The sequence below is a fragment of the Chiloscyllium plagiosum genome, unplaced genomic scaffold (assembly GCF_037043375.1).
Source record: "Chiloscyllium plagiosum isolate Xiang-an unplaced genomic scaffold, Cpla_swu_hap1 HiC_scaffold_22, whole genome shotgun sequence".
Lineage (NCBI taxonomy): Eukaryota > Metazoa > Chordata > Chondrichthyes > Orectolobiformes > Hemiscylliidae > Chiloscyllium > Chiloscyllium plagiosum.
This window is the reverse complement of record NW_028270160.1, coordinates 74034961-74105549: the sequence shown is the minus strand read 5'-3', so window position 1 is coordinate 74105549 and position 70589 is coordinate 74034961. Positions and strand designations below refer to the sequence as shown.

Below are 70589 nucleotides of genomic sequence, written 5' to 3'. Positions count from 1 at the left end.
TGAGAGGATGCAGCGGCATATAGATCAGTTGCAGATATGGGCGGAGAAATGTCAGATGGCATTTAATCTGTCTAAGTGTGAGGTGCTACTTTTTAGGAAATCAAATGTTCAGGAAAAGTATATAGTTAAGGGCAGAACCCTGAACATATCGATGTACAGCGGGATATTAGGGTTCAAGTTTGTAGCTCCCTGAAAGTGGCCACGCATGTAGATAGGGTGTTAAGAAGGTGTGTGTCGTACTTCCAGTATTGGTCAGGACATTGAGTCCAAGAGTCAGGATGTCATGTTGCAGCTTTATATTATGTTGGTTAAGCATACTTAGAATATTGCATTCGGTTCGAAGTTAAAAATCACACAACACCAGGTTATAGTCCAACAGGTTTATTTAGAAGCACTAGCCTTCGCAGCGCTTTCGATTGTCGTGGAATATAAGATCGTAAGACACAGAATTTATAGCAAAAGTTTACAGTGCGATGTAACTGAAATGATATATTGAAAAAGACCTGTGTCTTATAATCTTATACTCCACAACCACCTGATGAAGGAGCAGCACTCCAAAAGCTAGTGCTTCCAAATTAACCTGTTCGACTATAACCTGGTGTTGTCTGATTTTTAACTTTCTCTTCCATCATTGTATAATTTGCTCTAGAAATAGACTTGCCTTACCTATGAGATAGTATGCTTACTCGCATGACTTATGAACTGCCTTATCTGGACACTGTCGCTAATCAGCATTTGAATATAGAGTATTGACCCAAGTCGTGAGAACAATGCACCATTAATACCCACTCTTGACAAGGTCTCAACTCTGCTGCATGCAAGTGTAAGTCGGCCATCTAGTGGCTAATTGTGGTAGTGAGTCTAGTTAAGCAAATTGTCGTTGGGCCATTTATAAATCCCTACTGAACTGGAGCTTTTCGATGCAGTCACAATCCATTTGTTTTATGGACTGGCTGCTACCCATGACATATTATGAGATGTAATAAGCTTGGTCAATTCCCAAGGTCTGCATCTGAGATTTTCTTCAACACCGTCCGATGAAGGAAAGCATGCCGTATGCCTTCTTGATCACTCGATCGACCTACATTGCCACTTTCAGGGCCTGAACACTCTGTACGTCAATTTTCCCAAGGGCATTTCCATTTACCGTGTAGTTCGCTCTCGAATTGGATCTTCCAAAATGCATCATCTCACATTTGCCTGGATTGAACTACATCTGTCATTTCTCTGCCCAACTCTCCAGTCTATTTATAGTCTGCTGCATTCTCTGACAGTCCCCTTCATCATCTGCTAACCCACCAATCTCCGTGTCATCTGCAAATCAGACCACCTGTACATCACTCCAGATCATTGATGTATATAACAAACAACAGTGGTCTCAACACGGATCCCTGTGGAACACCACTAGTCACAGTTCTCCATTTTGAGAAACTCCCTTCATTGCTACTTTCTGTCTCCTGTTGCCCAGCCAGATCTCCATCCATCTAGCTAATACACCCTGGAGCCCCAGCAACTTCACTTTCTCCATCAGCCTACCATGGGAACCTTATCAAATGGGAAAAAGTGAGGACTGCAGATGCTGGAGATCAGAGCTGAAAATGTGTTGCCAGAAAAGCGCAGCAGGTCAGGCAGCATCCAAGGAGCGGGAGAATCGACGTTTCGGGCATGAGCCCGAAGAATATCCGAAGAATGAGCCCGAAGATTCCTGAAGAAGGGCTCATGCCTGAAACGTCAGGCAGCATCCTGCTCCTTGGATGTTGCCTGACCTGCTGCGCTTTTCCAGCAACACATTTTCAGCTCGAACCTTATCAAATGCCTTACTGAAGTCCATGAGTATGACATCTACAGCCCTTCCCTCATCAATCAGCTTTGTCACTTTATTTTTAGATTAGATTAGATTTCTCAAAGAATTGTCTTCAGTTTTAAAAAAAAGCCAAGCATTAAAATCCCTGTTACTCTTTCTTTCGTCAAAGTTTCCAATGGAAGTATTTCAAAATACGAACTATATTGCACCACTGTTACTTTAACTTGAAGTAGTTAAAACTCTCTCTTTGCTCAAAGTTTTTTGAAAAGGAACAAGCATTTGGAAAGGCCTTGGACATAAAGATGCAGGTTCGGTGGAGATCTAAATGAAGACAGAATATACTCAAAATGAATTTCACTTCTGGTGAGAATCCAGAAGTCATTCAGGAAGGGCACTGCAAAACATCATTTTTTTTCCCCAATCACTGCATAGTCAGTTGCTCAAAACAGAAGAGACCTTTGAGATGATATTGTAAAATCAGGCAGTCAGTGGAATGAAGAAAGGCTCATGCCCGAAACATCGATTCTCCTGCTCCTTGGATGCTGCCTGACCTGCTGCGCTTTTCCAGCAACATATTTTCAGCATTTTTACATCATCCTCAGCTGCAAAATGCAGTCCAATTACTGAGCATGGGGAGAAGACAGAAAGGTTTCATATTTAGTATGATTTTTATTGCTTTTGTAGGATGTTTCAGACAAGTTGACAACCAATTTAGTTTTAAAACCTGTTGTGGCTTATGAAAATTTGTCGGAATTATAAGATGTTTACCTGTTTTAAGGACGTTCCCAGAACAGCTCCAATTATCATGCTCTGCTCCCAAAGCAAAACGTTTATTTCCCTCTACAGGAACTAAATAGTGCATCTACAGACAGAGTTATAACATAGATTAGACAATCAATCCAAAATTGCACCTCATAAATCCATAAGTTGAAGGTCTCTTAGGTAAAATCTGTGTGTCTTGTCAAGGAGGCCTGGGATCAAATCCCACCTGCTCCAGAGCTGTGCAATAACTTTGAACATAGAACATATCTACAAACAATGCACCTGAAATGGAGCTCCATTTGTGTTGAGAAGTTATGGATACGTGATTTTCCAGCAATCTTGTTTTTAACTTACAGTTTAGCAACAGGACCAACACTAGCAAGGCTTGTCATTCACTTCCATTGAGACAGTGCTGGTGAGTTGCCGACTTGAACAACTGGTCTATCCGGTGAAGGTGCATCTATACTGATGTTAGGCAGGGACTTCCATGACTTTGATTCAGTGACAATGCAGGAATACCAATCTAGTTCCAAATTAAGGTAGGACACGAATGTGAATGCACCTGTCAACTTTGTCTTTTTCAATGATGGAGATTTCAGAATTGGAAGCAACAGCTTGACAAGTGGCTTCAGGATACAGAAGGACAGGAGCTGCACATGGTGCTTAACATTGTACGGTCATCAGTAAATATTCTCGCCTCTGACATTATGAAGGAGCAAATAGATGCAAAGATTGCAATAAAGCAAAAGATTTTCTCCCGATTTTGAAAAATCATTGGTTAAGTCCCAGTCAGAGAACTCTGCTCAACACTGGGTAACATAATATAGGACGAATGGCAACACACAAAAAGGGGATTCACTGAAATGGTATTTAGGATAAAGGATGATAGCAAGAATAGTTGGAACCAAGAGAAGCTAGGAATATTCTTCTTACAGCAGAGTAGGTGAAGGGAAGATTTGATAGAAACTATTTATAGAAAAAGAAACAGGCTCCACTGACAGCAGGATGAATGGCCAGTGGATGTATTTGATGGAGGAATGATAGTTGATAAAAGGTGGTTTGGTTCCACATGGGACTTCCCTCCAAGTGTCCCTCTTCTCCATCTCCATTTACCTTTTCCCCAGGCAGAATTCAGCCCCGTTCCCTATTCTCCCCCCATTCACCAATCCTTCCATTTCCCCTGCTTCCTATAGTTCCTTGACCTCCTTATCTCCCCCCAGTCTCCTTCAAGCCCTCCAACTTCCCTTTTGCTCCACCCTCAGTGAATGGAAGTTGGTTTCTCTTGCTCTGTGACTGCATGGATAGAGCGTGCAAAAGCAGATAAGTTAGGAATACCTTATGCTTACCTATGCAGGGGCGATCACCAATCCGGCCAACCAAGGTGTTGGTTAGGCCTCCAGTGGAGGTGGCACAGGCCACATTCCCAAAACTATCTAATGCAATAGCACATGGTCACTATGTTAGCTAAAAATGAAGCTTAAGAAATTGGAAATCATATATAAAGTATCAGTGCACAGCCCTTCAGTATTAAACTACTTTAACCAATTAAGCACAGCAACTAGGTTAAAATGACCTCTACTTGTCCACTTGAACTGAAGCAAGTGTTAATGCTCCAATAATGACATAATATTGTTCGCAGATAGTCAAACTTCAGGACATGAAGTTAGTGCATGGTGTACTGAAGTTATGCTCACGTTTCTGCACAGCCTTAGTCACAAAGATAAAATCTTTTATGAGTGACGGCAGAAATTGAATTCCCCCTCCCACTCTGACAAGGTCATGCAGGTCCTGGGCCTCCTCCACCGCCACTCCCTCACCCCTCAATGCCTGGAGGAAGAATGCCTCATCTTCCGTCTCGGAACACTTCAATCCCAGGGCATCAATGTGGGCTTCACCATTTCCTCATTTCCCCTCCCCCCACCTTACCCCAGTTCCAACCTTCCAGCTCAGCACCTTCCTCATGCCCTGTCCCACCTGCCAATCTTCCTTCCCGCCTATCCACTCCACCCTCCTCTCTGACCTATTGCACACTTAGCTACCTTCTCCCCATCCCCACACCCCTCCCATTTATCTCTCCACCTCGGAGGCTCCCAGCCTCATTCCTAATGAAGGGCTCCTACCCGAAACATCGATTTTCCTGCTCTTCGGATGCTGCCTGACCTGCTGTCCTTTTCCAGCACCACTCTAATCTTGACTCTGATCTCCAGCATCTGCAGTCCTCACTTTCACCTAAAACTTTAACATAGTAGAAGGAAACTGCTGGTTACTGCAAGTATAAGTGATTAACTCTGATATCACATGCCCGGTGACTGTGTGTTCTGAGGATCTGTGTACAATGTGATAAACACTATTGCGAATGTGACTATTTTAGGCAAATGGAGGGTGAATGAATAACATCCAAGCGTAAAAGTAGCTCTGGCCATAACCCAGGCTCGTGCTTCTTTCTACATTTTGGCTCAGATTCTGCAGATATGGGAATTCAGAAAATCATGCTCAACTCCAGCTCCACATCTAACACCATAGTAAAACAGGGAAGGTAACCGGCAACTTGATTCAAACAAGTACCATATTGTAAGAAATGCTAATTATATCAAATGAGCCCACACTAAAACCCCATAACCATAATGATATTGAGGTCAATAAAAATCATTGTACAGGATTCTGTACAAGGTATAGTTTAATGAACAAAATAAGATAGAATTAAATACACTTCCATTTGCGAATCCACTGGGGTGAAAATGCTTGGAGGTTTCGCTGCCATCAATCCCCTAAACGTTCTGTAATCAAAGCCTCCATTGGGACTTCGGGAAACCCCAGTGTTTCAGCAAATTGCAATGTTCCTTGGTCACTCAGCATCACATGATTGGTCTGGAACAGCAGCAGCTTCCAATCAGCATTTAATTAAACAAATCACAACATATCACCAACAAAAATAGAATTTGCTGGAAGACTTTAGCAATCTGGGCGGCACGGTGGCACAATGGTTAGCACTGTTACCTCACAGCGCCAGAGACCCAGGTTCAATTCCTGCCTCAGGTGACTGTCTGTGTGGAGTTTGCACATTCTCCTCGTGTCCGTGTGGGTTTCCTCTGGGTGCTCCGGTTTCCTCCCACAGTCCAAAAATGTGCAGGTTAGGTGAATTGGCCATGTTAAATTGCCCATAGTGTTAGGTGAAGGGGGGGGGCCGGAAATGGGTCCGGGCGGGTCGGTGTGGACTTGTTGGGCCGAAGGGCCTGTTTTCACACTGTAAGTAATCTAATCTAATATCACCAACAAAAACAGAATTTGCTGGAAGACTTTAGCAAGTCTGGCAGTGGCTGTGGAGAGAAATCAAGATTTAACATTTTGGGTCCAGTGACTCTTCCACAGAGCTGCTAGTCACTAGGAAAACGTTTTTTTATGCAGAAGATAGAGTGGGTTGGGGGTGGGGGAGGGAAGGAGTAAAGTGGAGATAGAGCCCAGAGAGAGAGATAAACAGTTGGGCAGACGGAGAAGTGGAGCAGCCTGGGAAATCAAATAGCTAATAGGGGGATAAATTAATGGCTAATAATGGGTTGGTATGTAATAGCAGACCAGGCAAGGACAAGGCTTGGGGTTGGGGCAAGGAATGGGAGAAGGTGTTTCAAGTTCTAAAATTGTTGAACTCAGAGTCTAGAAGGCTCTAGAGCTCTCAAATAGAAAATGAGGCACTGTTCTGGAACAATGCAGCAAGCCTGACACAGTGATGTAGGCCAGAGAGCAAGATGGGATGTTGAAGTTTCAAGCAACTGGAAGCTCAGGGACATTTTTTTGCACACAGAACATGGATGTTCTGCAAAGCAGTCACCTCGTCTATGCTGTTTCCCCAGTGCAGTAGAGACCACATTTTGAGCAGGGATTGAAGTAAACTAAATCGAGTGAAGTACAGATTAAGCATGACTTCATCTAGAAGGTGTGTTTAGCCGCTTAGATATTGATGAGGGAGGAAGTAAATGGGCAGATATTCCACCTTATGGGGTTGCAGAATGAAGGAGGAGTGCACCAGAGTCTCCCAGAGAGAATGGTCCTTGCAGAAGGCTGACACGGGATGAGAGGAGAGGAGATGGGAGGACATATTTGTTGATGACATTTGGAGGTGGCAGAAATGGGGCTTATGGAGTGTAGAGAGACCTAACTCAGTTCTTCTTTTCTTCCCTTGTCCACATACCCCACAAAGAGACAACATAACTGGGCTCCATGTGGGTATCCATGGCCACCTCTCTGACCTGAAGAAGGTGAGTGCCATTCAGAGAAGCTGTTCAGGTGAGGATAAGCTCAGCCAGGTGGAGGAGGGTGCTGGTGGGTAGGGCCCATCAGGCCATTTTTCCAGGAAGAAGCAGAGAGCCCTGAGACCACCCTGATGGGGATGGATGGGGAAAGGATTGCTTGTCCACGGTAAAGGGGAGGTGGCTAGAGCCTGCAAACTGAAAATTCTGAAACTGACGTAAAGTATTAGAGAAATTATAGATGTAAGTGGGAAGGGACTGGACAATGGAAGAAAACCAGATGTGAGTTAGGTATCTCTACACTGCATAAGCCCCATTTCTGCCACCTCCAAACACCATCAACAAACTGTTCTACTAGCTGTTTGTGTGGAGTTTGCACGTTCTCCTTGTGTCTGTGTGGGTTTCTTCAGGATGCTCCAGTTTCCTTCCACATTCCAAAGATGTGCAGGTTCGGTGAACTGGCCAACCCTCCCATGAGAGGAAACATCCTCCCTGCATTTTCCCTGTCAAAGCCTATGTTTCAATGAGATCACGGCTCATTCTTCTGAATCCCAGTGAGTACAGTCCCAAACAGTTTAATGTTTGTTCATAAGACAATCCATCCATTCTCGGGACCATCCAAGTGAATCTTCACTGAACTGCCTGCAATGGAATGATGCCTTTCCTTAAATAAAGGGACTGAAACTGTTCACAGTACTCCAGATGTAGTCTCACCAGCACCTTGTACAGTTACAGGAAGACTTCCCTACTCTTATACTCCAACGTCCTTGAAATAAGGGCCAACAATCACAATTGCCTTTTTTTTCCAGAATCCCTACAATGTGGAAACAGACCCTTCGGCCCAACAAGTCCACACTGAACCTCTGAAGAGTAACCCATCCAGGCCCATTCCCCTACCCTACTACTCTACGTTTACCCCAATTTAATGCACCTAACTTGCACAGCCCTGAACACTATGAGCCATTGGTTTAGCTCAGTTGGCAGGGCAGCTGGCTTGTAATACTAATAGCAGAAGTTCAAATGGCACATTGGCTGAGGTTACCAAGAAGGACTCTCCTTCTCAACCTTTCCCTTTGTCTGAGATGTCGTGATCTTCAGGTTAAACCACCACCAGTGACTTCTGTCTAATGAAAGATCAGGATTATGGTCACTTTGCCTTTTCTGTTCTGTATGATTTGAAATGGACTTTAATGGAGTGTATTGCACATATTATTTCATAAAATGCTGCATACTTTTGCAACAAAAAAAATCATTGATTTAAATAAATTATCCAATTGTATTACTTAACAATTCAGTATCATCATATTCTACCTCATCAGTGTTCTGATGTGGATAGCTGCCAGAATTTGTTAACCCAAACTGTACACAAAATCTTTGAAAATGCTGCAATCTGAATGTCCCTGTGGAGATTTCCAGAGAATATAGATAATTGACTCCAAGTTTAATTCAGTCGGGTTGTTCGAGGCAGAGTAATGCAGTCAGAAAATGCACGGAATTATTCGCAATGTCAGCAAAATATATGACATGATCCTGGCCATCATTGGTATTCCGGGTAAGTGGGTTTGTACAGAAACTGTGTAAATATGCTGGTTTTACTGTGGGACTGATACTGCTGACCGTCTTTCTGCAGATACCAGGTCACTTTTTATCATATATTTTCAAACTGGTCGGTTGGTCTCAATTAACTCTGGAGTTTTGATTTACTGCCTCGGATACAAGTGAGGTTCTGATTGTAGTTGGCATGACTGTTTAGTACAGTGATATCTAAACCAGCGATGCCTGCAAAAGAAAAATTGATATTATCAAATCAGAAACAGAAATTCCTGGAGAAACTCTGCAGGTCTGGCAGCATCTGTGGAGAGAAAACAAAGTCAACGTTTTGAGCCTGGTGACCCTTCTACAGAATTAAATCTGTTCCAAAAGCTTTGGTTTTGTTTCTATTTGCTTCATTGTCCCAGCTCATCTTGCTCTCCTGCTCCCACCCCTACCCAAATGGGGAATCCAGAGCAAACTGAGGTCCAGCTGCATTTGGTCCACTTTGGTAACTGAGGTCACTGCTCATGATATGATTCTTTAGCAATGTGTTTAAACTTTGGTCAGAAGACAACTCTTCCATACAGGGCTTCATCCTCGTATTTGGACCTTCTGTTACTCATCTGCAAGAGGCCACTCAAGTCATCATCCAGAGGTGTGATGGGAAATGGGGTAACATGGTGGAATCTGGAGTGGAATTCTGGTCCAGGTAATGTCTAAAATTAGGAATGTCTGACCAAACTAAGATTGACCAAATCCCAGTACGATCTGAAGATACAACCGGAATGGGATCCGATCTTCAACATTGTGCAGCTTTAGCTTCTCGTGACTCTAAAATAGGTGAGCTAAGTCAAAGAAAACCATTCCCATTTTTCCAGCCTGATAAGAAGCGTGCTTACATTTTCACTGATTCTGGGTTTACCTCCTTTCAGCTTCCTGATTTCCCACACCAGGCTGGGAAATGCTCAAACTGCAAAGTCAGTTAAATCAAGGTTCAAAAATCTCATTGAAACTTACAAAGATGTCAATCAGCTTTCAGGAAGTGGACTAAAGTTTATCCCATAAACTCTGTGTATTAAACCTTGGAATAGGTATGTCTGAGATTAAATGAGATCGCAGTTGTGATGTTTAACCATTTGCTTAATTCAAAGTCCATGTCTTTTTGTATCAAAATACAGATATGATAGCCTGGACTCGGACAGTATGTTTGCTTCAAACTATTTTAGTCTATTTTCTTTTCTCTCCCTAGCAACAGTTAATTTAGTGGCACTTAATATTTTGTCTTCCTGCACCTCTTGCTACCTGGTGGCTATGGCAGCATCTGATCTGATGGTTGTTATCACTGAGGTCATACTGAGGCAGATCAATGTTTATTATTTCCCTTTATCTTTCTTAGATAAAACTCCTGTGTGAAGCATAAACTATGTCCTGTCAATAACAGCCACTTCTTGCTCTGTTTGGTTCATTGCCACTTTCAGCTTTGATCGTTTTGTCACTATCTGCTTCCAGAAAATGAAAAACTAAATATTGCACAAAGAGAAATGCTGTTGTAGTTCTAACAACAACCTACCGTGGTTTTGTATTTCAAAGCCGATCTATTATAGTGAATCCCAGCTGGGTGGGATTTAAATGGTTCCTTACAGTTCTTAATCCATTGTTGCCATTTGATCTAATTCTGCTGCTCAACGCTCTGACAGTCCGACACATTATAGTAGCCAGTCGAGTCCGTAAGGGACTGAGGGGTCAGAACAAAGAAGAGAATCACAGTGATCCAGAGATGGAGAGCAGAAGGAGGTCTATAATTTTACTCTCTACATTTCTGGCAGCTTTGTTATTTTGTGATCCACATATGTGATAAATTTCATTTACAATACTATTCCTCGAACTGATCCCATCGATGGAAATCATTCTTTACACGTATTTGAACAAGTCGGAGTTATTTTGGTGAATTGAAGTGGTTGCACAAATGCATTTATTTGTGGGGCAACATAGTCCAAATTCAGGCACCAGATCAAGAAAGCAGTGAAATGTTCTTTTACATAAATCAGCATTGTAATGAACAAATAGAACAGCATAGAGTGTCCAAATACAGATCCTAGTGTTTCCAAAGCATGGAAAGTTTATTAATATCTTAACTTGACATTTGCATATCTCTAGTGGCTGATTTTGTGGGTGGATGAATGAGATGCTGCTGGGAACGGTGTGTAGGGGGATGCAGGTAGTGTTGTAGATGGTAAAATAATTGTGATTCTGAAAATACTGCATAGAGCTGGTATCCCATTATCAGGTCACCTTTTATCTACATGTGCATAGTACACTGGCTGTGGGTAGCCAGCTCAGAATCAGCCCCTGAAGTGACGAGACTGAATTTCCTATTTTTTTTTTCTTTTCTCTTAAACTATGTCAGATGGTGGTAATTCTGTGTGAAATTGTGCTCTGTTATTATCCTTATGCAGCCTGTTTTGGAAGTCAATTGCTCATTCATTCTCTTTGCCCAATCTGTCTGAATCATAGAATCCCTACAATGCAGAAGGTGGTGATTTGGACCATTGCGTCTGCCCTCACCCTTCAAACAGCATCCCACCTAAACTCAGTGCATCACCTTAACACTGTAACCCCAATTTACCATGGTCAATTCACCTAGCATTGTACACCCCTGGACACTACTGCATAGTGAATCCACCTAACCTCTATACTTTTGGACTGAAGGAGGAAACCCATATGGACACAAGAAGAACATGCAAACTCTACACAGACAGGGGGTGGAATTGAACCCAGGTCCCTGACACTGTGAAGCAGTGACGCTAATCACTGAGCCACCATGCCAACTTTCCCACAGATGGAAGAAACTGGAACCAAATCAATGAAAACAGAGGAGTAGTTGTGGCTATATCTTCACCCCAATATTGTATAATGTTGCAGAACCATTGGCATTACCTCAGTGTCCCTTAGCTTGTTGTCAAGGAAGAGCTGAATCTCATGGTCATTTGTACAAATAACAGACTTGTATAACAGATCTGTGTAATCACTGGATGGCCGTCTTTGAAAAGGATTGATGTTTACCCTCAGAAACTCAATCAAAAAGTAAAACTTGCTGACTTTACAGGTTCATGTCAGTCTCATTCATACCTTATGTTGATCCCGTGGGAATTGTGTGAAATAATTGCTGGAATAGGGAAGGATCCAGCAATTCCTTTCCCTCCAGCTCAGTCTGAACAGCATCAAGAAGCTGTGACTCTGGGACTGGAACAGATCTGCAGCAATCTCGGCTGGTTCTAACAAGTCAGTCTGACAGAGAGAGAGAGGTTTGTGTGTGGATGTGGGGATGGCACGGGCTGGGTCCTGGTCACTGGATATCCCACACTTAGTCTAGGTTCAACCCTCCCTGTTCCACTAAGCTGCCATCACCTGACTGGTCGCACTGTATACTGCAAAGGTTGTGCATCCTGACAACATCAGTCTCTAAAAATTGTCACATGCCTAATAAAGGTGTGCCAGTACAGCTACAGTGCTGGCATGGAATACAATGTCTACAGTATGAGATAACTGATGTATGGACAGTCCACAGTGTGCAACGTATGTACTGTCTACAGTAATACAATATCTATAGTAATGCAACATCTATAATATTTGATAACTAATATATGGACACTCTGTAGTGTGCAAAGTGTGAACTTCCAACAGTGATTGCTGTCTACAGTGTGTGACAATGACATGTAGACAGTTAGCAGAGTGCACGTTTGTATTGTCTACAGTAATACATAGTCAACAGTGTGGGAGACTGATATTTGAATATTTAGCTGAGTGCAGCCTGAATTGAACACACGAGTGCACAATGAGATGCTGGGTCCTTTCCAGTCTTTACCATTGGACGATGCACCATTTGTTGAACTCTAAGACTGAATGGAACCTTGTGGAGATCTGTGTTAGAGGCAAATATTTAACAGACAAATCGACAAAATTGTCGTTGGACATTGACAAGTTGACCCCACCCTGCAACCCGATATGAGATAGGGACCAGAGATGGTCAAAGTGAATTCACAGTGAATGCAGTGGGAGCATCAAAAAATGGCCTTTTAGGGACTGGGAGGGAGATTAATTAAGTAATCTTCCCTTACAAATGTGATTTCTTTCAGAGTTTTGTTAGCGGGATCTCTGCAAGTGTCGGGGTCTCCAGTGTATTTGATGAGAGTGGGACAGGCACACGTTGTGCAGATGGTCACTGGTTCCAAACTACGACCTGATACTGACTGATTTTACACACACTGTTGATGCAGACCCTGTCATTCCCACAGGGGAACAGTTACAGCGCTGATCAATCTCTGACCCAGTATTTACACACACTGTTGATGCAGACCCTATCATTCCCACAGGGGAACAGCTACAGCGCTGACCAATCTCTGACCCAGTATCAAACACAGACTGTCACTAAAGTCTAACGCTGGGAATAATTACACACTTGAACATATGTTTATTACACAAACAACCATATGTTTATGACAAATTGAGTATAGCTTTATGTACAACTGAAGACAGGTAGTAATAAGAAATAATTAATAACAAACAGGTTTATTGTAAAATTGAACAAATTGCAGAGTATGGAGTACAGGAGTTGGAATGCCTTGTTGCAGGTGTACAAGAGCTCTTTGAAGAAGTAACAAAGAGGATTGATGAGGACAGAGCAGTAGATGTGATCTATATGGACTTCAGTAAGGCTTTGACAAGGTTCCCCATGGGAGACTGATTAGCAAGGTTAGATCTCATGGAATACAGGAATAACTAGCCATTTGGATACAGAACTGGCTCAAAGGTAGAAGACAGAGAGTGGTGGAGGAGAGTTGTTTTTCAGACTGGAGGCCTGTGACCACTGGAGTGCAACAAGGATCCTCTGCTTTTTGTCATTTACATAAATGATTTGGATGTGAGCATAAGAGGTACAGTTAGTAAGCTTGCAAATGACACCAAAATTGAAGGTGCAGTGGACAGCGAAGAGGGTTACCTCAGATTACAACAGGATCTGGACCAGATGGGCTAATGGGCTGAGAAGTGGCAGATGGAATTTAATTCAGACAAATGCGAGGTGCTACATTTTGGGAAAGCAAATCTTAGCAGGACTTATATACTTAATGGTAAGGTCCCAGGGAGTGTTGCTGAACAAGGAGACCTTGGAGTGCAGGTTCATAGCTCCTTGAAAGTGGAGTCGCAGGTAGATAGGATAGTGAAGAAGGCGTTTGGTATGCTTTCCTATATTGGTCAGAGTATTGAGTATAGGAGTTGGGAGGTCATGTTGCAGCTGTGCAGGATTAGGCCACTGTTGGAATATTGCATGCAATTCTAGTCTCCTTCCTATTGGAAAGATGTTGTGAAACTTGAAAGGGTTAAGAAAAGATTTACAAGGATGTTGCCTGGGTTGGAGGATTTGAGCTATAGGGAGAGACTGAATTGGCTCGGGCTGTTTTCCTTGGAGCGTCAGAGGCTGAGGGGTGACCTTATAGAGGTTTACAAAATTATGAGGGGCATGGATAGGGTAAATAGGCAAAGTCTTTTCCCTGGGGTCGGGAAGTCCAGAACTAGAGGGCATAGGTTTAGGATGAGAGGGGAAAGATATAAAAGAGACCTAAGGGGCAACTATTTCACGCAGAGGGTGGTACATGTATGGAATGAGCTGCCAGAGGAAGTGGTGGAGGATAGTACAATTGCAACATTTAAGAGGCATTTGGATGGGTATATGAATAGGAAGGGTTTGGAGGGATATGGGCCGGGTGCTGGCAGGTGGGACTAGATTGGGTTGGGATATCTGCTCGGCATGGACGGGTTGGACTGAAGGGTCTGTTTCCATGCTGTACATCTCTGACTCTATGACATGAGTGAGGTCACATTTGGAATACTGTACACAGTTCTAGTCGCTCTACTATAGAAAGTAACTATTAAACTAGAAAGAGGGCAGAAAAGATTTACTAGGATGTTACCTGGACTGGAAGGTTTGAGCTACAAGAAGAGATGAGATAGGATGGGACATTTTTCCCTTGAGCGTAGGAGATTCAGGGGTGACCTTATACAGAACTATAAAATCATGAGAGGCATAGATAAGGTTGGTAGCCAGCAGCTTTTCCCCAAGGGAGTCTAAAACTCTAGGGCATATGTTTAAGGTGAGAGGGGAGAGATACAAAAGGGTATAGAGAGGCAGTTTTCTTCACACTGAGGATGGTGAGTGTCTGGAATGGGCTGCCAGAGGTGGTGGAAGTGAGTGCAATTTCATCATTTAAGAAACATTTAGACAGGTGTATGGATGGGTTAGATACGGGGATACATGGACCAAACACAGGCAAAAGGGACTAGTTTAACGGTGAAAACTGGACAGCATGGGCACGCTGGCCGAAAGGCCTGTTTCTATGACGGCGATCTCTCGGACTCTTTTATAAAAGCTTCACAGTCACAGCTCCATCTCCCTGTGCTCGACCGTGAATATCACCCACATACCAACACACACCAGCTGCTACTGAATGTTTCTACTGAATACTCCACATCGTTCCCATTCTATTTCAGAATTCCAGGAATTGTTTTTCTTGAGCCAATGTAATATCTCATGTGTTTCACTTGATGGAGGTGAGAGAAATACACCTCTCAGTAATATTAAGACCAAATTGTTGGTAATTTCTTGATCCTTTGATCACACAAATACTCGGACACCGGCCCTGCATTCTCTCAGTGATCGGAGCTGCTTCTTTCCATCTGAACTGAACTGATTCCTCCATCATCTAAGAAAGAAATTAATGATTAATAACCAACCAATTAATAAAGTTAAAATGACAGAATCATTCATAATTTTCCAATTGAAACACACATTTTGAAATCAAACTGTGAGCAGCTAAACAGTAACAAATGGGTGTAAGTGGTGGGGGAGAGAGAATCTAATGAGCTGCTGCACACACAGACAGTGCTGTAAGAAACTAAGGTATTGATATTTGGGGAATGATGTAAATTGAGGATGTAGTTGGACTGGGGGAAATCGCATTGGACTTGTAATGCAGTGACCTAGAGTACAAATGCCAGCAACTGGCTGAATTTTATCTCAAATAATTAATCCATCTGGAATTGAAAGTTAGTTTCATAGTCACCATTGCATAACCTAATCAGTGATTGCTGTAAATACACATCTGCTTCACTCATGTCCATCACCAAAGGGAATCTGGGAATCTTACCTGGTCTGGCCCAGAGGTATTTTCAGAAGATATTAAATAGTTCTGACTGATATACAATGTGTGGTTAAAGATGTATGTTTCAGATATTAATATGGAATGAAAATGGGATGGATATCTGGTTTCAACTTTGGCACTAAAGTTTACAACACACGTAATTAACACGGTAATGACTCCTTCCTAACGACTGGTATCAAGACAGATATGGGCAAGGATTTTTATTTTGCTGATTTTTCATCACTTCACACTGAAATGTTGATTGTACTTTGAACACCACCTCAAAGACGTGCTTCAAATGTCAAGGATGGAGAATAGATTCCGACTGGGGAGCATCAGATTCTCAGCAGCAACACAAGGGACCAAATTCGTTAATTCGTGAGGACATTGTCAACCAGACTAGACCTGAAACTAGCGCAAAGGGAACCAATAAGAGATAACAACTTGTTTCAACTTAATGAGATGGGAATCGCGGAGGCCATGGGACTCAGCAGGAGAAAAAGCATCCACCAGAGGGTGGTAGTGAGAAGTGACTGAGGAAAACTCTGGAAGTTGAATCACTAGAACAGGGAAGGAGATTGCTGAGTATTCAGTGTCAAAGAACAGCTGGATTAACTCCTGGAAAGGGAGGGTGAACAGCAGTGTGTGTGTTCAGGTGGGAACTAACAATCAACAACTTTAAGGCAGAGCAAAGAGTGTCTTTCAGCAAGGTGACGGTCCTCCAGGAGCAGTTGATGTTTGTCTCGTTGTGCGTCCCGGGGAACAGACTGTAGAACACAGAGTCTTGTGTCATGGAGCTGCTCAGGATGAACCTTGACAAAGGCCACTGCATCTTTCTCCAGACTTCCTTTGTAAAGACAAATTCCAGAAGGAGATGTGTGACAGTCTCTCTCACCCCCACAACCCCTTAGAGAGTAGCATGCTGAGGCGAAGAGAGTCCGGGTGTGAGAGAGGCAGAGAGAGAGAGAGAGACAGACAGACAGACAGAGAGAGAGAGACAGAAAAAGAGAAAAAAAAGAGAGAAGAGGATTCAACGACAGGAGCAGGGCTGTCTAGTTGCCTATATGCAGTGCCTTGGTGAGACTACACCTGAAGTCATGTGTATAGTTTTTGTCCCTTATCTAAGGAAGGACATTCATGCATAGAAGGAATACAACAAAGGTTTCCCAGACTGACTCGTGGGATAGCAGGACTGATGAATGAAGAGAGACTGGATCAGTTAGGACTATTTTCACTGTAGGTTAGAATAATATGGGGCACCTTTTAGAAACCTACAAAATTCACCAGGAAAGGTCAGGGTAAACACAGGAAGGATATTCCCAAGGTCCAGAACAAAGGGTCAATGTCTAAGGATCTGGAGTAGGCTATTTCGAGCTGAGATGAGGATAAATTTCTTCACTCAGGTTGAGGTGAGTCTGTGAAATTCCCTGTCAGAGAGAGTGCTTGTTGGCTAAAACACTGAATGGTTGGAAAGAAAAAGTTAAATATTGTTCTCAAAAAGAACAGAAATTTCTGGTGAAACTCAGCAGATTTACACATAGAGAAATAGAGTCAGCTGTGAAGAAGGATCACTGGACTCGAAACATTAACTTTACTTTCTCTCCACAGATGCTGTCAGGCTTGTTGAGTTTCTTCAGCAATTTTGGCTTTTGTTTCAGGTTTCTACTATCTGTATTTCTTTGCTTTAGTACGTCATGTTGTGGCTGTGCAGGCCATTGCTTTGGCCACTTTTGAAATGCTGCATGCAGCTCTGGGCTTCTTGCTATAGGAAGGATGTTGTGGAAGTTGAAATGGTTCAGAAAGGATTTACAAGGATGTTGCTGGGGTTGGAGGGTTTGATCTAAAGGGAGAGGCTGAATAGGCTGGGGCTGTTACCCTTGAAGCGTGGGAGGCTGAGGGGTGACCTTATTGAGGTTTATAAAACAATGAGGGGCATGGGTAGGTCAAATAGACAAGATGTTTTCCCCAGGGTTGGGGGAGACCAAAACTAGGGGCATAGGGTTAAGTTGAGGGGGCAAGATTTAAAAGGGTCCTAAGGGGCAGCTTTTTCACACAGAGGGATGGTATGAGATTGGAGTGAGCTGCCAGAGGAAGTGGTGGAAGCTGGTACAATTACAGCATATAAAAGGCATCTGGATGGGTTTATGAATGCAAAGGGTTGAGGGGGATTAGGGCCAAATGCTGTCAAATAGAGTCTGTGATGATGTTGCTCCTTTAACAAGGTTCTGTTGTACTTGGTTTTCTTCCCCCCCAGAGAGATCGTAAAAGACACAGGTTCCAAAAGGTTTGGGTTTCGAAGGGTTTTAGGGCCAGTTTGATTATAGCTACAGATACTGCCTCCAGCAAAAAGTTTTATTTTTAAAAGAATTTGAGCTGGTCACTTCCGCCAGCTCAGCTTTTCTCTGGTTTGATTTGGTTTTTGGACGTCTGGCTATTCACTGAAAGCAGGCAGGTAGTGTTTTGAGGCTGCTGATCCAAGAAACAGTTACGTGAAAGAAGCAGGTTCGTGCTGATCCTCTCTGTCTGACATCTCTCTCCTGTAAGACCCTGTGTTTGATGCTACCTTTTGCGCCACGAGGTATTTATGGGGATTGTTGCAAGTATAGGGAACAACAGGTAAAGTCTGTTTGGTTTTTGGATAGGTGAGGTTATTCTGCATTCGGTTCTCTTTTGCTTCTATTGCATTGGGTAATCTTGTAAATAAATTTGGTTTTGTTTAAAACCAAGTGGTTTGACCAATGGCACCTCTCCTGGAATATCCACTTTACACCTTCTTAAAACAACGAGCAAAGTTAGGGTCTAGGCTACTTTCTTGAACTGTTTTGAGGGGGTCTGGCCTGGTCCATAACAAGTCAGAGACATGTACAGCACAGAAACAGATCCTTCCGTCCAACTCGTCCATGCTGACCAGATATCCGAACCTAATCCAAAAATCATTCAACACCAGGTTATAGTCCAACAGGTTTAATTGGAAGCACTGGCTTTTGGAGCACTGCTCCTTCATCAGGTGGTTGTCCGGAGCAGCGCTCCGAAAGCTAGTGCTTCCAATTAAACCTGTTGGACTATAACCTGGTGTTGAGTGATTTTTAACTTTGTATACCCCAGTCCAACACTGGCAGCTCCACATCCTAACCTAATCTAGTTCCATTTGCCAGCGCTTGTCCCATTTCCTTCCTATTCTTGTACCCACCCAGATGCCTTTTAAACGTCATAATTGTACCAGCCTCCACCATTTCTCTGGCAGCTCATTTCATACAAGCACCACCCTCTGCATGAAGAGGTTGCCCCTGAGGTCCCTTTTCAATGTTTCCCCTCTCACCCTAAACCTATGCCCTCTAGTTCTCGACTCCCCCATCCCAGAGAAAGACCTTGTCTATTTACCCTAACCATGGGACTCATTATTTTATAAACCTCTATAAGGTCACCCCTCAACCTCCGACACTCCAGAGAAAACAGAGTTTATTCAGCCTCTCCGTACAGCTCAAAGCCTCCAACACTGACAATAACTTTGTAAATCTTTTCTGAACCCTTCCAAGTTTCACAACATCCTTCCTCTAGGAGATAGACCAGAATTGCACAGAATATTCCAAAAGTGGCCTAACCAATGTCATGTACAGCTTCAACATGACCTCCCAACTCCTAGACTCAGTCCTCTGATCAATAAAGGAAAGCATACCAAATGCCTTCTTCACTATCCTATCTACCTGTGACTCCACTTGCAAGGAACTATGAACCTGCACTTCAAGGTCTCTTTGTTCAGCACAGTCCCCAGGACCTTCCCATTAAGTGTATAAGTCATGCCCTGATTTGCTTTTCCAAAATGTAGCACCTCACATTTATCTAAATTAAACTCCATCTGAACTAGATTAATTTGGGGTATCTGTTCAGCATGGACAGTTAGACAAAATAACCTGTTTCTGTGCTGAACATCTCTATAACGCCAGGCAGATAAAGTTCTTAAGGGTTAAAGGGGTCAAGGATATCAGGGAGAAAACAGGAACTGGGTTCAAATTATTGTTTACAATACAATGGAAATGTTTAATATTTTAACATATGCACTCACTGAATCAGCTTCAAATTCTTGCAGATGATGAAGTTTCTCATTTTCGGAATGCAATCATCTGTGAATTTATTTCCATCCAGGTATAGCATTGACAATGATTCGCTCTGACTAAATGCCATCCTCAGGTCTTCAATGCAAGCAAATGTCAGATTGTTATCCTGCAAACTAAAGATTGATAATTACAAATCAGTTTTCAATACAGCTCGAAAAGATAAAAGAAATTCCACTGAGAAGGAAGAGCAATAATTGGATCAGCATAACAAAGTGAGAAAACTTTTGAACCATCAGCCTCCTTTTCATTTTATTTGACTCAGTAATGACGAACTAATAATCAATTAACTTTCATGCTTTTAGTCTTTAACACCTTAATTGAAAGACCTTACTCTTAATTTTGAAAAGAATATGCGTACCTACAGCCTCACAGAATCAAACAGGGTACAATGCAGGAGGAGGTGATTCGAGGCTCCGAATGAGCAATTCACTTCCTGCCACTCTGTATCCCGTATCCCTGTGCACTGGGCCTTTCCAGACCAAAGTTTAATTCCTTTTTGAACACTTCAGTTGAACCGGCCTCTGCCATGATGTCAGTCAGGCACAACATTCCAACCTTAACCAGTCACTGTGCAGAAAAGATTATCTCACATTGTTCTTGCTTCTTTTGGCAATTTCTTGAATTTTTGTGCTGATATACTTGATCATTTCATGGCAGTGAACAGTTTATTGTTACCGACTCTTTCCACTGTCATTATCATTTTTAATACTTCATTCAAATTACATCACAGCTTCCTTTCCTTAATGGAGACGGATCCAATGTTTTCAATCTATCTTCAGACCTTATGTTCAGGATCCATGAAATCCTTTTCATGAGTCATTTCTTCCTTTCTCCGATGCCCTGCATCTCTCCTCAAGCATTGCAACAACGTGGGATGTAAACACATCAGCTTAGGCCAAATTGTATTAATTGAACAAAAAAATTAACTTAACTTTTTTACTTTTGTCTCTGAATCTTAATAACTTTTTGTTGAGAATCTCTAGTTGGAAGAAGTGTGGTTTGAACTGGCTCCTGAATGAATGGCTTAACTGTAACTTTCAAATAATGCTCTTTCCTTGATCTTTTAGCTAACGATCCTGTCCCATCATTCAGCATTTTAAACATCTCCATTGGTTACCATGTGACCATAATTTCCACAAAAAGATTCTGATTCAATTTCTCCCTAATATCTTCCTGTTGAAATTTGATTGCAGTCTAATATATACTTGTTGTGCAGAACAGAACAGAATACTCCAGATGCAGTCTAGCAAGATCGAAGAATGTGGTGCTGGAAAAGCATAGCCGGTCAGGCAGCATCCAAGGAGCAGGAAAATCGACATTTCGAACATAAACCCTTCATCAGGAGTCCTAATGAAGGGTTTATGTTCAAAGCATCGCTTCTCCTGCTCTTCGGATGCTGCCTGACTGGCTGTACTTTTCCAGCACCACATTCTTAACTCTAATCTCCAGCATCCGCAGTCCTCACCTTCCCCTACATATTCAACAGTGGTCATGCCAAAGATACAGCAAATTCCCGACTTGCCACAAATCATTGCACATAAAATTTGGGGTTAATGTTGGGAAGATTACCTACTCCAATCGCTTTGTTTTGCATTCCGAATGCGCCAATGATGCAGACAAAATGTTGACTCCTGCATCTCCAATGTTATTGTCATTCAGCCTAACAGCCAAGAAAAAAAAACAATCAAGGAGTGGGAAATCTCTCCGATTAACATAACATAAACTTCACCTTACAGAAACTCCATCCAATTGTTTCTCATTGACACACTGAGGCATGGGCAGATAGAACAGTGTTGTGCAGTATTAGAAAACAGATTGAAATCTTGCATAACTATTCTCACTGAATTAGTTGGTGACCAGTGAACACATATTTCAAACAGTAGATTAATTGCTTGAATGATGAAAAATGAGAGGTGTACAGTTCTTATCATATATTTTACTCAGTAAATTTCTGTTACTCGTTCACTGACTGAAAGGCTATTGACGGTACAACCCAGTACAACTCTGAAAAGAGGAATTTGATATATACCTGAAGAGAAAACATGTGATAGCTTTGAGGGAAGAGGAGGGGAATAGGATGAAGTGTGTAGGCCATTTAAGGAGCCAGTGCAGACATAATTGGCCAGATGGCCTTATTATGTACTACCCATTTTATGACCTGGAAATAGAATATATATTTTAACCCAAAACTGGACACATGGGATTCAGGGAGAGCTTGCCAATTGGCTTAACAGCAGGAGACAAAGTGGAGGGTTGTTTTTCAGACTTGGAGGCCTGTCACCACCAATGTTCCATGGGGATCGGTTCTGGCTTGTCTTTTGTTTGTCACTTATAGAAACGATTTGGATGAAGGCATGGTTAGTAAGTTTGCAAATGATATCAGAATTGGTGGCATAGTAAAGAAGAGGATTTTCTAAGGGATTTTGACAAAATGGGTCAATGGGTTGAGAAATGGCAGATGGAGTTCAATCTAGATAAATGCATTTTGATACAACAAACTTGGGGAGAGGTTAATCAGTTAATGGGAGGGCTTTGGGCAGTGTTGTACAACAGAGGGAGCTAAGGATTCAGGTACATAATTCTTTGAAGTTTGCTTTGGTGAGGCCTCTTCTGGAATAATGTGTCCAGTTATAGTCACTTAGGTAAAAGAAGAATATTGTTAAGGTGGAGAAGGTTCAGAAAAGGTTTACCAGGAAGCTTTGATATGGAAGGTTTGAGTTATAAGGAGAGGCTGGATAGACTGGGATTTTTTTCCCACTGGAGCATAAGAGGTTGAGAGGTGACCTCAGAGGGTTATAAAATCATCAGCGGCATAAAAAGACTTAATGGTAGGTGTCTTTTCCCGAGGATGGGGGATTTCAAGACGAGGGGCACATTTTTAAGGTGAGAGGAGACAGAGTTAAAAAAGTCACAAGAAGAAATTGTTTTAAACTCAGAGGGTAGTTCCTGAGGAAGTGGTGGATATGGGTGCAATTAGTGGCAGATGGAGTTTAATTCAGATAAATGCGATTTGCTGCATTTTGGGAAAGCAAATCTTAGCAGGACTTATATATTTAATGATAAGGTCCTAGGGAATGTTGCTGAACAAAGAGACCTTGGAGTGCAGGTTCATAGCTCCTTGAAAGTGGAGTCGCAGGTAGATAGGATAGTGAAGAAGGCGTTTGGTATGCTTTCCTTTATTGGTCAGAGTATTGAGTACAGGAGTTGGGAGGTCATGTTGCGGCTGTACCAGACATTGGTTAGGCCACTGTTGGAATATTGCATGCAATTCTGGTCTCCATCCTATTGCAAAGATATTGTGAAACTTGAAAGGGTTCAGAAAAGATTTACAAAGATGTTGCCAGGGCTGGAGGATTTGAGCAATAGGGAGAGGCTGAACAGGCTGGGGCTGTTTTCCCTGGAGCATCGGAGGCTGTGGGGTGACCTTATAGAGGTTTACAAAATTATGAGGGGCATGGATAGGCTAAATAGACAAAGTCTTTTCCTTGGAGTCGGGAAGTCCAGAACTAGAGGGCATAGGTTTAGGGTGAGAGGGGAAAGATATAAAAGAGACCTAAGGAGCAACCTTTTCACACAGAGGGTGGTATGTGTATGGAATGAGCTGCCAGAGGATGTGGTGGAGGCTGGTACAATTGCAACATTTAAGAGGCATTTGGATGGGTATATGAATAGGAAGGGTTTGGAGGGATATGGGCTGGGTGCTGGCAGGTGAGACTAGGTTGGGTTGGGATATCTGGTTGGCGTGGACAGGTTGGAGTGAAGGGTTTGTTTCCATGCTGTACATCTCTACGACTCTCAAAGGTATTTCGATAAATACATGAGAAGGAAAGGTTCGGAGGGATATGGGCCTGGAACAGGCAGGTGGGACTAGTTTAGTTGGGATTACGTTCAGCATGGACTGGTTGGACCAAAGGGTCTGTTTCCATGTTAATTGACTCTATGACAAGTTGAACGCAAGACAGAAAATTGATTGTCTTATATCCATTTTTTTTTAAACATTTGTGCAATTATATTCCATTGAACTCATCCATATGTAATCCAGCAAAGAGTAAAAGTAATGGTTAATTGTGAGGCATTATTGCCCTGCTTGGATAACACAACAAAGAAAAAGACTTATAGACATCAATCAATCAATAAATTCCTGCTTCTCGGATGCATTCAACAATACACATGCCATGTTTTCAGTTCCAAGCAGAATGGATAATCGTTCATTCCAACAGTCATGTAAAATATGTGGTGATGAGCTGCCCAATCTCCCTGCTGCTGAGGTGAATGATGAATTTTGTGCTACCACAAAGGGCAGATCATGCCTCCTGTAAATCACAGACTGTTGAACCTCTATTTCAAACCCACCCTGACCCTCACCCGTAACAGTTTCAGATACATGAATGGCAGCCTTGCTGTGTTTGCAACGTATTCTGCATTGAACTAGGTACAGCATTCACTTACTATTTATCTAGTGAATGGTTGGGTCAAATACAATATCAGATTAGCTTTGGTTTGTAAAAGTAAACTACAAAGGATGATATTCATCTCTGCAATGGCACACAATTGGTGACAGAGGTTGGGTTCAACAGTTTGATTTGCCACCTGATCTCCATTGCTATTCTCTGTCAGTGAACTGTGTTCAGTCACACACCAGGTCTGTTCATTTAATTGAGGGCCTCTTAGGATTAGTGTTCAAACCTTCGCCAACTTTTCGTTTAATTTATTATTTTATCGATTTTGATTTGTAGCTGTGAACTGCAATGAGCTGGAGATGATCTTTGGATTGTGAATAGCAACTTGTGTTTCAACAAAACAAACAAACAAGCTGCTGTTTGTTCGCGAGGTGGGGCCTCACAGGTAATGGCAGGTTAGCTCTTGATCAATAGGATCCTGTAGATGTTTCAGCACAGTGGGAGAGCAACACATTGAACCAGATAAGAAATGTTTGGGAATTGATCAGGCCAGTACCTGGGAATTGTTGTGTACAAGCCTGGGATAGAACATAAAATTGAAAGAACTGTGGATACTGGACATAAGAAACAAAAACAAAAATTGAGGGAGAAGCGCAGCAGGTCTGGCAGCATCTATGGATAGACATATTTCGGTCCAATGAGCTTTCTTCAGAACAGCAATTTCCATTTGTTTCTGGGAGAGAACGAGATGGTCAAACATAGGCCATAGATCACGGTTTAAGTTGGTTTTTGGCTGTGCTTTTGAGAGAATGAACTTAGCTATTGACGTTACAGCATGAAGATTTAAATGCTCCCTGCCTAACCTTCCACTTTATTTCAGAATTTCAGTCCTCAGAGTGAATTCAAAGGTGGCACAGATCGATATCTTCAGAAAATTAACAAAGAAACCATCAAATATACATTGAGAGTAAGATATGAAAACCACTTAATCTGGCCAGTTTTGTTACTTTATTTTAATTATCCCTTCACTGTGTTTATTTGTCTGTCTGTCTGTCTTTTTTGTGAATTGCCCTGAAAACAAGGTTATTGGTTTCAAACTTTGTTGTTTAATTTTGCTCTGCTAAAGTTCCTATATTGGTAATAAATTGCTTTTTTTTTGCTGTTTCAGTTATTAACCTACCGTTTCATTATCAACAGAGTCTGTGATTGGTTATAAAGTCTGGTTAGGAATTGTTGAGGTTAAAATCTTTGAAGGTTTTAATTTTACTCTGTTGTGAACACAGAGGTACGTTGATTTGGCTCGGTTCTTTGTTTCCTTGTCATAGCACTAGTTAAAGACTCTGCCAGACTCCTTGTGGCTTTGAATGTCTCACAGTGTAAGACCAATCAAGTTAGTCTGGTGCTTTTTTTTTTGTTATAGTTAGAGCACTCAGTATCAAGGTCAATACGGTAGTAGCGTTAAAAATAAATAAAAGGCATGGAAAACTCCTTGATTCTCAGAAAAAAAAACGAATAGTAATTGTGATTCAGCTACAATAGTAACAAGTGGCTCAACAGTTAGCAATGTTTCCTCACAGCACCAGGGATCTGGGTTTGATTCCATTCCTGGGTGACTGTTTGTTTGTGTGGAGTTTGCACATTCGCCCAGTGTCTGCGGGGGTTGCCTCTGGGTACTCCGGTTTCCTCCCACAGTCAACTATGTGCAGGTTAGATGGACTGATCGTGCTAAATTGCCCATAGTTTCCAGGGATGTGCAGACTAGATGGGTTATAGAGTCATAGAGGTGTACAACAAGGAAACAGACTCTTTGGTCCAACTCGTCCATGCTGACCAGATATCCTTAATTAATCTAATCAAATTTGCCAGCATTTGGCCCATATCCCTCTAAATGATTCCTATTCATATACCCATCCAAATGCCTTTTAAATGTTGTAATTGCACCAGCCTCCACCACTTCCTCAGGCAGCTCATTCCATACCCACACCATCCTTTGTGTGAAGAAGTTGCCCCTTAAGTACCTTTTAAATCTTTTCCCTCTCACTCCCAGATCCCAAGGAAAAGACCTTGCCTATTTTCCCTAAACATGTTCCTCATGACTTTATAAACTCGATATATAAGGTCACCCTCAGCCTTCAATGCTCCAGGGAAAACAGTCCCAGTCCATTCAGCCTCTCCCTATAGGTCAAACGCTCCAACCCTGGCAACATCCTTCTAAATCTTTTCTGTAGCCTTTCATGTCCCTTGGGAAATGCAGGGATAGGGGAGGGGTCTGGATGGGATGCACTTCAGAGGGTTGTTGCAGACTAGATGGTCCAAATGACCGTTTTCTGCTCTGTAGAGATTCTATGATCCTATGAAATTCATATCAGGTGGAATTTACAAGAGAAAATCAATGGGTCATTGCTGACATGTTATCTAATTTCACCCGGATCAAACATACCTTAGAACTTTGCACTTGTGGATTGCAGGGGCCAATCGTTTGATCCCCTCCTTCTGAATATAACATTTCTCCAAATTCAACTCCATCACTGACTCACAAAGTTGTACAACATGAGACATTACAAAACAGTCCATTGGGTTCAATCTCAGTGTATTCTTTGGATTGGAGTCCCCAAAGTTCAAACGTTCCACAGATCCAATGGTCTTCTGAATTAAAGCTCTATTCTGAGACTCTGACAAATAATGGAATGTGTTCAGCAGTTTCCTCTTTCCAGTGACTCTGTTCATGTGTTTGATTTCTGCCTGAACATTGGCCTGCAGCCAGTCTATCACCTGACTGGTCGTGTGATGAGACAGCGGACCCAGGAATGGTTCCAGATTTCGAGATGAAGTGGGTGTTGAAAGACCAACTAAAAATCGAATAAAAATCTCAAACCGACCATCATCCTTCTTAAAAGCACAGTGAAGCATTTCCACCACATTCTGATGCTTTGGACTCAAATACTGAGCCAGGGCAGCCAAGAATTCCTGGATGGTAAGGTGAAGAAATGTGTACACAATATTTTTAGCTGTGTCATCCCTTTCCAAGATCTCCGTCATGAATCCTGAAATGAATTTGCTGGACTCCAGCTGGTGCTGAATGAAGTGATTCTCATTAAAAACAATTCTCTTTTTCTAAACTCCCTGGTAAGCCAACTCCCCGAGTCGCTGTAAAACCATCCGCTGGTCCTCAACATCTCGCTTGTGGTTGTCCAAGAGATTGGAAAGGTAGATGGAGAAAAGTTGAGTGATGGTTTTGGGAAGAGGTTGCTTGCACTTCAGCTGTGTAAAGAGCAGGCCTAAAGTTGAGCATACTTCAATTCCTGACTCAGATGACTGACTGTGTGGAGTTTGCACATTCTCCCCGTGTCTGCGTGGGTTTCCTCCGGGTGCTCCGGTTTCCTCCCACAGTCCAAAGATGTGCAGGCCAGGTGAATTGGCCATGCTAAATTGCCCATAGTGTTAGGTAAAGGGGTAAATGTAGGGGTATGGGTGGGTTGCGCTTCGGCGGGTCGGTGTGGACTGGTTGGGCCGAAGGGCCTGTTTCCACACTGTAAGTAATCTAATCTAATCTAATCTAATCTAATCAAATGATCCAGCAATATGAAGGGTTGTAGCACATGGTGTACAGGATCTCATTCTCCTCGACGTGTTTGAAGACATTGGTAGCGAGTTGCTCACTGACAAAAAACTTTCTGAAAAATTATTTTCTTTCATCAGCAAGAAAGCCCAGGATCTCAGCCCAAAGGTTGACATTGGCCTTTTCCAATGAGTCAAGGGCAGTCGGCCGGCTGGTAACCAGCACAGAACAACCTCTGAGCAGCTGTTGCTGTACCAGGGAGTGCACCATTTCAAAAACTTCACATCTGCAGTCAGGCGCAACACAGTGATTCGCAGAGACATCACCAGCCACGCGGCCAGTGAAATCAATCTGGTATTTGTACTCATCTAATCCATCAAAAACCAAGAGAAGATATTCAGGTTTCATCCAGATATCTTCAATTATCTTTTCTAAATAAGGCTACTGATCCAATACCATTTCAGTCAGAGAAACGGCTCTGTTGATGGCATTAAGATTTCGAAATGTGAAATGTAGAACAAATTGGAACTGAGGATAGATGTTTCCTGCTGCCCATTCATGGACCATCCTTTGCACCATTGTTGTCTTACCAATGCCAGCCACTCCGCTAACCACCGTGGTGCCAGACAGGCTGGAGTGGCCAAAACTGCTCCTGAATAATTGATCAATCCGGATTTTTTCAAGTTCGCTGGTGACGTACTTCCGCTGCCATTCTTCATGTTCCCTGCCTCTGGAAAGGAGCTCATGTTCCACTAGTCTCCGTTCACGCAGAGTGGAAATAATGATAAGCTCTGTATATCGATCAGTGAGGGAAATGGTCGTTATTTTGCTGTCTCCTTTGATGATGTGTTTGACCACATGTTCGGTTTGGTGGAAGAGGTGTTGCTTGTGTTGCTCTTGTATACCTTTCATGACAATGATCAAAATTATGTTGGCATTGTTCTTATTTGTGAATTAACTACATTAAAACAATTAATGAGAAGCAAGGAGGAGTTTGAGTTGGGTAGCAATACAAAATATGTGAGTCGAATCCAAATTTTACTACGCCGTGCTAGAAATTAATCTTACCGAATAAATACTGAATTAAATTAAATATAAATCAGGGAGAATCAGATGGATTATAGCAGACTTTACATTATAACAGACAAGCCCCTCCACTCTATCGTCATCTCCATCTCCATTTGAGGAGAATTTAACATTGGAACATCTGAGAAGCCAAATATTATCACATTGTTCACTTATTATTTACTGTATTCATTTTTGTTTTGTCTGTTGTCCCCAGTGGAGATAGTATCAGAGTGTTTATAAGATTGATGTCTGCTTCAATCTCAGACAATTTATACCTAATGTAAACATATGGCCCACTGGCTGAATAGGGACTGTGCATAACACTCACTTTTTCAATGCTTAATGTTGGGAACAGGATGACAAACCAGTGATCCAATTAAATGTGCTATGTGAACCATAATTATAAAATAACACTGTCGCTGTATAAGGATCACATTGGGATCTTCCACCAATTTTATCAACTCATTGTCCATTTCAGTGCGAAAGCTGAAGCCTCTGATTGTACAGTCTAGGATTGTATGTGAATGGACTCCCTGTCTATTCTGAATCTTCATGTGAATCTACCTATACCCAGCTTGACCCTATATTTGATTTCATGTTTTAACAAGTCCGAGACATAGATGAAGCAAATCTTATCTCGATATGAGCCTAAATATGTTTCCAAGTCAACTAATTGCCTGGCCAGACAATTGAGTACAGTCTTTGACACAGCCACTCTACGTCAGTAAGATTTCAGCAAATATGGGCTCTTCACAAATCCAATGTTTCAGCACTGTGTGTAGAAATGTGTTTCTGGGATATGTGACTTATTGAAAAACAATTCCTTATCTAGTCCTGGTTGATCAATTAGGTCAAGCTAATATCATTGTAGCCCTATTTGTGCCTTCATTCAATGCCCAAACAACATGTGTGCAATCTGATACATGTTGAACTCTAGTACATATGCAGTCGGTAGAAATATGACACTTGGATGTTTAATGATTCTGTTTCTATACGTGACCCGTATCCTCACCTTCTTTAGGTCAATGTGCGTTTCAAGTCATTGCCCAGGGTGGAGCCGACATATGAATCAACCAGTACATACATATCAGTTCAGTCTATCCACACTATGGGACCACACTCTAACTTCTGTATTCATCAGATCTGACTTCATCAGTAACTAGTCTGGAACCAATTGTGATCCTATAAATGACATCATCTTTACTCAGTCTGTCATGTATTTGATTTAAGCTTTAACTGGGTCTGGAGCTCTATGTGACTCCAGCCCAATACAGACTTTGTAGACTCTGAGACTCTGGCGATATTGAGGTTTACATTTGCATAAAGGCACCCGACGGCCTTGTATTGACAGTAAAAGCAAGACTTCTTTTCAGACCCTGATGTGACTGAAGGGAAAAGAAATAATGGCCTGACAAAGTACCAGGGAAGATCTTGAAACCAACTGACTTGCAAAACTGAATGTGACTTTGTGGTTCAGCATCTAAAACTGGAAGGTTGGGCTCAGTCTGCTCCAGAGCAGCTGGGAAAATCAAAATGAGCATTCAGCAATTTCCAACAAAGCTCAATATCACACATGTGGCATATGATTTGTGGCAGATGGAACACTGTCCATGCCCAAGTTCCAGTTCATTTGCTTCGTGTTGTAACTTGGATTGCATTTTATAGAAACAGTTCATGGTAATAATTTGGAGGGTTTGTTTCCTTTTAGTGATGAAATGTGAGACACAAATAAAATGTTAGAACTTAATTAATGCGGTACGTTTTTATGATTAACGATTACTTTTATTTTGACTTACCTTTGAGGTGATCTGATAGCTCTCCTTCCATCTCTCCGATGCGTGCATTATAAAGCAAGTCAAAACCTGGGAAAGATGTTTCATTTCATTAGTAGTGTGTGGCAGCCTCACCCATTAAAGAGGCAACCATGTTTGATTGCTAGAAATACTTGGACTGTACAATACCTCTGCTCTGAATTCCTTTCAGAATGAGTTTCAGTTTTGGCTTTGATTCTTGCATTTTCACCAATGTTTCCCAAAATATTCGTTCTCTGCAGCCATTGGTTTTGGTCACTGTGTTCAGAAGATGTTTTGTTGCTTCCTTTCTCTGTTGATGCTCTGACAGATTACAGATATACTGGAATAAAAGAGAAGTACAGGTAAAATAGAAAGGGAAACGGGAAAAGGGAAACAATAGATGAAGGAACGGAATGGAAGAATGAATTGATGGAGGAAATGAGGGAAAAAGAAAGATGGGAAAGAAAGAAACAAAGGAAGAACAATGAAATAAACCAGAAAGAAACAAGAAAAAGAAGAAATAGAAAGGAAAACAATGAAAGAGAGAAAATGATAAACAGCAGTGTCATAATTGTGAAAAGCTGTTACATTAAGGATGTTCGATTGGTGAAGAATATTCATCTCAGCACACTGATGAGACCTTGCCTCCACTTGTGAAGAAGAACTATGAGGGAGACATTAGTAGTAGGCAAAAACAAGGGCTGCAGATGCTGGAAACCAGATTCTAGATTAGAGTGGTGCTGGAAAAGCACAGCAGTTCAGGCAGCATCCGAGAAGCAGGAAAATCGATGTTTTGGGCAAAAGCCCTTCATCAGGAATAGAGGAATCTATTGGATATGACATGAAACTTGCAGTTAACAAGTCATGTGATAAACAAAACTGGATTCTACAATATTGGAAGTGGAAGTGTTGGGGTTTGGGTTTGAATCCATAACACTTGAACTATGATGCGAACATGAGATCCATGTTGTCACTTTAATAGTTTGTTGTGCATTGCCTTTGATGCTAGGACCACAACACCTTCAATGAATTCCTACATTAAAAGTGGACTAGTTTCACTGCTATATCCAAAGAAACAAAAAGGAAATCCAAAACAATAAATTAGAAATTTTGTAGGAAACATTGAAAAGTTTGTAATTGCCAGGATTTTATTGCAGCAAGAATTGAAAGGATATCAATGGTCATTTATGGTATTTGGAGCAATTTGGGTAACTAGTTCTGATAACATCATGAAACTCCAATAATTGAAGTCATAAATATCCTTCAGCTCACCAACAGACACAACATTAACATCACTGCAACTGCATGAGGTGTTGCCTTTTCAACGTGTGTGCTTACAAAGAACAAAGAGAATTTACAGTCCAGGAACAGGCCCTTCGGCCCTCCAAGCCTAAGCCGATCCAAATGTACTGTCTAAACCTGTCGCCCAATTCCTAAGCATCTGTATCCCTCTGCTCCCCACCTACTCAAGACCTGCCCTCACAAAGCCATGCTGACTATCTCTAACCAAGATTTGGGCGGCACAGTGGTTAGCACTGCTGCCTCACAACGCCAGAGACCCAGGTTCAATTCCCGCCTCAGACGACTGACTGTGTGGAGTTTGCACGTTCTCCCCGTGTCTGCGTGAGTTTCCTCCGGGTGCTCCGGTTTCCTCCCACAGTCAAAGGATGTGCAGGTCAGGTGAATTGGCCATGCTAAATTGCCCGTAGTGTTAGGTAAGGGGTAAATGTAGGGGTATGGGTGGGTTGCGCTTCGGCGGGGCGGTGTGGACTTGTGAGGCCGAAGGGCCTGTTTCCACACTGTAAGTAAATAATCTAATCTAATCTACTCATGCATCTGTCCAGATGCATCTTAAATAAATCTGCTGTGCCTGCCTCTACCTCCTCTGCTGGCAACACACTCCAGACACCCACCACCCTCTGTGTGAAGTACTTGCCGCTTTTCTTTACTGTGGAATAGCTGGCATGATATACTTTTATAAATGTATGTCATCTATCCAAGCATGAAAGGCTCTTTCCTTCAATATGAATTGATAAATTTTCAAGCTGTGGTCATTCTTGGTGACAGGGATATTCACTATGGCAAACTGTTTACTGTATTCATTACATGTAACTTGTTTTTGTTTTGTTTAAAAATATTTTGTAGTTATAAGAAACCATTTTGAATGAACTCTGCGTGTTAATTTCAAGTCACATTTACCAGTTTGTTTTGTACGTTTTACAATGTGACATATGAGCACGTGGAAAATCTACATTATGATTTGACTAGAGACCAATTACCTTCATCTAAAAAGTAGACACAGTGAGTTCAAGGAACTTAGTCAGCGAAAAAAGCTGAATAATTCTCCAGCAACATACAGCAACAGATTTTACTTAATACATTTATGACAGTGGGCCAGAATTTATGCACCGTTTATATTCAACATCCAGAATTAACAAGAGGCAAATATGGGAACAGACTTTGATAGAGCACACTCTGGAGCACATTGTTCTAATTACTTTTGCTAATCAGTGTCCAGAGATTTCTCAGCTAAACTCACCGGACATGAATAACATGGAACACTACCAAGTCAAGAAAACTTCACAAGGGGTGAAGTTCCTCACTTTCAATGATCTGGACAGGACACTTCTTCAAGAGTCCCTCAACATTACCTGCCTCAGTGACATGAGTGGCACCTTACTGGTACTTGAACTTGAACTTCATAAGGTGACCTGTTTAAAACTTGACAACATATTTCTTATTTTTTTTAGATTCCCTACAGTGTGGAAACAGGCCCTTCGAAGAGTAACCTACCCTGACCCATTTCCCTCTGACTAACGCACCTAACCTATGGGCAATTTAACATGGCCAACTCACCTGACCTGCACATCTTTGGACTGTGGGAGGAAACCGGAGCACCTGGAGGAAACCAACGCAGACACAGGGAGAAATGTGCAAACTCCACACAGACAGTTGCCTGAGGCTGGAATCGAACCTGGGACCTTGGTGCTGTGAGGCAGCAATGCTAACCACTGAACCACCGTGCCGCCCTGTGACAATGTTTCACTTATTTCTAGGTCGAGCCAAACTTAGCTCTCTCAGTAATGAATGGCACAATGACCAAAGTGTTAGGGCTTAAACCAAAAGCTGCATACAACATAAACTGAAGAATTCCATCATAACCGATTTGGAAACTGAACTCACTGGATATTCCAGCGTCTCCCTTAAATCCACCAATCCCTCCCCACCATGGTATTTTTATTTGTGCTCTCTGCTAGGATCTTGTTGCTTGCAGAGCACACACAAGCTATTCTTCCCAGTGAAATATTCATCATGGCATTTCTTCCATTTCGCTAAAACTGATTTGGTATCCTGACATTCTCTGACATGTGGTTTTCATCATCACATGATTTCATCCACTAACCACTAAGCCATGGGGTCCCACCTCACTAATTTCTATTTTGCTCTCAGTTCGTTATCGGTCCTTCAAGTAAACAACTTTTCATTATTTTTTTTCTTTGAAAAAAATATTGTTTCAGTATTTTCTATTTTCTGGTGCATTTTTATTTTTGTACCCCTGACCCTTACTTTTATTGTTTTTTATATCATTAATGAGATGCACAACCTTATTACTTTTCCTTAAATTTCCAAAGGTTCCTTCAATTACATGCCCACTTCAATCATTTTACTGATTAATAATAGAATAATGGAAAAATTCTATCATATAACTTACAGCGTAATTTCCATTGCTCAATGAATCAGAGTTGCTGTTAATGTCAGGGCAATGCTCTCCACCAAGTCTAATATTGCATCCTCCAATCTCTCACAGTAGAATCGGGTAATCAGGTTTAACTCCCTGTCGCCGTAACTATTCAGCAATTGACTAATTCCTTTTCCATCATCGTCTGTCCGAAGAAAGTGAACAAAACATGCAATTAAAAAATCTGATGTAAAAGGTTAAAGAAATATCACACCAAAAACCTTCTACTTTCAACCATTGATACAAAATATTAATTTGCAATAAATAATTGTGCGATTTTACTCGCAGACTCTTCCTGTCTCTGTGTAGCAATTTCAAAAGGATTAATGGTCTCTTTCTCCTCCTACATGACAGAGTCAAAAACCTAAATTGTTTCAGTTCTCGTTAGTTATTTCTAATCACTCTGCCCATAGATATTACACATTTAGGATAGCAGGCTGAACTTGAACACACTTAAGAATTCTAATCCTGCACCATAGGAGCCCTTCATTGCTGTGTTTTATTAGTATATGTTTCTACCCAGAAGTGTTATCACACAAAAATGAGTTCTTTCCCACTGCAACTTCTTTTGTTTTTTTTTGTATAACGAGCAGCCACCACCAGTAAAAACTCATGTGTATCCAATTGATGATTTACAAGCGCAGCCTTTTTTGGGCAATGCAATACCAAATATAAACATGGCAGGGGACATAGTAGGAAGAAAGGGAAGGGATAAAATCGAATGGAGTTGGACGGGAAATAAAGCACTGTATGCCTCTGTGGTGTTCCATCCCTCTAAAGGCATTGAGCTGGACATTCTGCGCCCCATCTCCAAGGACACCCGGGCTTGAATGGAACCACAGAAGGACAGATAGTTACCTCCCTCCACAGCCACACTGCCAAGACCTGTTTACAACCAGCCTGACCATCCAATTGATGTTACGAGCTGGTTCAGTAAACTGAATTTTGTGTTTCCATGTAGCAGGATTGTGAGCCTAGATTATCTCTCCTGCTGCCACAGATCATGTATGAGGGGATAAAACAACTGTTTTTGTTCATAGGTGGTCTGCCCAGTGGCCAAGCACCAAATACCATTCATCTGCAAGTTGTGCTCAGGCTATGCAGTCTCCTGAGATGCCTGCCATGCTGTTTACCATTCGGATAGCCACAGTTACTTCTCAGCCTTTCCTGAAATTGTAACATTCTATCCTGGAGTGTCTGATACTCATCAGGGAATATTGCCAGTAACACAGCTGATCTTTGAACTTTACCTTTTCCATTTCTTCCTTCCATTGAAGTACATTGTATTTGTCCCACATTTACTCTGTCCGTCATAATTTTGCATTTGTTCACAAGCTAAACAAAAGAATATGTACCGTTGTTAGACTGATCAAAATGCTGGCGGAATTTTGTTGCTGCTGATATTCAACAAATGTAAGCAAACTACATTCTAATAACAGCAAAATGATCATGTTGATATCAAAATGCAATGACACTAAAAATATTTAACTGTATTGATTAGGATGAAGAGTCATCTAGACTCGGAACGTTAGCTTGTTCTCCCTCTGTGAATGCTATCTGACCCGCTGTGATCTCCAGCATTTGTTGTTTTCAGTTCCGATTCCAGCATCTGCAGTCATTTGTTCCCGCACCTTGATTAAGATCTCAGTGTGTTACCTTCTGGTTATATGATTGCCGTAGAGATCGACAGCACAGAAGAAGGTGATTCCGATTTATCCCCTTTTTCACACCTCTCTCAGACAGGTTGAGCAGATTAATATTTAACCGACACTATCAACACCCAGCACAGTCAAGGCTTCCTGTGACCCGGCATGAAACGGTCTCACTCAGTGGGAGCGTCCACATCAATCCCGAAGGAGCGGGCTCGGGTTTGAGGACACACCTTGAGGGGCTGAGGCAGCGGAAGGAGCTTCCGGGGCCAGACCTGGAGGGGAGTGACGTCACAATGCCAGAGTGACGTTTTGGACAGAAGGGCTGCTGATTGGTCAGTAACGGTCAGATGACTCACTGTTCTTACCTGAAACCTCCATTCACCTTTCCCTCCCCATCAGGTTTAAGGGCAATGGGAGTCAGGCTGGTGGGCGAGCAGTACAGTCCTGGGATTTAGAGTGGGATCTAGACTGCTATTTCTAGAATTAATTGCACATTTAATGTTCTTTAATGAGATTCTAACTCTAGGGCCATCTAGTTTACTGTAAGTTAATTTTAATAGACATTAATTTTCAATGGAATAGTTGTGAGAAGATTAAAATGGTAGTACACTGGGTAAGTTTGCTTATCATGTAGGAAGGATTCGTGAAACTTGAAACATTTCAGAAAAGATTTGCAGGAATGTTGCCAGGGTTGGAGGATTTGAGCTATAGGGAGAGGCTGAACAGGCTGGGGCTGTTTTCACTGGAGTGTCGGAGGCTGAGGGGTGATCTTATAGAAGTTTATAAAATCGTGAAGGGGCATGGATGGGATCAATCGACAAAGTATTTTCCCTGGGATGGGGGAGCCCAGAACTAGAGGACATAGGTTTAGGGTGAGAGGGGAAAGATAAAAAAAGGGACCTAAGGGGTAGCGTTTTCACACAGAGGGTGGTGCTTGTATGGAATGAGCTACCAGAGGAAGTGGTGGAGTCTGGTACAACTACAGCATTTAAAATGCATCTGGAATGGGTACATGACTAAGAAGGGTTCAGAGGGATATGGACCAAGGTGCTGGCAAGTGGGACTAGATTAGGTTAGGTTAGGATATCTGGTTGACATAGATGAGTTGGACCAAAGGATCTGTTTCCACGCTGTACATCTCTATGACTCTGAGCAGCCAAAGAGTGTGGTACAGGTTGGTATGAATAACATAGGCAACCCCTCTGGGGTTCACATCTCGGGATTACTCCATGTGCCAGTGAGGCGAGGAATAGGAAGACAGTGCAGTGAAAAACATTGCTAAAAGGCTGTCGGATGGAGGGCTTCCAATATGTGGATCGTTGGAATGTCCTCCAGGGCGATTGGGACCTCAACAAGAAGGAAGGATTTAACGCAAATTGGAGAGGCACCAATATCTTGGCAGGGAGGTTTGCTGGTGTCACTCGGTAGGTGTTTAAAGCAGGTGGGAGAAAGGGAGGACTGCAGATGCTGGAGATCAGAGTCGACTGTGGTGCTGGAAAAGCACAGCAGGTCAGGTAGCATCTGAGGAGTAAGAGAGTCAACGTTTCAGTCATAAGCTCTTTATCAGGAATGGGGCTTGTGGGCCAGGGGTCTGAGAGATCAATGGGAGAAGGCTGGGGCTGGGCGGAAATGTAACTGGAAATGTGTTAGGTAGGTGAAAGTGGCAGGGAAAGGTGATAGGGTGGAGTGGATAGGTGGGAAGGAAAATGGACAGGACAAGAGGGTGGTGCTGAGTTAGAGGCATGGGACTGGGATAAGATGGAGGGAGAGGAAATGAGGAAACTGGTGAAATCCATATTGATCCTGTGTGGTTGCAGGGTCCCAAAGTGGAAGATGAGGTGTTCTTCCTCCAGGTCGGGTGGTTTGGGTTTGGTGATGGAGGAAGCCCAGGACCTGCTTGTCCTTGGTGGAGTGAGAGGGGGAGTTAAAGTGTTCGGGGGGATGGGGTTGGTTGGCGCTGGTGTCCCAGAGATATTCTCTGACACAATCAGCAAGTTGGCGTCCTGCCTCCCCAATGTCAAGGAGACCACATCGGGTGCAACGGATACAGTCGATAACGTGTGTGGAAGTACAGGTAAATCTCTGTCAGATGTGGAAGGATCCTTTGGGGCCTGGGATAGAGGTGAGGGGGAGGTGTATATGGGATCGATGTGGATTTCACCAGTTTCCTCATTTCCCCTCCCCTGCACATTATCACAGTCTCAACCCTCCAACTCGGCACCACCCTCCTGATCTGTCCATCTTCCTTTTCACCTCCTCCTCTCCGACTATCACCTTCCCCCACCCCCCCCACGTTCACCTACTTATCATATTCCCCCACTCCCCCCAGCCCCACACCCCTCCCATTTATCTCTCAGCCCCCCTGAACTACAAGCCTGATTCTTGATGGAGGGCTTTTGCCTGAAACATCGAGTCTCCTGCTCTTCGAATGCTGCCTGACCTGCTGTTCTTTTCCAGCAGCACACTCTCAATGAAGTAGAAGAACAAACAGGAAGAGCTTACTGAACACTGCAGGACTGGCGATCTGAAGTGAATTTGTTCTAATGCAAGGATTATGACACATTAAACAGATGAACTTAGGGCTTGGATTCATGCATATAACTATGACATTGTAGCTATTACTTGGTTCAAAGAAGGAAAAGAATGCTAGCTTAATGTTCTATATTTTATCATGCAAAATAGAGAGAGATATAAAAGATGTTGTGGATTATTGATTACGGAGAATATCACAGGTTTACGGAGGGAGGACATCTTGGAGGGCTTATCCAGTGAGGTCATATGAGTAGAGCTCAGGAATAAGAGGGCTGAAACCTTTCAATGGGTTTGTATTACAGGCTTCCCAACAGCCAGTGGGAGACAGAGGAACATATCCATGGAGAGTCAATGGAAAAATGTGAAAACACCAGGTTTGTGGTGATGTGTGATTTTAACATTCTAGAAATTGACAAGGACTCTCTTAAGGAAAGGGGCTTTTGTGTGGGTGGGGGTAGAATGTGTCAGTTGAGTCCAAGAGGATTTCTTGAAGCAATATGTCTCTAGTCCAATTGAGGAAAGGAAATACTTGACCCGGTATTAAGGAATCAAAGTTTCAGTGGAAGAACATTTTGGGAACACTGACCATAATTCTGCAAGTTATACATTACTTATGATGAGGATGAAAGTGGTTCCTGGCGAAATTGGGAGAAGCTAGCAATGGCGATATTAGTCACAAACTGGAGCATATAGATGGGAGTAGCTGTTTGCGGATAATATGAGACTCTTTTAAAGGCTAGTGAATTCCAGGCCAGCGTTTCCTGTGAAAGTGAAGGATAATGATGGCTAGATTCAAGTGCTTTGGATGACAATTGGTTAAGCTACTTTTGGAATACTGTGTGCAATTCTGGTCTCTCTCAATATGTTGTGAAACTTCAAAGGGTACAGTAAAGATTTACAAGGATGTTGTTAGGGTTGGAGGCTTTGAGCTGCAGGGAGAAGCTGAATAAACGGAAGCTATTTTCCCTCTAGCACTGGAGGCTGAAGGGTGACTTTATAGAGTTTTATGAAATCATAAGGTACATGTATAGTCAATGTCTTTTTCCCAGGGTATGAGAGTCCAATGTCAGAAGGCATAGGTTTAAGATGAGAGAGGAAAGGTATAAAAGGGACCGAAGGGGCAACGCTTTCACACAGAGGGTGGTGCATGACTGGAATGAACTGCCATTGGAAGGGATGGAGCTGGGACAATTACAACATTTAAAAGGCATCTGGATAGGTACGTGTATTGGAAGGGTTTAGAGGGATATTGGCCAAAGCTGAAAAATGTGTTGCTGGAAAAGCGCAGCAAGTCAGGCAGCATCCAAGGAGCAGGAGAATCGACGTTTCAGGCATAAGCCCTTCTTCAGGAATGAGGAGGGTGTGCCAAGCAGGCTAAGATAAAAGGTAGGGAGGAGGGACTTGGGGGAGGGAGGAGGGAATGCGATAGGTGGAAGGAGGTTAAGGTGAGGGTGATAGGCCGGAGAGGGGGTGGGGGCGGAGAGGTCGGGAAGAAGATTGCAGGTCAAGAAGGCAGTGCTGAGTCCGAGGGTTGGGACTGAGATAAGGTGGGGGAGGGGAAATGAGAAAGCTGGCGAAATCTGCATTCATCCCTTATGGTTGGAGGGTTCCTAGGCGAAAGATGAGGTGCTCTTCCTCCAGGCATCGTGTTGCCGTGGTCTGGCGATGGAGGAGGCCAAGGACCTGCATGTCCTTGGCGGAGTGGGAGAGGGAGTTAAGGTGTTCACCCACGGGGCGGTTGGGTTGGTTGGTTGGTGCGGGTGAGGGAAAAGCAGGTCCAGTTGAGGACAAAGAAGGAAATTTCTGCATGAAGCCAGAGGATGTGGGTGAGGACATTAGTGAATAATTTGCATGTGTATTCAAAAGAAATGGACATGGTGAATCTAGACAAGGGTATGTTGATAATTCTAGGGCATGTCTATATAAAAAAAGAAGGAAGTGTTGGGCTTTTCAAAAATCCATGAGGTTACAAGTTCCCAGGAGCTGATGGTGGCTATACTAGGGAGGAAATTTCTGGGTCCTTGTACAAAATCTTTAAATCCTCTTTAGTTACAGGAGAGATCCAAGAGGACTGGAGAATAGCCAGTGTTGTTCCCTTGTTTCAGAAGGGCAACACGGATAATATGGGAAATGCAGTGAACCTTATCTCAGTGGTAATTTAACATACCTGGTCAGTATGGATGGGTTGGACTGAAGGGCCTGTTTCCTTGCTGTACAACTCCATGATTTTATACCGCCAAGCCAAGAGATCTTGGAGAAGATTCTTAGGGCCAGGATTTACTCACATTTGGAAAAAAAAAGGACTAGTTAGTGACAGGCAGCAAGGCTTTGTGTGGAGAAGGTCATGTCTCACAAACTTGATTGAGATTTTTGAGGAAGTGGCAAAGATCCCTGAAGAGAGCAGAGTGACAGATATTGTCTCACTGGATTTTAGCAAGGCCTTTGTCAAGGTCAGTAATGGTAAGCAGATACTGGGGGTGAAATCATATGGCCATATGACCAATATTGTTGCACAGGGATCAGTATTGAGACCCCTCATTTGTTTATAAATAATTTGGAGGAGAATGTCCATCGTCTGATCAGTAAGTTTGCCCATAACACAAACATTGAGGGAGCTATGGATAATGTGGAGGATTGCCAGAGGATACAGCAGGATTATAGATAATCTGGAGATTTGGGTGAAGAAATGGCAGATGAACTTTAATCTGGAAAAATATGAGCTGATACATTTGGAAGGTCCAATGCATAAGTGAAGTTACACAGTAATTGGCAGAACCCTTAGAAGCATTAAAGTACAGGGGCTTGAAGCATACAGGTCCACACTTCCCAGAAAGGGACAATGTCAGTGGATGAGGTAGTCTAGAAGGCATATGGCATGCTTGCCTTCATTGTTTAGGACACAGAGTATAAAAATTGGCAAGCCATGTTGCAGAGCGTTAGCAAGGTCGCATTTGGAATATTGTGTACAGTTCTGGTCATTGCATCATGTGAGAGCATTGGAGAGGGTACAGAAAATGTTCTCCAGGATTTTGTCTGGTTTGGGAGGTATTATCTGTGAAGAAGATTGGACAAGATTGGTTTTTACTTGAACACCAGAGGCTGAAAGGCGGCCTGATAGAGATTTACAAAATTATGAAAGGCATGGATAGAATGCAGTTTTTTTTCCCCAGGATAGGAATCTCAATTACTAGGGGACATAGATTTAAGGGTAAAGGGGGAATGATTAAAGGAGGTGGGAGGGGCAATTTCTTTTTCCACAGAGGAAACTTCCTGAGGAAGTGGTGGATGTGGGTATAATTACAATGTTTCGAAAGAGATGAGAGAAGTGCATGAATAGGAAAGGTTTGGAGAATTGTAGGCCAGGAGCAGGCAGGTGGGACTAGTTTAGTTTGGGATTATGCTCGGCATGGACGGCTTGGACTGAAGGGTCTGTTTCTGTGCTGTATGACAATATGACTGACTCAATGTGCCTGGAATGTGCTTTCAGAGGAAGTGGTCGAAGCAGACATTATAGCAATGTCTCTTGGCATTTTGACAGACATGATTGGCAGGAAATAAAAGGATACAGACAATACAATATACAATACTGTTCACCTCCATCAATATCGACCTGGCAAAGGAAACACTTACCACACTTTTAGAAGAGACTATCTCACACACCCCAACCACCATCCAATCACATTACCAACGAAAACATCATGAAGCTAGTGGACGTGTGCCTCACCACCCACTTCACCTTCAACAACATAATCTACAAACAAACCAACGGCACACCCATGGGATCTCCGCTATCAGGATTCATAGCAGAAGCGGTAATGCAAAGACTACAACAAACAGCCCTACCAACCATCAAACCAAAAATCTGGGTCCGCTACACAGATGACACCTTTGTCATCACAAAACGAAACAAGATAGAAAAGACATTTAACATCATCAACAACACCCTCACAGGAATAAAGTTCACCAAGGAGGAAGAAACCAACAACAAACTCGCATTCCTAGATGTCACAGTCGAAAGAAAGGACAACAGAGAACTACAAACCTGCGTATACAGAAAACCGACAAACACTGACCAAATACTTAACTACACCAGCAACCATCCCAACACACACAAACGAAACTGTATCAGAACACTATTCCAACGAGCCGCCACACACTGCAGCACAGACGAACTTCGGAAAACAGAGGAGAGCCACCTATACAACGTATTCAAGAAGAACAGATACTCAAAAAGTACAGTCCGCAGATTCCTCAAGAACAAACCACGACAAGCAGACCAAACACAGCCAGAAACCCTAACCACCTTACCATACATCAAAGAAGTTTCAGAAATGACAGCCAGACTACTAAGACCCTTCGGAATCCTAGTAGCACATAAACCCACCAACACTCTCAAACAAAAACTAACAAACTTAAAAGACCCAGTGCAACCCATGGACAAAACCAACGTCATCTACAAAATTCCATGCAAGGACTGCCACAAACACTACGTAGGACAAACAGGAAGAAAGTTAGCCACCAGGATACACAAACACCAGCTAGTCACAAAAAGACACGACCCTCTCTCCCTCGTAGCCCTACACACGGATGAAAAAAACCACCAATTCGACTGGGACAACATATCTATCCTGGGACAGGCTAAGCAAAGACATGCCAGAGAATTCCTAGAAGCCTGGCACTCCAACCACAACGCCATAAACAAACACATAGATCTAGATACCATCTATCAACCCCTCAGAAAAAGAACAGGAAATGACATCACCACAAATGTCAGGAACCCCATCCAGGACAAACATATAAATAGAAAGCAGGAGACAACAGCTTCGCTTCACTTGGAGGTCACCACTGATGATGTTACCGAGCCAGGTAATGCAACGTCTGGATATCAAACCTACAGCTCAGCGAGCAAACCTACACCCTAAAACTCAACCTGAGCTACAAACCTTCACAAACCTTGCACATACAATACTAGTCCGATTAAAACACCCCTGATTAAGATTTACAAAAAAAAAACTTCTTATCTCAAAATCAGACAGCTTTTGTTCTTCTCTGTATTTCAGTCTTCTTTCAGTCTCCTTGGGGATATTGTGTCACAGGTTACTGATCGATAAAGGGACCTTTGAAGAGAGCTATTTTGCTGGGCAGTGTGCAGATGCTGTTGCAGTTGAGAAGATGCTCCTCCCAACTGTTCAAATTTCCCTGGTCTTATACCCCTAAAGCACTGGATTGTATCATTTTAAGATTGTCAATATACCAAATTCAAACTGGATTGGAGTTTGGTATTTTTGGGGGTATAATTTAAACTGATTGGCCTAATTCGATTCTGTTTTGTCGTTTCCTGGCAACCAGCTACCCTAGCTACACCAGTAGCTGGGGCACGTTACATTATCTTTTCTTTTTTCTGTCAGGTAGTTCTGTAGCTTTTAACTCTCTTAAAGGTACAGTACACCCCACATCTTCACAACACTCACCCAAAATTAACTTGTTGGATAAATTAATTTTGTACTTATGGATGCTTCTTAAACTCGCATTCAGATGCGTTGTGGCACAGCTCTGAAGTAGATGGGTTTTAAACAGAGGCCTCTGGGCTAGGGGAGGCAATGGCCTAGTGGTATTGTCACTAAACTGTTAATCCAGGGATGCTGGTAATGAGCCTGATCCCCAAGTTCAAATTTCACCGTGGCAGCTGGTGGAGTTTGCATTCTGTACAAAATCAGGAATGAAGAGTCTCACAATGACCGTGAATCTATTGTTGACTTTTGGGAAAAGCCCTCCTGGTTCACTGATGTTCTTTAGGGAAGGAAACTGCCATCTTTACCTACATGTGACTCCAGACCACCTAGCTAATGTGACTCAATCACAACTGGCCTCTGGGCAATTAGGGAGGTGAATTAAATGCTTCCTGAGCCAGCAAAGCCTTTCTCCTGTGAATGAATACAAAAACCCAGCCAAAAGGGTCTCTAAATATTTCAATCAATCTGTTCAGACCCGACATTAGAGAAGCTGAGTCTTGAACCCAGGGCTCCTGGGCCAGAGGTAGAAGTATCGCAAGAGCCCAATTTTGCTCCCGTGTTGAATATTGGGAGTAGCAATCTAAATTATTCACAAGTACTTAAAGGGTGAGGTGCAATGTTACTAAGCGTAATGTGCCTTCAGAGGCATATTGTGCAGTGGTAATGTCCCCATCTCTGAGTCAGGTGGCCAGAGTCCGAGTCTTGTCTGCTCCAGAGGTACGCAATAATATTTCTGAAAAGTTGCTTTGCGGAAAGTAAAATGAACAGAATGGTTAGTTTTCAACCATCATTTATTGGTGCCCTGTTGCTCAGAATTTGAAATGCTCATTTTTAGGATGGTGCTTTTGCCTCCAAGGCAGAAACATATGGGATCCTGCTCCCAAGACCTGCTCCAGGTAGATGCTTGTTGCATAATAATAATGGAAAGTCACTCATCATCTGCGATATTCTCTGGTGGAAATTTAAAACTCCATTACAGGAGCCAGAAAACATCACACCACTGCTAGTTCAGTTTGGGAAAGCTGGGCGGCATGGACAAGTTGAACCCAAAGGTCTGTTTCTGTGCTGTATAATTCTATGACTGCAAGATTAGAAGAATTTTGAGCTGAGTTCTGTTCCTCAACTAACAACCCAGAGGTCACAGACATTTCATGTGATGTCTCTTTATAAATTTAGAAGTTTAAGCGATAATCTGATCAAACTCTTTGGGATATTAACAGGAAAAGGCAGAGTAGGTAGGGATCAACTCTTTTCACTGATTCGAGAACTAGGTGATATAGTCTGTGTGTAGGACAAAAGGTGTTAGGAAGCACATCTATGCATAAGGCAGGTAGATATTTAACACCCTCTTCCACAAATAGCTGTGGATGCTGTATCAGTTCTAATTTCAAATCTGAGGTTGATAACTTTTTGTTAAGCAGAGATATTAAGGGATCTGCTTCAAAAGCAAGTAAATGGGTTAGGCCACAGATCAGCCATGATCGCATTGAATGGCAGAAGAGTCTTGAGGGGTTGATCGGCCTATTCCTGTTCCTATGTTTCCTTTCATTTTAGTGTTTATTAGGTTGTCAGTGAAACTGTTGTCAATTTGCCCACCTCTTGACCTCAGCAGACTTGAGAAGCATGGCAGAGAGTATTTACCAGTCAATCACACCGTGGGTCTGCGAAAAAAAAAGGGATGGCAGATTTTCTTCCCAAATGTAAGTTGCTGAAAAAATAATCAGCTTTGATGAAAATAGCTGTTACATTCACTGCCACTGTATTCCACGTGATTTCATAGATTTCAAATTGAATCAGCCAACACAGCAGAATTGGTACACTGTCTGGAGCTTTCATCGTATTAGTTCAAGAACCACAATACAACAATACTGCCTCTGTGCAAAATAAATGTTCTTTACTTCTATTCGTTACAATAATGTGAAAGGACTTCAAAGTCTGTGAGAAGATTTATAGCTCGGGTGCTCGTTGTTGTGGTTGTGTTCATCGAGCTAGGAATTTGTGTTGCAGATGTTTCGTCCCATGTCTAGGTGACATCCTCAGTGCTTGGGAGCCTCCTGTGAAGCGCTTCTGTGATCTTTCCTCCGGCATTTTTAGTGGTTTGAATCTGCCGCTTCCGGTTGTCAGTTCCAGCTGTCCGCTGCAGTGGTCGGTATATTGGGTCCAGGTCGATGTGCTTATTGATTGTGCCATGTCTCTAGGAATTCCCTGGCTGTTCTCTGTTTGGCTTGTCCTATAATAGTAGTGTTGTCCCAGTCGAACTCATGTTGCTTGTCATCTGCGTGTGTGGCTACTAAGGATAGCTGGTTGTGTCGTTTCGTGGCTAGTTGGTGTTCATGGATGCGGATCGTTAGCTGTTTTCCTGTTTGTCCTATGTAGTATTTTGTGCAGTCCTTGCATGGGATTTTGTACACTACATAGACAGCTAATGATCCGCATCCATGAACACCAACTAGCCACGAAACGACACGACCAGCTATCCTTAGTAGCCAAACGCAGATGACAAGCAACATGAATTCAACTCGGACAACACTACTATTATAGGACAAGCCAAACAGAGAACAGCCAGGGAATTCCTAGAGACATGGCACTCATCCACAGAGTCAATCAATATGCACATTGACCTGGACCCAATATACCGACCACTGCAGCGGACAGCTGGAACTGACAATCGGAAGCGGCAGATTCAAACCACTACAAATGCCAGAGGGAAGATCACAGAAGTGCTTCACAGGAGGCTCCCAAGCACTGAGGATGTCACCTAGACAGGGGACGAAACGTCTGCAACACAAATTCCCAGCTCGGCAAACAGAACCACAACAATGTGAAAGGATACTCATACAGGATCGTGTTTAGGGATGACAAAAGATTAGGTATAGCAGCTTAGGAATTGGGTTTTGTTTGGCTTAATGGCAAATAGAAGTGCCGTGGCAATGTATGCTCCAAGTGCAGTCATGTTTATAGTTGTTTGAAGTAGTCACTATCAAATAAAAATTGAAAGAACTGGGGATGCTGGAAATCAGAAACAAAAACAGAAATTGCTGGAAAAGCTCAGCAGGCCTGGTCACATCTGTGGAGCGAAATCAGACAATGTTTGGGATTCAGTGACCTGTCCTCAGAACTATTCTCTACTTTTCTTTGTTACAATAATTTCAAAAGAATCCCTTATACAGTGTGCAACATTCTGAGGGAGGATCACTAGACCCGAACCGTTAACTCTGATTTCTCTGCACAGTTGTTGCCAGACCTGCTGAGCTTTTCTAGCAATTTCTGTTTGTTTCAGTCACTATCAAATATCCTTCCATTTAACACTGAGACTCTGGTAATAGCTGCAGATTCAACCACATCAATATCTGGCTTGGGAAATTAATGTGATCAATTTTCCATCTTCTCTGCTGAGCTTTTTCTGACAACTTGCTTAGGAAGGAGGCTGCAAAGAGCAGAGGACAAGTCTGACCGTCTGTGAAAATACCCAAAATAGATAACACTCACATTTATTCTTATTTCGAAACAAAGTGACGCAGTAATCAGACTGATACCTCAAGCTGTTGTTTTTTACTCAAATTAGTGGGACAAGTAGAGTTTTACTGGAATGGTGGTGTTTAGAGCCATGCTTCATTGATTTTGTTCCTACCTCATAATGAGCACGGTGCAAAGTGACACAATTGGATGTATACAGTATCATGTTAACCACACAGCCTAACCAAAGGCCACTGATTGAGAGTCTTCTTCCCGTCCTTACAGTCAATTTGTCCCACTCTCTGGTCAAAGTTGAGACTCCGATTACAATTACCAAGGGTGACTCAATCTGATAAGCACTAGTTTTTATTGATTTGTAATTATACTTGTTGATAGGAAGCCATCAGTTGACGATCTATCATTGCAAGTCCCGAACAAAGGTTACACAAACGGGCTTCAATCTTTCAACTTTGAGGGCAGGTTACATGCAAAGGAAAAAGTTTAATGATTGATCAGGTCACGTGAGAAGGCTGTGGTGACAACTATTTTTCCTCAGTCAAGAATTATTTCTAGATGCCTGTAACGGTTACAGACAGTTAAAAACAAATGTTTCTGTGGCAGCAATCGAGACACCAAAGTGGTGTGTTGCCTTCCTGGTGCCAGGGTCAGGGACATCCCTGAGTGGTTGCATGAAATTCTTGAGGGGAGTGTGAGCAGTCATTGTACATATTGGTACCAACTGAATGGGTAGGAAAAGGGATTAGGTCCTGAACAGTGATAGTAGGGAGTCAGGCAGAAGGTTAAAATGTGGGACCTCGAGGGCAGTAATTTCTGGACTACTTCCGGTGCCATGTGGAAGCGGGAGGAGGAATAGGAGGATGTGGCTGATGAGTGCGTGGCTTGAGAGATGGGGCAGGTATTCAGGTACTTGGATCATTGGGATCTCTCCTGGTGTAGAGATGATCGGAACTGGAGGTTGGGAGACCTGCTAGAGCCACAAGAGATGGATGAGATCCTAAATGAATATGTCTTGTCAGTATTTACTGTTGAGAAAGGCATGGATGCGAGGGAATTTGGTGAAATAAATTGTGATGTCTTAAAGACAGTCCAAAGTACAGAAGAGTAGGTGCTTGAAGTCTTAACGTGAATTAAGGTTCAATCCCCAGGACCTGATGAAATGTCTTCCTGGACTGTGAGAGGCTAGGGAGGATACTGAGAGGTCCCTGGTGGAGATATTTGTATCATCGACTGCCAGGAATGGAATGCCCGAAGATTGAAGAGTTACTAATGTTGTACTATTATTTAAGAAAGGTTGCAGGGAAATGCGTGGGAACTTTCCACCATTGAGCTTACCATCTGTGTAAGTTCCTACAGGGGATTCTGAGAGACAGGATTGAAGGTATTTGGAAAGGCAACGATAGTCTGGGATAGTCAGCATAGCTTTTTGCAAAGGAAATCGTGTCTCATGAATTTGACTGAGTTTTCGAAGAGGTGATCAAGAAAGTAGATGAGGGCAATGTAGGAGATGTTGTCTATGTGGACTTTAGTGAGGCTTTTGACAAGGTACCACCTGGTAGATTGTTGAGTAAGGTTAAAGCTCCTGCGATTCAGGGAGAGCTAGCCAACTGGATCCAAAATTGGTTTGACAGAGGGTGGTGGAGGTTGTGTGTCCACTGTTATTCATCATTTATTTAAATGATTTGGATGTGAATTTAGTAGGAATGGTTAACCAATTTGTGAATAAGACCAATATCGATGGTATAGTGAATGGTAAAGAATGTTATCTGGGAATACAGCGAGATCTTGATGAACTGATCCACTGGACCGAGGAATGGCAGATGGAGTTTAATTTAGACAGGTGCAAGATATTGCATCTTGGTAGGGCAAACCGGGGCAGGAGTTACAGTCATGGGCCTCTGGGGAGCGTTATACAACAACGAGATCTGGGGATACAGGTTCATAGTTCCTTGAAAGTGGAGTCACACAACCACAACAACGAGCATCCGAGCTATAAATCTTCTCACAGACTTTGAAGTCCTTTCACATTATTGTAACGAATAGAAGTAAAGAACATTTATTTTGCACAGAGGCAGTATTGTTGTATTGTGGTTCTTGAACTAATACGATGAAAGCTCCAGACAGTGGACCAATTCTGCTGTGTTGGCTGATTCAATTTGAAATCTATGAAATCACGTGGAATACAGTGGCAGTGAATGTAACAGCTATTTTCATCAAAGCTGATTATTTTTTCAGCAACTTACATTTGGGAAGAAAATCTGCCATCCCTTTTTTTTTTTCGCAGACCCACGGTGTGATTGACTGGTAAATACTCTCTGTCATGCTTCTCAAGCCTGCTGAGGTCAAGAGGTGGGCAAATTGACAACAGTTTCACTGACAACCCAATAAACACTAAAATGAAAGGAAACATAGGAACAGGAATAGGCCGATCAACCCCTCAAGACTCTTCTGCCATTCAATGCGATCACGGCTGATCTGTGGCCTAACCCCATTTACTTGCTTTTGACGCAGATCCCTTAATATCTCTGCTTAACAAAAAGTTATCAACCTCAGATTTGAAATTAGAACTGATACAGCATCCATAGCTATTTGTGGAAGAGGATATTAAATATCTACCTGCCTTATGCATAGATGTGCTTCCTAACACCTTTTGTCCTACACACAGACTATATCACCTAGTTCTCGAATCAGTGAAAAGAGTTGATCCCTACCTACCCTGTCTTTTCCTGTTAATATCCCAAAGAGTTTGATCAGATTATCGCTTAAACTTCTAAATTTATAAAGAGACATCACATGAAATGTCTGTGACCTCTGGGTTGTTAGTTGAGGAACAGAACTCAGCTCAAAATTCTTCTAATCTTGCAGTCATAGAATTATACAGCACAGAAACAGACCTTTGGGTTCAACTTGTCCATGCCGCCCAGCTTTCCCAAACTGAACTAGCAGTGGTGTGATGTTTTCTGGCTCCTGTAATGGAGTTTTAAATTTCCACCAGAGAATGTCGCAGATGATGAGTGACTTTCCATTATTATTATGCAACAAGCATCCACCTGGAGCAGGTCTTGGGAGCAGGATCCCATATGTTTCTGCCTTGGAGGCAAAAGCACCATCCTAAAAATGGGCATTTCAAATTCTGAGCAACAGGGCACCAATAAATGATGGTTGAAAACTAACCATTCTGTTCATTTTACTTTCCGCAAAGCAACTTGTTCAGAAATATTATTGCGTACCTCTGGAGCAGGCAAGACTCAGACTCTGGCCACCTGACTCAGAGATGGGGACATTACCACTGCACAATATGCCTCTGAAGGCACATTACGCTTAGTAACATTGCACCTCACCCTTTAAGTACTTGTGAATAATTTAGATTGTTACTCCCAATATTCAACACGGGAGCAAAATTGGGCTCTTGCGATACTTCTACCTCTGGCCCAGGAGCCCTGGGTTCAAGACCCAGCTTCTCTAAAGATGGGTCTGAACAGATTGATTGAAATATTTAGAGACTCTTTTGGCTGGGTTTTTGTATTCATTCACAGGAGAAAGGCTTTGCTGGCTCAGGAAGCATTTAATTCACCTCCCTAATTGCCCAGAGGCCAGTTGTGATTGAGTCACATTAGCTAGGTGGTCTGGAGTCACATGTAGGTAAGGATGGCAGTTTCCTTCCCTAAAGAACATCAGTGAACCAGGAGGGCTTTTCCCAAAAGTCAACAATAGATTCACGGTCATTGTGAGACTCTTCATTCCTGATTTTGTACAGAATGCAAACTCCACCAGCTGCCACGGTGGAATTTGAACTTGGGGACCAGGCTCATTACCAGCATCCCTGGATTAACAGTTTAGTGACAATACCACTAGGCCATTGCTTCCCCTAGCCCAGAGGCCTCTGTTTAAAACCCATCTACTTCAGAGCTGTGCCACAACGCATCTGAATGCGAGTTTAAGAAGCATCCATAAGTACAAAATTAATTTATCCAACAAGTTAATTTTGGGTGAGTGTTGTGAAGATGTGGGGTGTACTATACCTTTAAGAGAGTTAAAAGCTACAGAACTACCTGACAGAAAAAAGAAAAGATAATGTAACGTGCCCCAGCTACTGGTGTAGCTAGGGTAGCTGGTTGCCAGGAAACGACAAAACAGAATCGAATTAGGCCAATCAGTTTAAATTATACCCCAAAAAATACCAAACTCCAATCCAGTTTGAATTTGGTATATTGACAATCTTAAAATGATACAATCCAGTGCTTTAGGGGTATAAGACCAGGGAAATTTGAACAGTTGGGAGGACCATCTTCTCAAATGCAACAGCATCTCCACACTGCCCAGCAAAATAGCTCTCTTAAAAAGGTCCCTTTATCGATCAGTAACCTGTCACGCAATATCCCCAAGGAGACTGAAAGAAGACTGAAATACAGAGAAGAACAAAAGCTGTCTGATTTTGAGATAAGAAGTTTTGTTTTTTTTTGTAAATCTTAATCAGGGATGTTTTAATCGGACTAGTATTGTATGTGCAAGGTTTGTGAAGGTTTGTAGCTCAGGTTGAGGTTTAGGGTGTAGGTTTGCTCGCTGAGCTGTAGGTTTGATATCCAAACATTGCATTACCTGGCTCGGTAACATCATCAGTGGTGACCTCCAAATGAAGCGAAGCTGTTGTCTCCTGCTTTCTATTTATATGTTTGTCCTGGATGGGGTTCCTGACATTTGTGGTGATGTCATTTCCTGTTCTTTTTCTGAGGGGTTGATAGATGGTATCTAGATCTATGTGTTTGTTTATGGCGTTGTGGTTGGAGTGCCAGGCTTCTAGGAATTCTCTGGCATGTCTTTGCCTAGCCTGTCCCAGGATAGATATGTTGTCCCAATCAAATTGGTGGGTTTTTTCATCCGTGTGTAGGGCTACGAGGGAGAGAGGGTCGTGTCTTTTTGTGACTAGCTGGTGTTTGTGTATCCTGGTGGCTAACTTTCTTCCTGTTTGTCCTACGTAGTGTTTGTGGCAGTCCTTGCATGGAATTTTGTAGATGACGTTGGTTTTGTCCATGGGTTGCACTGGGTCTTTTAAGTTTGTTAGTTTTTGTTTGAGAGTGTTGGTGGGTTTATGTGCTACTAGGATTCCGAAGGGTCTTAGTAGTCTGGCTGTCATTTCTGAAACTTCTTTGATGTATGGTAAGGTGGTTAGGGTTTCTGGCTGTGTTTGGTCTGCTTGTCATGGTTTGTTCTTGAGGAATCTGCGGACTGTATTTTTTGAGTATCTGTTCTTCTTGAATACGTTGTATAGGTGGCTCTCCTCTGTTTTCCGAAGTTCGTCTGTGCTGCAGTGTGTGGCGGCTCGTTGGAATAGTGTTCTGATACAGTTTCGTTTGTGTGTGTTGGGATGGTTGCTGGTGTAGTTAAGTATTTGGTCAGTGTTTGTCGGTTTTCTGTATACGCAGGTTTGTAGTTCTCTGTTGTCCTTTCTTTCGACTGTGACGTCTAGGAATGCGAGTTTGTTGTTGGTTTCTTCCTCCTTGGTGAACTTTATTCCTGTGAGGGTGTTGTTGATGATGTTAAATGTCTCTTCTATCTTGTTTCGTTTTGTGATGACAAAGGTGTCATCTGTGTAGCGGACCCAGATTTTTGGTTTGATGGTCGGTAGGGCTGTTTGTTGTAGTCTTTGCATTACCGCTTCTGCTATGAATCCTGATAGCGGAGATCCCATGGGTGTGCCGTTGGTTTGTTTGTAGATTAAGTTGTTGAAGGTGAAGTGGGTGGTGAGGCACACGTCCACTAGCTTCATGATGTTTTCGTTGGTAATGTGATTGGATGGTGGTTGGGGTGTGTGAGATAGTCTCTTCTAAAAGTGTGGTAAGTGTTTCCTTTGCCAGGTCGATGTTGATGGAGGTGAACAGTGTTGTATATTGTATTGTCTGTATCCTTTTATTTCCTGTCAATCATGTCTGTCAAAATGCCAATAGACATTGCTATAATGTCTGCTTTGACCACTTCCTCTGAAAGCACATTCCAGGCACATTGAGTCAGTCATATTGTCATATAGCACAGAAACAGACCCTTCAGTCCAAGCCGTCCATGCCGAGCATAATCCCAAACTAAACTAGTCCCACCTGCCTGCTCCTGGCCTACAACTCTCCAAACCTTTCCTATTCATGCACTTCTCTCATCTCTTTCTAAACATTGTAATTATACCCACATCCACCACTTCCTCAGGAAGTTCCCTCTGTGGAAAAAGAAATTGCCCCTTCCACCTCCTTTAATCATTCCCCCTTTACCCTTAAATCTATGTCCCCTAGTAATTGAGATTTCTATCCTGGGGAAAAAAAAACTGCATTCTATCCATGCCTTTCATAATTTTGTAAATCGCTATCAGGCCGCCTTTCAGCCTCTGGTGTTCAAGTAAAAACCAATCTTGTCCAATCTCCTTCACAGATAATACCTCCCAAACCAGACAAAATCCTGGAGAACATTTTCTGTACCCTCTCCAATGCTCTCACATGTTTCTGGTCATGATGCAATGACCAGAACTGTACACAATATTCCAAATGCGACCTTGCTAACGCTCTGCAACATGGCTTGCCAATTTTTATACTCTGTGTCCTAAACAATGAAGGCAAGCATGCCATATGCCTTCTAGACTACCTCATCCACTGACATTGTCCCTTTCTGGGAACTGTGGACCTGTATGCTTCAAGCCCCTGTACTTTAATGCTTCTAAGGGTTCTGCCAAATACTGTGTAACTTCCTTTATGCATTGGACCTTCCAAATGTATCAGCTCATATTTTTCCAGATTAAAGTCCATCTGCCATTTCTTCACCCAAATCTCCAGATTATCTATAATCCTGCTGTATCCTCTGGCAATCCTCCACATTATCCATAGCTCCCTCAATGTTTGTGTTATCGGCAAACTTACTGATCAGACGATGGACATTCTCCTCCAAATTATTTATAAACAAATGAGGGGTCTCAATACTGATCCCTGTGCAACAATACTGGTCATATGGCCATATGACTTCACCCCCAGTATCTGCTTACCATGACAGACCTTGACAAAGGCCTTGCTAAAATCCAGTGAGACAATATCTGCCACTCTGCTCTCTTCAGGGATCTTTGCCACTTCCTCAAAAATCTCAATCAAGTTTGTGAGACATGACCTTCTCCACACAAAGCCTTGCTGCCTGTCACTAATTAGTCCTTTTTTTTTCCAAATGTGAGTAAATCCTGGCCCTAAGAATCTTCTCCAAGATCTCTTGGCTTGGCGGTATAAAATCATGGAGTTGTATAGCAAGGAAACAGGCCCTTCGGTCCAACCTATCCATACTGACCAGGTATGTTAAATTACCACTGACATAAGGTTCACTGCATTTCCCATATTATCCGTGTTGCCCTTCTGAAACAAGGGAACAACACTGGCTATTCTCCAGTCCTCTTGGATCTCTCCTGTAACTAAAGAGGATTTAAAGATTTTGTACCAGGACCCAGATATTTCCTCCCTAGAATAGCCACCATCAGCTCCTGGGAACTTGTAACCTCATGGATTTTTGAAAAGCCCAACACTTCCTTTTTTTATATAGACATGCCCTAGAATTATCAACATACCCTTGTCTAGATTCACCATGTCCATTTCTTTTGAATACACATGCAAACTATTTACTAAGGTCCTCACCCACATCCTCTGGCTTCATGCAGAAATTTCCTTCTTTGTCCTCAACTGGACCTGGCTTTTCCCTCACCCGCACCAACCAACCAACCCAACCGCCCCGTGGCTGAACACCTTAACTCCCTCTCCCACTCCGCCAAGGACATGCAGGTCCTTGGCCTCCTCCATCGCCAGACCACGGCAACACTATGCCTGGAGGAAGAGCGCCTCATCTTTCGCCTAGGAACCCTCCAACCATAAGGGATGAATGCAGATTTCTCCAGCTTTCTCATTTCCCCTCCCCCATCTTATCTCAGTCCCAACCCTCGGACTCAGCACCGCCTTCTTGACCTGCAATCTTCTTCCCGACCTCTCCGCCTCTGCCTCCACCCCATCTCCGGCCTATCACCCTCACCTTAACCTCCTTCCACCTCTCGCATTCCCTCCTCCCTCCCCCAAGTCCCTCCTCCCTACCTTTTATCTTAGCCTGCTTGGCACACCCTCCTCATTCCTGAAGAAGGGCTTATGCCCGAAACGTCGATTCTCCTGTTCCTTGGATGCTGCCTGACTTGCTGCGCTTTTCCAGCAACACATTTTTCAGCTTTGGCCAATATCCCTCTAAACCCTTCTTATACACGTACCTATCCAGATGCCTTTTAAATGTTGTAATTGTCCCAGCCTCAATCCCTTCCAATGGCAGTTCATTCCAGACATGCACCAACCTCTGTGTGAAAGTGTTGCCCCTTAGGTCCCTTTTATACCTTTCCTCTCTCATCTTAAACCTATGCCTTCTGACATTGGACTCTCATACCCTGGGAAAAAGACATTGACTATTCACCCTATACATGTACCTTATGATTTCATAAAACTCTATAAAGTCACCCCTCAGCCTCCAATGCTAGAGGGAAAATAGCTTCCGTTTATTCAGCTTCTCCCTGTAGCTCAAAGCCTCCAACCCTAACAACATCCTTGTAAATCTTTACTGCACCCTTTGAAGTTTCACAACATATTGAGAGAGACCAGAATTGCACACAGTATTCCAAAAGTAGCTTAACCAATTGTCATCCAAAGCACTTGAATCTAGCCATCATTATCCTTCACTTTCACAGGAAACGCTGGCCTGGAATTCACTAGCCTTTAAAAGAGTCTCATATTATCCGCAAACAGCTACCCCCATCTATATGCTCCAGTTTGTGACTAATATCGCCATCGCTAGCTTCTCCCAATTTTGCCAGGAACCACTTTTATCCTCATCATAAATAATGTATAACTTGCAGAATTATGGTCAGTGTTCCCAAAATGTTCTTTCACTGAAACTTTGATCACGTGACTGGGCTCATTCCTTAATACCGGGTCAAGTATTTCCCTTCCTCAATTGGACTAGAGACATATTGCTTCAAGAAATCCTCTTGGACTCAACTAACACATTCTACCCCCACCCACACAAAAGCCCCTTTCCTTAAGAGAGTCCTTGTCAATTTCTAGAATGTTAAAATCACACATCACCACAAACCTGGTGTTTTCACATTTTTCCATTGACTCTCCATGGATATGTTCCTCTGTCTCCCACTGGCTGTTGGGAAGCCTGTAATACAAACCCATTGAAAGGTTTGCAGCCCTCTTATTCCTGAGCTCTACCCATATGACCTCACTGGATAAGCCCTCCAAGATGTCCTCCCTCAGTAAACCTGTGATATTCTCTCTAATCAATAATCCTCAACATCTTTTATATCTCTCTCTATTTTGCATGATAAAATATAGAACATTAAGCTACCATTCTTTTCCTTCTTTGAACCAAGTAATAGCTACAATGTCATAGTTATATGCATGAATCCAAGCCCCAAGTTCATCTGTTTAATGTGTTATAATCCTTGCATTAGAACAAATTCACTTCAGATCGCCAATCCTGCAGTGTTCAGTAACCTCTTCCTGTTTGTTCTTCTACTTCATTGAGAGTGTGCTGCTGGAAAAAAACAGCAGGTCAGGCAGCATCCGAAGAGCAGGAGACTCGATGTTTCAGGCAAAAGCCCTCCATCAAGAATCAGGCTTGTAGTTCAGGGGGGCTGAGAGATAAATGGGAGGGGTGTGGGGCTGGAGAGAGTGGGAGAATATGATAAGTAGGTGAACGTGGGGGGGTGGGGGAAGGTGATAGTCTGAGAGGAGGATGGAGCAGATAGGTGAAAAGGAAGATGGACAGATCAGGAGGGCGGTGCCGAGTTGGAGGGTTGAGACTGTGAGAATGTGCAGGGGAGGGGAAATGAGGAAACTGGTGAAGTCCACATTGATCCCACGTACACCTCCCCCTCACCTCTATCCGAGGCCCCAAAGGATTCTTCCACATCTGACAGAGACTTACCTGTACTTCCACACACGTCATCGACTGTATCCGTTGCACCTGAAGTGGTCTCCTTGACATTGGGGAGACAGGATGCCAACTTGCAGATTGTTTCAGAGAATATCTCTGGGACACCAGCGCCAACCAACCCCATCCCCCCGAACACTTTACCTCTCACTCCACCAAGGACAAGCAGGTCCTGGGCCTCCTCCATCACCAAACCCAAACCACCCGACACCTGGAGGAAGAACACCTCATCTTCCACTTTGGGACCCTGCAACCACACAGGAGCAATATGGATTTCACCAGTTTCCTCATTTCCTCTCCCTCCACCTTATCCCAGTCCCATGCCTCCAACTCAGCACCACCCTCTTGACCTGTCCATTTTCCTTCCCACCTATCCACTCCACCCTATCACCTTTCCCTGCCACTTTCATCTACCTAACAAATTTCCAGTTACATTTTCCCCAAGCCCCAGCCTTCTCCCATTGATCTCTCAAACCCCTGACCCACAAGCCCCATTCCTGATAAAGAGCTTATGACTGAAACGTTGACTCTCTTACTCCTCAGATGCTACCTGACCTGCTGTGCTTTTCCAGCACCACAGTCGACTCTGATCTCCAGCATCTGCAGTCCTCCCTTTCTCCCACCTGCTTTAAACACCTACCGAGTGACACCAGCAAACCTCCCTGCCAGGATATTGGTGCTTCTCCAATTTGCGTTAAATCCTTCCTTCTTGTTGAGGTCCCAATCGCCCTGGAGGACATTCCAACGATCCACATATTGGAAGCCCTCCATCCGACAGCCTTTTAGCAATGTTTTTCACTGCACTGTCTTCCTATTCCTTGCCTCACTGGCACATGGAGTAATCCCGAGATGTGAACCCCAGAGGGGTTGCCTATGTTATTCATACCAACCTGTACCACACTCTTTGGCTGCTCAGAGTCATAGAGATGTACAGCGTGGAAACAGATCCTTTGGTCCAACTCATCTATGCCAACCAGATATCCTAATCTAATCTAGTCCCACTTGCCAGCACCTTGGTCCATATCCCTCTGAACCCTTCTTATTCATGTACCCATTCCAGATGCATTTTAAATGCTGTAGTTGTACCAGACTCCACCACTTCCTCTGGTAGCTCATTCCATACAAGCACCACCCTCTGTGTGAAAACGCTACCCCTTAGGTCCCTTTTTTTAATCTTTCCCCTCTCACCCTAAACCTATGCCCTCTAGTTCCGGACTCCCCCACCCCAGGGAAAATACTTTGTCGATTGATCCCTTCCATGCCCCTTCATGATTTTATAAACTTCTATAAGATCACCCCTCAGCCTCCGACACTCCAGTGAAAACAGCCCCAGCCTGTTAGCCTCTCCCTATAGCTCAAATCCTCCAACCCTGGCAACATTTCTGCAATTCATTTCTGAAATGTTTCAAGTTTCACAAATCCTTCCTACAGGAGGGAGACCAGAATTGCACACAATATTCCAAAAGTGGCCTAACCAATGTCCTGTACAGCTTCAACTCATTGTTCCTTTTGACAATGTTCTATGCCCACTCACAGACATCCTTGACCCTGGAACAAGGGAGGCCATGCACCATCCTGGTCCCTTTTGCAGCCACAGAAATGCCTATGGAGACCGCTATTAGTACTGGTTTTCTGCACTTTGATCCTGCCTGTTGAACAACAGTGCCAGCTGTGGTAGCACTGTTCTGGCAGCTGCTGTTGTTATCCCCTGATCGGACCCTACCCACCACTCCACTCCTCTCCTCTCAATATCCAAAACGGTATACATGTTGGAGATGGTTTAGCCACAGGGGTGTCCCAGTCTCCAACTGTCTGTCCCTTCCAGCTACCTACCTGAACCTTGGTAGTGTCCATGACTCTAAAACTCCTGTCTATGATGCTTTCCACCCACTTTCCTGAATGCCCCGAAGTGTGTCCCCACTCTGACCCATGTAATCTGACAGAAGCTACAATTGGACAGTTCCCACAGGTTTGGTTGGCATGACTGTTCGAACTGTCTCTTATTTCCCACATTCGATATGATAAACAAACTACCCAGTGTACTGCCATTTTAATCTTCTCACAACTATTTCATTGAAAATTAATGTCTATTAAAATTAACTTCCAGCAAACGAGACGGCCCTAGAGTTAGAATCTCATTAAAGAACATTAAACATGCAATTAATTCTAGAAATAGCAGTCTAGATCCCACTCTAAATCCCTGGACTGTACTGCTCGCCCACCAGCCTGACTCCCATTGCCCTTAAACCTGATGGGGAGGGAAAGGTGAATGGAGGTTTCAGGTAAGAACAGTGAGTCATCTGACCGTTACTGACCAATCAGCAGGCCTTCTGTCCAAAACGTTACTCTGGCATTGTGACGTCACTCCCCTCCAGGTCTGGCCCCGGAAGCTCCTTCCGCTGCCTCAGCCCCTCAAGGTGTGTCCTCAAACCGAGTCCGCTCCTTCGGGATTGATGTGGAAGCTCCCACTGAGTGAGACCGTTTCATGCCGGGTCACAGGAAGCCTTGACTGTGCTGGGTGTTGATAGTGTCGGTTAAATATTAATCTGCTCAACCTGTCTGAGAGAGGTGTGAAAAAGGGGATAAATCGGAATCACCTTCTTCTGTGCTGTCGATCTCTACGGCAATCATATAACCAGAAGGTAACACACTGAGATCTTAATCAAGGTGCGGGAACAAATGACTGCAGATGCTGGAATCGGAACTGAAAACAACAATTGCTGGAGATCACAGCCGGTCAGATAGCATTCACAGAGGGAGAACAAGCTAACGTTCCGAGTCTAGATTACTCTTCATCCTAATCAATACAGTTAAATATTTTCAGTGTCATTGCATTTTGATATCAACACGATCATTTTGCTGTTATTAGAATGTAGTTTGCTTACATTTGTTGAATAGCAGCAGCAACAAAATTCCGCCAGCATTTTGATCAGTCTAACAATGGTACATATTCTTTTGTTTAGCTGGTGAACAAATGCAAAATTATGACGGACGGAGTAAATGTGGGACAAATACAATGTACTTCAATGAAAGGAAGAAATGGAAAAGGTAAAGTTCAAAGATCAGCTGTGTTACTGGCAATATTCCCTGATGAGTATCAGACACTCCAGGATAGAATGTTACAATTTCAGGAAAGGCTGAGAAGTGACTGTGGCTATCAGAATGGTAAACAGCATGACAGGCATCTCAGAAGACTGGATAGCCTGAGCACAACTTGCAGATGAATGGTATTTGGTGCTTGGCCACTGGGCAGACCACCTATGAACAAAAACAGTTGTTTTATCCCCTCATACATGATCTGTGGCAGCAGGAGAGATCATCTAGGCTCACAATCCTGCTACATGGAAACACAAAATTCAGTTTACTGAACCAGCTCGTAACATCAATTGGATGGTCAGGCTGGTTGTAATCAGGTCTTGGCAGTGTGGCTGTGGAGGGAGGTAACTATCTGTCCTTCTGTGGTTCCATTCAAGCCTGGGTGTCCTTGGAGATGGGGCGCAGAATGTCCATCTCAATGCCTTTAGAGGGATGGAACACCACAGAGGCATACAGTGCTTTATTTCCCGTCCAACTCCATTTCAATTTTATCCCTTCCCTCTCTTCCCACCACGTCCCCTGCCATGTTTATATTTGGTATTGCATTGCCCAAAAAAGGCTGCGCTTGTAAATCATCAATTGGATACACATGAGTTTTTACTAGTGGTGGCTGCTCGTTATACAAAAAAAACAAAAGAAGTTGCAGTGGGAAAGAACTCATTTTTACGTGATAACACTTCTGGGTAGAAACATATGCTAATAAAACACAGCAATGATGCAGGGTTAGAATTCTTAAGTGTGTTCAAGTTCAGCCTGCTACCCTAAATGTGTAATATCTATGGGCAGAGTGATTAGAAATAACTAATGAGAACTGAAACAATTTAGGTTTTTGACTCTGTCATGTAGGAGGAGAAAGAGACCATTAATCCTTGTGAAATTGCTACATAGAGACAGGAAGAGTCTGCAAGTAAAATCGCACAATTATTTATTGCAAATTAATATTTTGTATCAATGGTTGAAAGTAGAAGGTTTTCGGTGTGATATTTCTTTAACTTTTTACATTAGATTTTTTAATTGCATGTTTTGTTCACTTTCTTCGGACAGACGATGATGGAAAAGGAATTAGTCAATTGCTGAATAGTTACAGCGACAGGGAGTTAAACCTGATTACCCGATTCTACTGTGAGAGATTGGAGGATGCAATATTAGACTTGGTGGAGAGCATTGCCCTGACATGAACAGCAACTGGTTCATTGAGCAGTGGAAATTACGCTGTAAGTTATATGATAGAATTTTTCCATTATTCTATTATTAAATCAGTAAAATGATTGAAGTGGGCATGTAATTGAAGGAACCTTTGGAAATTTAAGGAAAAGTAACAAGGTTGTGCATCTCATTAATGATATGAAAAACAATAAAAGTAAGGGTCAGGGGTACAAAAATAAAAATGCACCAGAAAATAGAAAATACTGAAACAATATTTTTTTCAAAGAAAAATAAATAATGAAAAGTTGTTTACTTGAAGGACTGATAACGAACTGAGAGCAAAATAGAAATTAGTGAGGTGGCTTAGTGGTTAGTGGATGAAATCATGTGATGATGAAAACCACATGTCAGAGAATGTCAGGATACCAGATCAGTTTTAGCGAGATGGAAGAAATGCCACGATGAATATTTCACTGAGAAGAATAGCTTGTGTGTGCTCTGCAAGTAACAAGATCCTAGCAGAGAGCATGTTAAATTGCCCATAGGTTAAGTGCATTAGTCAGAGGGAAATGGGTCTGGGTCGGTTACTCTTCGAAGGGCCTGTTTCCACACTGTAGGGAATCTAAACAAAATAAGAAATATGTTGTCAAGTTTTAAACAGGTCACCTTATGAAGTTCAAGTTCAAGTACCAGTAAGGTGCCACTCATGTCACTGAGGCAGGTAATGTTGAGGGACTCTTGAAGAAGTGTCCTGTCCAGATCATTGAAAGTGAGGAATTACAACCCCTTGTGAAGTTTTCTTGGCTTGGTCGTGTTCCATGTGAGTTTAGCTGAGAAATCTCTGGACACTGTTCTAATTACTTTTGCTAATCAATATGCTCCGTAGTGTGCTCTATCAAAGTCTGTTCCCATATTTCCCTCTTGTTAATTCTGGATGTTGAATATAAACGGTGCATAAATTCTGGCCCACTGTCATAAATATAATTAAGTAAAATCTGTTGCTGTTTGTTGCTGGAGAATTATTCAGCTTTTTTCACTGACTAAGTTCCTTGAACTCACTGTGTCTACTTTTTAGGTGAAGGTAATTGGTCGCTAGTCAAATCATAATATAGATTTTCCACGTGCTCATGTGTCACATTGTAAAACGTACAAAACAAACTGGTAAATGTGACTTGAAATTAACACGCAGAGTTCATTCAAAATGGTTTCTTATAACTACAAAATATTTTTAAACAAAACTAAAACAAGTTACATGTAATGAATACAGTAAACAGTTTTGCCATAGTGAATATCCCTGTCACCAAGAATGACCACAGCTTGAAAATTTATCAATTCATATTGAAGGGAAGAGCCTTTCATGTTTGGACAGATGACATACATTTATAAAAGTATATCATGCCTGCTATTCCACAGTAAAAAAAAACCTTCAGGAAAATGTTTACAAATTAAGACCAGAGCTGTGAAGGAAACATTTAATGATTCCAAAAACAAATTATTCCTTGGTGGAAGAAAGGCTTCCTGAGAAACATGAACCATCAAGTTAAGTCAGATAATGATTATGACATCGAAGTGAAATATAATAACATGCAAATTTATCATTTCATTAAGTTTCCTCCCCAGTGGCTCGGTGAGCATTTGCATTGCGTCATTAATTGTTCTTCCAAGTTGGGAACGACATACTTTCATGAAGCATTGCACTCGATTTGATGTGATCTAGCTGAATTCTCGATAGGATTGGGATCCAGGATTATTAAACAGCTGCAGTGAATGAAAGGTAGAATATTTCCAAGTCCAGATTGTTTGTAGATTGAATATCAGGGTTGTGGGTTTGGTACGATAGGAATATAAAGATACAGAATAAAGCAATTCAGTGCAGCATGTCTGCATTAACCAGAAAGAAATTGAAAAAGAAAAATCGCCCAATTTAATTTTAAGTATGAGAAAGTGAGACTGCAGATGCTGGAGATCAGAATCTCTGGTGCTGGAAAAGCACAGGAGGTCAGGCAGCATCCGAGGAGCAGGAGAGTCGACGTTTCGGGCACAAGCTCTTCATCAGGAATGGGAGGGTGGCCCAAGGGGACTGAGAGATAGGGTTGGGCTGGGGGGGAAGGTAGCTGGGAATGCAATAGTTAGATAAAGGTGAAGGTGATAGGTTGGAGAGGAGGGTGGAGCAGATTGGTGGGAGGTAAATGGACAGGTAGGACAGTTCAAGAGGGCAGTGCTGAGTTGGAAGGTTGGATCTAGGAGAAGGTGGGGGCAGGCGAAATGAGGAAAATGGTGAAACCCATATTGATTCTGGGTGGTTGGGGGGTCCCAAGGCAGAAGATGAGACATTCTTCCTCTAGATATCAGGTGGTTAGGATTTGGTGGTGGAGGAGGCCCAGGACTTGCATATCCTTGGTGGAGTGGATCACTCTGACACAAGTAGGGAGGATGTGTTGGGTAGGCTAGAAGTTATTAAGGTGGACAAATCCCCAGGACCAGATGGGATCTATCCCAGGTTGCTGAGGGAGGCGAGAGAGGAAATAGCTGGGGCCTGACAAATATCTTTGTAGCATCCTTAAATACAGGTGAGGTGCCGGACTGGAAGGTTGCTCATGTTGTCCCCCTTTACAAGAAGGGTAGTAGGGATATTGCGGGTAACTACAGACCAGTGAGCCTGGCGTCGGTGGTGGGAAAGTTGCTGGAGAAGGTACTGAGGGATAGGATCTATTTATATTTGGAAAATAATGGGCTTATCAGTGTTAGACAACATGGTTTTGTGCGGAGGAGATCGTGCCTTACCAACTTATTAGAGTTCTTCGAGGAAGTGACCAAGTTGATAGATGAAGGAAGGGCTGTTGATGTCGTATGCATGGACTTTAGTAAGGCAGTTGATAAGGTTCCCCATTGTAGACTTATGGAGAAAGTGAAGTCACATGCTGTACAGGGTGTTCTAGCTAGGTGGATAAAGAACTGGTTGAGCAACAGGAGACAGAGAGTAGTAGTTGAAGGGAGTTTCTCGAAATGGAGAAAGGTGACAGTGGTGGTCCACAGGGGTCAGTGTTGGGGCCACTGTTGTTTGTGATATACATAAATGATCTGGAAGAGGGCACTGTTGGTATGATCAGCAAGTTTGCAGATGACACGAAGATTGGTGGAGTAGCAGAAAGCATAAGGGACTGTCAGAGAATACAGGAGGGTATAGATAGACTGGAGAGTTGGGCGGAAAAGTGGCAGATGGTTTTCAATCCAGACGAATGTGAGGTGATGCATTTAGGTGAGACTAATTCAAGAGTGAATTATACAATGAATGGAAGAGCCTTGGGAAAAGTTGATGAGCAGAGAGATCTGGGAGTGCAGGTCCTTTGTATCCTGAAGGTTGCTGCACAGGTGGATAGAGTGGTCAAGAAGACATACAGTATGCTTGCCTTCATTGGACGGGGTATTGAATATAAGAGCTGGCAAGTCATGTTAAAATTGTACAAGACATTGGTTCGGCCACATTTAGAATACTGTGTACAGTTCTGGTTGCCACATTATCAAAAGGATGTGGACACTTTGGAGGGGGTGCAGAGAAGGTTTACGAGGGTGTTGTCTGGTCTGAAAGGTGCTAGCTATGAAGGGAGATTGAGTAGGTTAGGTTTATTTTCATTAGAAAAAAAGGAGATTGAGGGGGGGCCTGATTGAGGTTTACAAAATCATAAAGGATATAGACAGGATGGATAGAGATAAGCTTTTACCCAGGGTGAAGGATTCAATAACAAGAGGTCACGCTTTCAAGGTGAGAGGTGGAAGGGTTAAGGGGGATACACGTGGCAAGTACTTCACACAGAGGGTGGTGGGTGTCTGGAGCACATTGCCAGCAGAGGTGGTAGAGGCAGGCACAGTAGATTTATTTAAGATGCATCTAGACAGATGCATGAGTAGGTGGGGAGCAGAGGGATACAGATGCTAGGAATTGGGCGACAGGTTTAGACAGTACATTTGGATCGGCTTAGGCTTGGAGGGCTGAAGGGCCTGTTCCTGGACTGTAAATTCTCTTTGTTCTTTGTAAGCACACACGTTGAAAAGGCAACACTTCATGCAGTTGCAGTGATGTTAATATTGTGTCTGTTGGTGAGCTGAAGGATATTTATGACTTCAATTATTGGAGTTTCATGATGTTATCAGAACTAGTTACCCAAATTGCCCCAAATACCATAATGACCGTTGATATCTTTTCAATTCTTACTGCAATAAAATCCTGGCAATTACAAACTTTTCAATGTTTCCTACAAAATTTCTAATCTATTGTTTTGGATTTCCTTTTTGTTTCTTTGGATATAGCAGTGAAACTAGTCCACTTTTAATGTAGGAATTCATTGAAGGTGTTGTGGTTCTAGCATCAAAGGCAATGCACAACAAACTGTTAAAGTGACAACATGGATCTCATGTTCGCATCATAGTTCAAGTGTTATGGATTCAAACCCAAACCCCAAAACTTCCACTTTCAATATTGTAGAATCCAGTTTTGTTTATCACATGACTTGTTAACTGCAAGTTTCATGTCATATCCAATAGATTCCTCTATTCCTGATGAAGGGCTTTTGCCCAAAACATCGATTTTCCTGCTTCTCGGATGCTGCCTGAACTGCTGTGCTTTTCCAGCACCACTCTAATCTAGAATCTGGTTTCCAGCATCTGCAGCCCTTGTTTTTGCCTACTACTAATGTCTCCCTCATAGTTCTTCTTCACAAGTGGAGGCAAGGTCTCATCAGTGTGCTGAGATGAATATTCTTCACCAATCGAATATCATTAATGTAACAGCTTTTCACAATTACCACACTGCTGTTTATCATTTTCTCTCTTTCATTGTTTTCCTTTCTATTTCTTCTTTTTCTTGTTTCTTTCTGGTTTATTTCATTGTTCTTCCTTTGTTTGTTTCTTTCCCATCTTTCTTTTTCCCTCATTTCCTCCATCAATTCATTCTTCCATTCCGTTCCTTCATCTATTGTTTCCCTTTTCCCATTTCCCTTTCTATTTTACCTGTTCTTCTCTTTATATTCCAGTATATCCGTAATCTTTCAGAGCATCAACAGAGAAAGGAAGCAACAAAACATCTTCTGAACACAGTAACCAAAACCAATGGCTGCAGAGAACGAATATTTTGGGAAACATTGGTGAAAATGCAAGAATCAAAGCCAAAACTGAAACTCATTCTGAAAGAAATTCAGAGCAGAGGTATTGTACAGTCCAAGTATTTCTAGCAATCAAACATGGTTGCCTCTTTAATGGATGAGGCTGCCACACACTACTAATGAAATGAAACATCTTTCCCAGGTTTTGACTTGCTTTATAATGCACACATCGGAGAGATGGAAGGAGAGCTATCAGATCACCTCAAAGGTAAGTCAAAATAAAAGTAATCGTTAATCATAAAAACGTACCGCATTAATTAAGTTCTAACATTTTATTTGTGTCTCACATTTCATCACTGAGAGGAAACAAACCCTCCAAATTATTACCATGAACTGTTTCTATAAAATGCAATTCAAGTTACAACACAAAGCAAATGAACTGGAACTTGGGCATGGACAGTGTTCCATCTGCCACAAATTATATGTCACATGTATGATATTGAGCTTTGTTGGAAATTGCTGAATGCTCATTTTGATTTTCCCAGCTGCTCTGGAGCAGACTGAGCCCAACCTTCCAGTTTTAGATGCTGAACCACAAAGTCACATTCAGTTTTGCAAGTCAGTTGGTTTCAAGATCTTCCCTGGTACTTTGTCAGGCCATTATTTCTTTTCCCTTCAGTCACATCAGGGTCTGAAAAGAAGTCTTGCTTTTACTGTCAATACAAGGCCGTCGGGTGCCTTTATGCAAATGTAAACCTCAATATTGCCAGAGTCTCGGAGTCTACAAAGTCTGTATTGGGCTGGAGTCACATAGAGCTCCAGACCCAGTTAAAGCTTAAATCAAATACATGACAGACTGAGTAAAGATGATGTCATTTATAGGATCACAATTGGTTCTAGACTAGTTACTGATGAAGTCAGATCTGATGAATACAGAAGTTAGAGTGTGGTCCCATAGTGTGGATAGACTGTACTGATATGTATGTGTTGGTTGAAGAAGGTCTTGATTCATATGTCGGCTCCGCCCTGGGCAATGACTTGAAACGCACATTGACCTAAAAAAGGTGAGGATATGGGTCACGTATAGAAACAGAATCTTTAAACATCCAAGTGTCATATTTCTACCGACTGCATATGTACTAGAGTTCAACATGTATCAGATGTTGTTTGGGCATTGAATGAAGGCACAAATAGGGCTACAATGATATTAGCTTGACCTAATTGATCAACCAGGACTAGATAAGGAATTGTTTTTCAATAAGTCACATATTCCAGAAACACATTTCTACACACAGTGCTGAAACATTGGATTTGTGAAGAGCCCATATTTGCTGAAATTAGATTAGATTAGATTAGATTACTTAGTGTGGAAACAGGCCCTTCGGCCCAACAAGTCCACACCGCCCCGCCGAAGCGCAACCCACCCATATCCCTACATTTACCCCTTTTACCTAACACTACGGGCAATTTAGCATGGCCAATTCACCTGACCTGCACATCTTTGGACTGAAATCTTACTGACGTAGAGTGGCTGTGTCAAAGACTGTACTCAATTGTCAGGCCAGGCAATTAGTTGACTTGGAAACATATTTAGGCTCATATCGAGATAAGATTTGCTTTGTTTATGTCTCGGACTTGTTAAAACATGAAATCAAATATGGGGTCAAGCTGGGTATAGATAGATTCATATGAAGATTCAGAATAGATAGGGAGTCCATTCACATACAATCTTAGACTGTACAATGAGAGGCTTCAGTTTTCGCACTGAAATGGACAATGAATTGATAAAATTGGTGGAAGATCCCAATGTGATCCTTATACATCGACAGTGTTATTTTATAATTATGGTTCACATAGCACATTTAATTGTATCACTGGTTTGTCATCCTGTTCCCAACATTAAGCATTGAAAAAGTGAGTATTATACACAGTCCCTATTCAGCCAGTGGGCCATATGTTTATATTAGGTATAAATTGTCTGAGATTGAAGCAGACATCAATCTTATAAACACTCTGATACTATCTCCACTGGGGACAACAGACAAAACAAAAATGAATACAGTAAGTAATAATAAGTGAACAATGTGATAATATTTGGCTTCTCACATGTTCCAATGTTAAATTCTCCTCAAATGGAGATGACGATAGAGTGAAGGGGCTTGTCTGTTATAATGTAAAATCTACTATAATCCATCTGATTCTCCCTGATTTATATTTAATTTAATTCAATATTTATTCGATAAGATTAATTACTAGCACAGCGTAGTAAAATTTGGATTCGACTCACATATTTTGTATTGCTACCCAACTCAAACTCCTCCTTGCTTCTCGTTAATTGTTTTAATGTAGTTAATTAACAAATAAGAACAATGCCAACATAATTTTGATCATTGTCATGAAAGGTATACAAGATCAACACAAGCAACACCTCTTCCACCAAACCGAGCATGTGGTCAAACACACCATCAAAGGAGACAGCAAAATAACGACCATTTCCCTCACTGATCGATATACAGAGCTTATCATTATTTCCACTCTGCGTGAACGGAGACTAGTGGAACATGAGCTCCTTTCTAGAGGCAGGGAACATGAAGAATGGCAGCGGAAGTACGTCACCAGCGAACTTGAAAAAATCCGGATTGATCAATTATTCAGGAGCAGTTTTGGCCACTCCAGCCTGTCTGGCACCACGGTGGTTAGCGGAGTGGCTGGCATTGGTAAGACAACAATGGTGCAAAGGATGGTCCATGAATGGGCAGCAGGAAACATCTATCCTCAGTTCCAATTTGTTCTACATTTCACATTTCGAAATCTTAATGCCATCAACAGAGCCATTTCTCTGACTGAAATGGTATTGGATCAGTACCCTTATTTAGAAAAGATAATTGAAGATATCTGGATGAAACCTGAATATCTTCTCTTGGTTTTTGATGGATTAGATGAGTACAAACACCAGATTGATTTCACTGGCCGCGTGGCTGGTGATGTCTCTGCGAATCACTGTGTTGCGCCTGACTGCAGATGTGAAGTTTTTGAAATGGTGTACTCCCTGGTACAGCAACAGCTGCTCAGAGGTTGTTCTGTGCTGGTTACCAGCCGGCCGACTGCCCTTGACTCATTGGAAAAGGCCAATGTCAACCTTTGGGCTGAGATCCTGGGCTTTCTTGCTGATGAAAGAAAATAATTTTTCAGAAAGTTTTTTGGCAGTGAGCAACTTGCTACCAATGTCTTCAAACACATCGAGGAGAATGAGATCCTGTACACCATGTGCTACAACCCTTCATATTGCTGGATCATTTGCTCAACCTTAGGCCCGCTCTTTACACAGCTGAAGTGCAAGCAACCTCTTCCCAAAACCATCACTCAACTTTTCTCCATCTACCTTTCCAATCTCTTGGACAACCACAAGCGAGATGTTGAGGACCAGCGGATGGTTTTACAGCGACTCGGGGAGTTGGCTTACCAGGGAGTTTCGAAAAGGAGAATTGTTTTTAATGAGAATCACTTCATTCAGCATCAGCTGGAGTCCAGCAAATTCATTTCAGGATTCATGATGGAGATCTTGGAAAGGGATGACACAGCTAAAAACATTGTGTACACATTTCTCCACCTTACCATCCAGGAATTCTTGGCCGCCCTGGCTCAGTATTTGAGTCCAAAGCATCAGAACGTGGTGGAAATGCTACACTGTGCTTTTAAGAAGGATGATGGTCGGTTTGAGATTTTTATTCGATTTTTAGTTGGTCTTTCAACACCCACTTCATCCCGAAATCTGGAACCATTCCTGGGTCCGCTGTCTCATCACACGACCAGTCAGGTGATAGACTGGCTGCAGGCCAATGTTCAGGCAGAAATCAAAAACATGGACAGAGTCACTGGA

The 70589-nt window shown here is 42.6% G+C and overlaps 2 pseudogenes across 2 annotated transcripts in view; one reads left to right on the top strand and one right to left on the bottom strand.

Annotated features, from left to right (window-relative positions):
* Window positions 1-12800: 12800 nt before the first annotated feature.
* Window positions 12801-36226, bottom strand: LOC148146053 (NACHT, LRR and PYD domains-containing protein 3-like; annotated as a pseudogene). Its single transcript, XR_015760982.1, has 10 exons — window positions 35870-36226; window positions 35464-35548; window positions 34187-34358; window positions 30643-30814; window positions 30478-30543; window positions 27627-28518; window positions 26495-27349; window positions 21228-21314; window positions 19603-19767; window positions 12801-15101 (listed from the first exon to the last, which is right to left on the bottom strand). The product of XR_015760982.1 is annotated as an NACHT, LRR and PYD domains-containing protein 3-like (transcript).
* Window positions 36227-59810: 23584 nt separating this feature from the next.
* The window catches only part of LOC148146052 (NACHT, LRR and PYD domains-containing protein 3-like), a 24708-nt pseudogene continuing 13929 nt past the window's right edge, over window positions 59811-70589 (top strand). Inside the window, exons 1-6 of the transcript XR_015760979.1 lie at window positions 59811-60010; window positions 60332-60416; window positions 61509-61678; window positions 66641-66812; window positions 66912-66977; window positions 69112-70589. The exon at window positions 69112-70589 is cut by the window's right edge and continues 269 nt beyond it. The product of XR_015760979.1 is annotated as an NACHT, LRR and PYD domains-containing protein 3-like (transcript). The remainder of the gene's footprint in view (window positions 60011-60331; window positions 60417-61508; window positions 61679-66640; window positions 66813-66911; window positions 66978-69111) is intronic.